This window comes from Lonchura striata, chromosome 4 (genome assembly GCF_046129695.1).
Source record: "Lonchura striata isolate bLonStr1 chromosome 4, bLonStr1.mat, whole genome shotgun sequence".
Classification (NCBI taxonomy): Eukaryota; Metazoa; Chordata; class Aves; order Passeriformes; family Estrildidae; genus Lonchura; species Lonchura striata.
The window spans coordinates 10,483,776-10,555,864 of NC_134606.1; the positions used below are offsets into that span (position 1 = coordinate 10,483,776).

The following is a 72,089-nucleotide window of genomic DNA, read 5'->3' on the forward strand; positions in this document are numbered from 1 at the left end:
AAGTCAGGGAAGGGAGTTACAAAATACTTGGGAGCATAGAGCCCAAACTCTTTAATGATATTTCTAGTAAATGTTCTTTCTGCCAAATGTAGTTTTCTTCATCATCAGATCTGTCTCCATTAATAATGTATAACAACACTTCAAAATTATTCTTGTAAAGAACTTTCTTAATAGGAGACACGAGCTTTGTTCATTGCTACAGAAGTCTGTTTTTTTGTGAATGTATGGAGTTCTTTATCTGAATATTTGCAATTTAAAACATCACTAGGAAATATGAGAATTCCCATCAGAAATCCATCCTGAGAGGCTAAAGTCAAATCACTGGAGACGCATTTCCATGATCCCAACCTAGGAAGAACATTGTCCGATCTAGTCTGAGATGAAAAAATATTTGAAACAGGGACAAATTTCTCATTGACCTCCTCTTCCCCCACTAAGTTCACATTCTTCACCTCCACTTCATAACTTTGCATGGACCCAGAAGAACAACAAGTATTTTCTCCATATGTTTCTGCTCAAACTCTAGTTCCATTTGTGGAGAGGTTAACTTTCCAAATAAGAAGGGGCAAGAGTATAAACTCCACATTTATATAAGAAATAGTGGGCAAGAGTATAAGCATTCAGATGCTTGCAGGAGTAGAAGGTTTAAAAAGAAACCAGATATATTTTATAGAACACACATTTAATGAGATTTCCAGGAGATTCTTCAGCTCAGCTCCTGAAATAAAGAGACATATTTTTACCTACATTGAAATGTGTCATTTTATTCTACTTCCAGGTGAAATTTTGGGAAGTCTTGGAAATTAACATCTGGGAGGAAAAAAACAATGTGGGAGGGAAAAAATGCCAAAAATGTTTGCTTCACCCATGCATTAACATCCCATTAAACGTTCATAAACAAACTTTACTATAACTGTAAATTAATTCTAAATATTATAAATTACAAATTATAGATTAAATATACTAGAATAAATCTGGGCTTCTACTGAGCACTTGAGAAGAATTTCTAAGCATCAGATATTTCTCTTTTTACATGTCATTTATCTGCTAAATACTGAAAACATTAATTATATGGTTATCATAACATGTTTATGTGAAAGGAACTAAGATGAGTACTACACTCAATCATGTATAAAATAAACAAACCACAACCAAGCAGATGGCACATTTGGGACCTGATGCTGCCTTGTGAAGTCGTTTGCTGTTTTTAAACTGAAAGAGCAATGTCTGCATGGTCTTCATCACCAGTTTAGCACAAACATTTTAAAACTACCTTTTCACTCAAACAGGTACAAGCCTGTTTGTTATGGTCATGCTTCCCAGGCTCTCTAAATAAATTTATGAAGCATGGCTTTCAGATCTGCACTGATTTAACATTCAGGTAATTTCTTCACCTTTAACGTGTTTCCTCCCAGTTCCCACCTACTGCTCTGAGGGATAAGGAATCCCATTCCACTCATTTAGTATTTCATTGATTGCACTGTAAATCTGCAGCATAGCCATGCACTGCTACTGGGAGGACAAAAGGAAACACTGTATTAAGATAATATCGATTCAGTTAAAGAATAAAATGAAGAAAAGGTCAAATTGGGGCAAAGCTAGTGCAAGGAAATGCATCCCTGGCAGTTAACTGTTGTGATTCAGCTTCCGACAGCTGCAGAAAGGGCATGGAAAGAGACTCTCCAGTGTTCACTAAATGTGCCATTACTGTGCAGTCATCAAACTGCCTCGAGTTGGGTTTTGTCCCCTAGGCAATCATCACAATTAATTGGGCACGCAATTTATCATAGACTAATTAAGTGGCTTCTACTGCATTTATCACTGCTTGTAAAGTGAAGGAGCTCATTCTGACTTTTTTATTTGTAATACTGGCAATGCAGTTTAAAACACATGATTCATCACTTCTGGATGGGTTTGAGATTCCCAGCACTGAGTGTTGTGCCCAGGAGGGAGCAGCACATCATCCCAGTACTCTGGGGCATTGCCAAGAATATTAGGCTGGTTTCTGCAATAAAAATCCTTGATATACATGAATTTGGGGGAGTTTGTGTGTGCATATGTGTTCATGCAAATATCTCTGCTTGCCACTTGACTTTTGGTCAGTTGCAAACAAAATTTGAGAGATGGAGAAAGATCTCTGCTAAGACATCTACTGAGAAGATGACTTCTCAATAAGTTTATCCCTGCTTGGACATGGTAGATCTTCTTGGGAATTCTACCTTGAGTCACAAACCAATAGGACACCAGGCATCCTTGGTTCCTTTGCTCACAGATTTATATGTACTCCCCACTGCTCCTCTGTGCTGCTACAACTTTCTGCTGCCACCAGGATATTTGCTTTGCTCATACTGATCGGGGAGTCCTTTTACATTCTTTATTTAAATTTACTTAAAGAAGATAGTAATTTCAAAGTAAACCCATTTGAACCAGACTTCATATTTAGAGCCATGTCGCTTTTAAAGACAGGGCAGATCAGGGGTACCTGTGTGGACATGGTGGGGTACGGTTCCTTCTGAAAGGTGTTTTTTCACCAAAAATCTTTTGAGTAGTCTTTCTCCTGTCTTATTCCTACTGATGTTGCTAGTTAAGCCAAGAGCATTCACATTTGGATGCCTTTTCTGGTGGAACACATCCAACAGCACTGATCCAGGGTAGGCATCCCAGTCTCACCACCATAGCCCAAGGAAACAGGAACTGAGCCAATGTCTTGGCCCACCACTCCAAGGTCAATGTTGATGTAGAGAGCCAGATACTTTAAAAGCTCCAGGAATGTGTACAGTATATTTTAGTATTCCAGAGTTTATCTATGTGGCATTGTCTGCAGAGAAATTAAAAGCATAAAGTGATGAAAGATGGAGGAATTTGAATTCAAATGATTACAATAAAAAAATCTGTTCAGTGTTGTTTCTATAAATGGCATAAGAAACCAATCTATTCTCCAGCAAGACAAGGCAGATTAGCTACTTTATTTGATTATTAGGGCATCTTAGCAAATACTCCTGAGTACACATAATGACTACTCCCATATGCTCCTAAGGGTTGTGTGGTCTCTTCTCTCAGTCTGCACACTCCAAGGTTAGCTTTACACAGAGAAAACCAAGATTGCAAAAGCATTCCTCAACAAGGAGACATTTCCCATTTGGTCCTCAGCTCCTCATTGTATTTCCCACCCACTTAACCACACCATTCATTTTTATAAACCAAACTGTCAAGAGCATGCCTGCACCACCCTTTTGCATTTTTAGCATGGATTAAATAGAAGAAAACTGTCTTGTGCTATGCCAGCTTCAAATCTCTGCATTTACATCCCTATTCAAATAGATTATCAGCCATGGTTAAGGGTGGAGGATGTATTTAATGGCACAGCTCTACTCCATGATACTATGCCAAGTGGTGATGAGTTATCCAAATTACCTTTAAGCCCAAGTACACGTGGACACTGGAAATTGTCTAGTAAAGCTGCACTGTGTTCTTCAAAGGTTTTGTTCCCCTTCCCTTTTTGATATGCCACAAGTTTCTCAAGTTTGCAGCAGCAGCAGAGCTGAATGGATACTAGCAGAAGCAGGAGGAAAGCAGAGTCCCTGACCTTTACTCACGATGCACCTTCAAAGAAGTGTAAGACTTAGAATCATCACATAGTCTAGTGTAGCCTGAAAGCTTTCTCACAGTCCTGGGGCCAAGATGCCATACCTGCTTCATGTCCACCTTTTGCCAAAATCCAAGTGCCCACCCCTACTCAAGAAAGCATTCAGACTGATATCCAGTGAGGGGCAAATGGCCAGTTCCCACCAGAGAGATTTCTGCATCACAGTTTCTGAAAGCTGTCTTTAGACTCAGCAGTGGGTCTTAGCTTTATTTAGGTAATAAATTACAATATCATCTTAACAAAGCTAAAACCATTAAAATATCTGCAAAGTATGAAAATCACTCTCTCAAGGTAGAATTGGAGCAAAGTACTTGACAAAAGTTTAATATGAAAATTGAGTTTAAATAACTCATGAAGACATCCACTGCTATATAATATCTTTTAGGGGTTATTTCAAAGGAGACACTGGTTTTTGTGCATCATAACCATATGCTTCTACATAAGATCACAAACTGAAATTTTCAGCAGTATCCTTAAAATGCATTTCTTTGCATAATGGAGAATTTCTGAGAAATCCCTGAGCAGACAGGTCTTTCAGAGGAGTGATTGTGTGGTATTATGCTGCTGTTGTTTCCCATCAATAAAGTGGGCAGAATCTGAATAAAAGGAGGGTGGAGAGAGAAGAAGGAATGTGGACCTGCCTGGGAGAATGTGGGGGATGGCATTACTGGGCAGCAACCTTTAAGGAAGTCTCTCCTCTTTCTTTCCCCATATTCAAGCAGTAGTAAGATACACTGGAGATTGGACTGCTGGATTATGTAGGATGTTACACAGCTGTTCATGATTGTGCCCAAAAAGTTAAAGGCCAAGATCTACAGAGCAGATATTTTAGGTCAGATTATTATCCCTGTATCTAACAGATTCACTTATCTATCTAAATTTTCAGTCTACAATGATCATATTTGTGTGAAGAAAACAAAGCATCTTCAGGATTCTGTCAAAGAAGAGCTGCAAAAACAGCAGCAACTGTACCTCTCCTAAAAAAACTTGGTTTTGCACACACTAATAATGTAATAGAAAAGTTGTTTTTTACAGCTCTTTCCCTGTGTCCTTGGAGCATTTCTACCTGTCAAATGCTTTTCCAAACAGTTCTTTAGTGTCTTCATGAGACATTTGAAGACATACTTCCTAATTTGTAAAATTTACGGGATTCAGGCTAAGTGCCAGTCAAAAATTATCATTGTAAATCACAGAGACTTAGGTCCATTTTCTCATTCTTTTTTTGATTGAACATAAACCAGATGGAGCTGTGCTCTCTTACACGTGCATGCAAGCTTCATCTTGTCAATAGGGTTTTGGCAGAAGTTCTATAAAGAAATATATATTTCTACATTATAAAGTGATATGAAAAGGATTTGAAATGGTCCTTGGTAGAATTTCCTAGTACCTTTAGAGGATGATATCCTCAAAATTCACCTCAGTGTGTGTAAAGCTAGGAGATTTATCCATTTTGTCAGTGAATTTGTCCAATTAGATACACTCATGTTTCTGAGTGTGCCAAGAATTGTGCAAGAAATTGTGACTATTTTGGAAACTTAGGGCCTGGGTAGAGTTGTTATGAAAATATTTGCATCTAAGTTAGTGCATCATTCTCTGCATTAACTATAAACTGATCTTAGACCTAATATCTTGCTCATGTATATTTATGATAAAGCCTAGTGAGTTGATACTTTCAACAGGTCCAGTCTGATAAATGTATTTAATACACTTTAGTTGTGGTGAGAAATCCTTGAATACAGGGAGAATAACTATGGCATATTTTTTTATATACATTTTTTAATTTTAACTTTAGAAATTGAAGTGTTCAAGGCCAGGTTGGTTGGGGCTTTAAGGAACCTGTTCTAGTGGAAGGTGTCTTTGCTCTTCACAGGGGGTTGGAACAAGATGAAATTTAAGGTTCTTGTCCAATCCAGACCATTCTATGATTCTCAATACTATGATTCATCAAAAAAAGATCAACTTCAGAAATATCAAATAGCATACCCAGAAGGGCCTAATCATTAGAAAATAGCTCAGTGAGAGAGAATATGTGATTCCAAAGCACTTTTTATGGAGAGAAGAGCTAAGAATGCATCAGCTATACTTTAAACAGAAGTATATTGAAGGCCTTGCCTTCTCTAGCTGGGTTTTAAATGCAAGCTGACACAGATACTGCAGTCTTCTGGATGAGGAACATGAATACTGACTGGACCAAGCCTTTCAGGGGAGGTAGTCAGAGGAAAATCCAATTTGTGAATCCCAGCAGAGAATGAAATATGAGCTGTACCCCTGAGCAAGCCATGACTGATGATTTTGAGCAAGCTGACAAGCAGACATTTAAGTGAGTGTTATTAACGTCGGAAGAAAGGTATCCTACATTCTTTTGGTGCACAAATTGGAGTAGCTGAGCAAAGGATCTGAGATTTTAAAATTTGGACTTGTCCAATTCTTTTGCCTAAAATGAAATGGCCTTCTGGTGACAAATGGGTTTCCATGTGTCCTCTAGACAAATGAAATAAATGTTTTGTTAGTGGTTTCAAATGACTGCAGTGATTTATTTCCTATAGACATATGGGTCTGCATTCAATTTTTAAAGTAAGTTTCTCTGTTCTCCATTCATATCTTAACATTAGTGAAAAAATAAAAATTTTGTCAAAACAAATGTCTCATTTCCTGATTACCTACTAGAGGGCAGAAGTGTTGCCTTGACCACTGCATTAGTCACAAAGCAATGTTGTTTTAACTGCCATGTCTCTCCTATTGTTTGATTCCTGGTAGTCCTAACCACTAAGCCTTACTGCTGCTTTAACTTGCTCAGATCTCTTTTATTTCATTAGTAATTCTGTTACTGAAGGCTTGCACCCCGTGAACTGTCTGGTATTTCATATTAATAAAAACAGAACTAACTTAATCACTTGCATTAATGTACTAGTGTTATTTTTTGGCAGAAGACTTACATATTCATATTTTGGCGACATCAGTGTTTCATTCTGTTTAGCTGATTAAAAATTTATGAAGAAAAATACCTTGGGTTTTGTGACTCATCTGCTTTTAAAGATGAATTTTGAAGATATTATTTGATTTGAAACAATTTATTAGGTCTTCAGAAATAATAATCAAATTAAATAAGGACAATATTACTTTTTTATTCTTAATGGCTTGAATATCTTTCTGATTGCAATGCAAAATAATAAGTAGTATGTGACATCATAACTTATAATCCGTTATTGTTTATATTCAAACTCTATAAATATATGCCTCCATGTAAGTGCTCATGCATGTGTGTGTGTATATATGAATGCAAAAGTGAGTGTGTATAATTTAAGAGATGGTCCAAATGAACATTCTAATTATTGGAGTACTGGTTGGTGATATTTCAAATTTATTAAATACAAAAATCTTTTTCCAATAGAGAGTTCATTTAGAGGATTGTCTACATGAGTGATAAAAAAGAGTAAACTGTATTGTGGATTAATAAAGGATCATGGCATGTCTTAAAGACCCAGGAGAACTTGCAGCACAGGCACAGGGATGCAGAGACACCAGGGGACCCCCCTCAGTGCTACCCTAACCCTGGTACAGGACATGACAACACCACAGAACTAAACCCTGGCAAGAAGTTATTGTATTTGTTGACAGACACAACCACTGGCTTTATTCTACTTCCCAAAAAGAGCTTGTGATGTACCAGCACTACATGGAGGTGGCCACTGGTCGGATTCAGACCAGAATTTTCTGCATTCTTCTCTGCTGCTCTGTCTCAGCCCAAGGAGCAATTTGCAGTTAGTCCAGCAAGAATTTACCTGTGTTCACAGTCATGTCATCTCAGAAGTGCATTTTTTTCTTCTTTCCCCAGGGAAATAGTGATGTTAGTACTTGGGCTAGTTTTTTCTCTTCACTTGGGTGGCAGCTGTGCCAGTAAAAGAACTCAGCACCTTCCTGCCCTCAAAAGACCCCCATGTCCCTGATCTCCTGATGACCTGCCCAGATTCCCTATGGTCAGCATGAGCTGGCCTGGGTAACAAGTCTGTACCAACTTAGTTCTTGTAAGAAAGGCTGATAAGAAGGGATAATAAAACCATAATACAACTATTCATGTCTGATAATCCTCATTAGATGGATTTACTTCATAAAGTTATATCATCATCTCCCTGCAAAATAATCTCTTAGCTTTTTCAGCCGCTTTTGCTGATAGGACTGCCCGCAGATCCTTAGGAGATATCTCACAACTGCTTATGAAATAGGTAAAATTCTTTTGTCCTCATAATTACAATATCTCCCTAAGCCTGGGTGCTTAGGGAAATTTAAACCCCACTTATTGTTGTAGGCAAAGCAGACTTGACTTGGTGAAGTTTTTATTATTTATCAAAAACAGAGTAACATAGTGAGAAAGAAAACCAAACTAAGAAAACCATCCCCACCCCACCCCTTTTTCCAGGCTCTCACACTGATGTAAGCAGACCTGGACCCAGGATGAAAAAGGTCACTAAAGAGCCACCACAGAGAAGTCCTTCTGGTGTCACCTAAGCATGAGGGATGGCTGGAGACAGAACAGCTCCTCACAGAGGTCTGGCTGCCTCACCAAGGAGGTCAGTGAGAAGCCCTTTGCCTACATAACTTGAGAGTGCATGATGTCAGAAAAGGCAAATGTCAAAGGGGATCTCTCCTCCAAATGCTGTGAAGACAAAGACAGCAGGGGATGTATAGTGTAACCTCCCCATCCACTCATTTTACTCTGTGGAAGCTTCAAAAGGCACGTCTTACAGTGAAGGAAAACAGCATGAGAGTACCTCTGACAGGAGTTTTATAAAGAGGTGTATCAGCTTCAGCTCACATTGCCATCCAAGACAGCTCCAATCCCTGTTGTTCCTCCTCTCCTAAAGGCTGAATCTCCAGTGCTCCACTGCTGTGGTGTGAATGTCTGTTGCCCTGATTTTTAAGATTTTCTAAAGCCTTCTGAGTTTACATTCTTGTAGAAAACTTTCTCACACAACTTCCTGTAAATAACCTATTGTTTTACATTCCTTCATAGAGGCGGAGAAATTTGGTGTACTGGTAGTTTGTCCAGTGTTGTTGATGTGTTATGTTCACCCTCCAATCCATTGTCACCTTTGGAAAAGTTTAAATGTTGGAGTCAGAAATAAAAATCTCTCTTTTTACCTTTGCAATAGCAGCGGCTAGCATTGTGCTTTCACGTGTCCTACAGTGACAAATGGCCACCCATGACAGAGATCTCCCAGCCTGTCTGCAAGCATCACCTCAGAGACACACAGACCTGTCTCATTTTGATGGATGCTTTTGTAACCACTAAAGACATCTCTGGCTTGTTTTTGAATTGCAGTGCAATACCAGAGTGATGGACACAAAGAAATGGCACTGGCTTGGCAAACTCTGATTGACAGCTGGTTCACAGTACTTCAGAACAGACTGCAATATTGTTTTGGAGTGCTTCCCTTTAGCTGCTGAACCGAGGCATGAAAGGGAGAAAAACTGCATAAACACTGTGAAAAATGATAGCAGGAAGCGCTTCTATTACTCAGTGGTTTTGACACCTAAAGTTCAGTTTTCAGCAGTTTGGTTAGGACACCTATCTCTTCTTTCCTGTCTTTGGAAAGCAAAGGTGCTCCTTCCTATATGTGGGAAGCCTAAGACTGGAAGACAATTTTCTTACAGGAGACAAAGAAGTAAGCAGCTGCAAATTTTATGTCTTTGTTTATTATTGCTATTTTTGATCTCAAAAGTTTTTATGAATGGGACTAACAGACCCAAATCTTCTTTTGTCTAATTCAGAAACACATCTTGTGACTTAACTGCTGATATTTTTTTAATGTGTCCTTGGATTTTTTCTGGCATGTGAGTGAAAGAGAAACTGCACATATGACATACACAGAGCTTTTTCTTTGCTCTTTATGCTTGTAATGCTGTTGGCTTTGCATGCTTTGACTTGGGAAGATTCATTGCTGGCAGAGCAATGAGGTCTGGACAGTCAGCAGGTCAAAACATTTATTAGTGTGATTGTGCAGAAAAGTTTGGCTCCATGGTAGAGAAGATTCCTCTTAAATAAATATGGAGACTGGGGAATTAATTATTAAGGAGGATGTTGCAAAAACATACATCAATACTGTTCAATATGTGGTTGGAAGGTAATTGAAAAAATTATGTAGACTCTGACTTAAAAGGAGAGGGAGTCTGATGAACACACACTATAATTTCTGACAGCACCGTCTGGCTGCTGAACCTGTCACGATCCAAAGTAGCACTGGAAAATGGCCAAGCCCAGTCTCCAAGGCAGGGTTCAAGCATGACAGAGGCTGCCAGACTTTGGTGATTTCTCACTTCTTTTCTATGTTACTTTCACTTCACTTGTAGGAGAGCATGTTTCATTGAAGCATATTAATCCCTCTTTCTATTTAAAAAGTATTTAATATTCTCCTAAATTTATGTTCCATTAAACTCTGTATATGAGCCTCTTACAGAGGTGCATGAGGGAGCTGATCATTGTGTTCATTTCCACATATTAGTTACAGAGCTGCCTACAGCTGCTTAAATTTCACCACAACTTAAAAATCCTTTGAAGCATATTATAGTCATGAAGTGGGTTATTTTGGGCTATGTCTTTTTTTTCTTTTTTTTTAACAAGACTGTCTGACATTAAACACACATTGCTTGATTTAAATAAACATTGGAGAAGATTTATGTAATCAAGTTCAGCATACACATCCAAGCCAATATTTTCTCTCACACATATATGTAAGCGTATATTAATCTTAAATAAAAATAGAATGGTGATACTAATTTTGATTACATTGTTACTTGGCTGGCTTTGACCAATTCTTTCTTTCCTTTTCTTTCTTTCCCTTCTTTGCTTTCTTCTTTCTTTCTTTACTTCCTTCTTTTTCTTCCTCTTTCTTTCCTTTGCTTCTTTTCCTTTCTTTCTGAAAGCACCAATAAATAAGTCCTAAATCACATCTAAAGTAAAATGGATTTTTTGGAGCTACTTAGTCAGGGTAACTGAAAACTGAATAATTCCTTTTATGTAAAAGATTAAATAGCTCCAGAAAACTGAAGCACACCTTTTCCCAAGAGCCTCATAGTTACTTCAATGCAGTTTAATACATCCCTTCTATATGGTCTGTTAAGTGTGAACCTGCAGAAGGTTCTGATCTTGACTTTTTCTCTGCTGGACACCTCTTTTTATGACTGAGGTGGGGAGAGAGGCTCTTCTTGCTCTCTCATACCATTTTCACTACGATACCATAAGTGGTATAGTAGTACAGCAAACTATTTTTTCAAACTGTCTCTAACATAAAATGTCTTTACAATCTACTCAGAAATCATATTTCCCAAGTCTTGACTCTTGTCTACTTTTTCAACTCAGGACTGCAGAAAAGAAGTGTATTTTCTGCACAGTCATTCTGTTTTGCATTTTGGCAGGCTTGGGTTTAGTGTGATCACTTGAAAAAAATTTTAAATAGGTCTGTGAGAATCTAGGAAGTACTTAGAGAAAACATCTTGCTAAGCATGCAACACATTATGTGCTTAGTAAGTGCAGCTAATACTTAGCAATTTACCATATTGTTCTGATTTTGTTAGCTTTATCACTGTTTTCTCAGGAAGCTGGCTTTGATAAAAATGACCAAAGAAAACAGTAACAATACCTATTACTGGAAATAAAGTCTGGAGGTGTATCTCTTGCTCAATTTTCTTTGGCATATTTGGGGTTCAGAGTTCCTTTAACTTGGCAAGCCTGGGCAAGGAACACTTATCCATGTACATGCAGAACATCCACTCCCATATAATTACTTTTTGTTAATGCTCTGAAATAATTTTCTTTCATTTTAACATAGTCTCCAGGCCTGCAGACATCCAAGCACATGAATAACAGACTCCTAACTTCAATCAGATTACAACTGGGAATAAAGTACTTAGCCATGTGCAGCATCTGGTTGCAGAATTAAGATCATTCATCTCTTGGGTCTTCCTAGGAAGCTACAGTATGAGATATATGCATGTGGACTGTGGGGTTCATGCAATGGGGCTGCTTTACCTAAGACGAGCAAAAAGGTTTTTGGAATTCATAGGGCAATCTACACAGCTAATCCAGCAGCTCCTGTAGGAAGTATATCAGCCCCAACAATCACACTGTTCATGTATTGTGGCATTTAGAGGGGGAAATACAGTCTGTATAGGGACTTCATTAACAGTTCAGGCTAAAAGAAGGTGAGGGTCTATGTGTTTCATCAAAATCAAGGACTTTTTTAAAATATATATCACCTTAAAAATACATTGAACCTGATATTTAAACGGTGTCTTGCAAGACCACTATTCACTGAGTTTTACTCAAGTATCTTGAAAAGAAATTTGATTTCTTTGATGTCTACAAGTTTCATTAATGTGTACACATGCTCAGAACAGTGCATGATGTTAAAACCTCAGTGTAATATGTCACACTTTAACCTAAATTCCTCATGAATTATCTCATGTATTTTTCTATGTCTACACACATTTATAGGTGTGTATTTCCAGCAGTAAAGGCATTTTCCAGTATTTTGCTAAGTACGTTAAAAGCTTATTTTAAAATTTATAAAAACATTTTAAATTAAAAAAGACCCTACATTTTGAGCTGTTATTAGAAGAGGGAATGAACTTAATATGCTAATTTAAAAAGGGAAAATAAAAGAGTTTTCTGAGCGTTTCTGAATGCTGTTTTTAGCATGTTATCATTAATGTATTAAAACATGTACAAAAATGCATTAAAGGATCAGGAATATTTTCCTGCAGGTACTTAGAACCTAATAAATAATAAATGTGATGATTAACTACATAGCCAGAAGTACAGAGCATTACCAAGAAAAAAAACTGCATAAAATCTGGCCTTTGAATGGATGCGCACCGTTGTTTTTAATACTTAAGAGCCCACTTGAATATACTCAGTTGTGTGTGAAGAGAAAACAAAAGAAGCAAGCGTGCTTGAATTAATATTATATTTTCAAATGAAACATTTAAATATTGCCAAGAGCAATGAGGATGTCTGGAAGGGCACCGGAGCGAGCCGAGCAGAGCGCGGCCATGTCCCTCAGCGCTGCTTGAGCAGCCACAGAGGTTTGTGCAGGTCTAGAGAGCTGAAGTACGACCACCACCACGGCTTCTCCCTGCCTGCTGCCGACCCTCCTCGAGCCTCGGGCTGCCCGTGCTGGGCGTGAGGATCAAACAGTTCCAGCGGGTCGCTGGGGTCGTACGCGTCTTCCATGGAGCGCCGCAGGAGCTTGCTGGGCCAGGCCTCCGCGGGCCGCAGCACGAAATCCACTCGGCCAGCCTGCTTCATCCTGGTGGGGATGGTGACCCTCTTCATCACGCGGCTGTAGCCCGGCGCCTGGGCGCTGATGATGAACGTCCCTGGAGGCAGGAGCCGCCAGTAGTCGCCATCGGCAGCTTGGGAAAGGGACAGGCACAACAAAACCCAGCTCAGCTCTTCGCCTCGCGGCCCCTGTAGCTGCGCACGCACCCGTGGGCACACGGGTGGCACAGGCAGCTAAGGGGTGAGCCATGGAAGCAGCTCAGATTTTGGAAAATGTTTGAAGGCAAAGTTTAGATGGCAAAAAGAGACTTTGCCTGTGAAAACCTGGCCTTGGGAACTAATGGGGTAAAATTCACATACAAAGTGCCAGTACCTGCTGTTCCTGTATCACAGGGAAGAGATGCTTTCCTTCATGCTGCTTTTCCCAAGGGTGAAATTTGGGAATACCTTTCCCAAGGTTTTCTTTGGGAATAACTCCCAAAGAAATGAATTTAAAACTATGCGAAACTTAAGAAAATGAAATCAGAATCCAGGCTGCAATATATATATATATATATGTATATATATATATTTAGAATGTCTGAGGAGCTAAGAAATCCCTCTTTTTTTATTAAATTACATTCAATTCCTTTGCAGACATTCTTGCATGTATGACTATGGAGTTGAAGCTGCAGCTGGTATAAATTGCCATTAGTGTAAAATGGGTGTAAATTTCCTCCAGCTGAAGGTTAGACCCTGCAGGCAAAAGCAGGGAGATTTAAAACTGAAAAATTTATTCTTCATTTTATATTTCCTTTATTTTGAATGGCAAGTCTCTTAGCTCAGTTAGTGTTGTATTAATACTATTTTCTCATGGAATTTCTTAGTTCTTTTAACACTAAAATAAAAAATCTTTTTAACGCCACCTAACTCAGAGCAAATATTCTCTTTCCTGCAGTGTAAACATATTTTTATTTAATTCTTAATCCTATAAAGGTCCACTGCCAATGGGAGGCCATTGTCTGGGAAGAAGTTTGAAAAAGACCCTAATTCATGCCAGTCTCCCACCAGCCTCAATAATCTGCATCATCTCCACTATTGTATCCCCTCTAGTGCTAGTATTTTTGAAAGCTGGAAAACATCCACTACATTATAAGCCATTTTGGCTTTCCAAATTGATTCAACAACGATCATTAGACCAAAATGTAACCATTCATATCTTCTATTTTGCACTTCTATGGCCTACCCTGTTCTCACTGAAATCAATAATAAAAAGAAAGCATTGATTTCAGTGACAGCCTAAGAGCTCAGAACTTTATGACTGTGAAAAGTAACAGTTGTATATGCCCCAATATGTGTTTATCAGTTGGTGACAGGTATAAAGTGGACATAATTCAATGTTCAAATAATAATTGTCCAAAAATTGCACATATTTATGTGTTTCCACATGAACAGGAAAGGTTGTGGACCCTTCAATTTCTGCAATTATTCTAGTTGTGAAAATCAGAAGGGATCCTACTGTACTACCTACAACATGTTTACATTAGCTCAACTAATTTATTCCATCAAGGCTCCACATGCTGAGTTACAGCCTCTGAGCAGACCTGTTGCCACATTCCTCCAAACTCTGGCTTTGGTGAACAGCAGAGCTCCAGGTGAAATTTTTCACATCAACTCCATCATCCCAGAGACAGGATAGACTTAGCAGTTAGCTTAACATGTCCATTAAGGTGTCATTTCTACCAAACATGACAATACTTTTGCAGGTTAAGCTCTCAATACTTTCACTCTGCCCCAGAAAAAATCCCAAACTAAAAATATTACCTGTGGTGACATCATGCTGAATGCCTCTGACTGAAATACGAGCATTTTTTATTGGGTTGCCAAACTTATCAGACACAATTCCTTTTACTCCCCGATGAACCTGGCAAAGCAAAGCAGAGTTAGATGGGAGTCACTACAATACCACTTCCTCATCACAAGGAAACCTTTGTAGAGAGGAAACAATTGTCAAAAAGTTCAACCTATTTAGAGGCTCTCAGGAGATAATGCCCCTTCAGATCACATTGCCTAATTAGGGATGTCCAAGGGGACTGAGGGAAAAGGAAAATGGAACTAGAGCTTTTTTGGGATAGGTATGTAGCTCTGCAGTGAGAGACCTTTCTCTGCACTTATCACTGGCACCTCATGCACTGACTACAGCATTGAAGGACTGCTTCTGAATGTCTGCCCTAGACACAGAAGCACAAAGAAATGAAAAGTTAAGGCTTTCAAAACCAATCTGATGCTCTGAACACGATGAGAAGGCATCACTTCACGTACCTGTGACTCATCATCACTCTGCTGTCTACACTTCACTGCCTGTCAGAATGTCATGACAGACATTTCCCCTTCTCTACAAGCACAGAACTCAAGTGCTTGAGCTGTTGAGAAATGTGCTTGGTGACAAACTAAAGAGTAATGTGAATTTTTTCGTACAAGGAGGTGCACAAACAGCTATATTAGAAATTCAATAAAATAAAACGAAACAGAAAAATAGTTCCAAGTATTTAAACATTAAGCCTCTTATGGTTCTCTTTTTACAGTGTTACAAATTGAAAATATTTTATATAGGGAAATGTATATGACCTTTTTAAGTGAAAAATAATTCTATTTTGATTTTTTCTCTGAACAGCTATGACCAACTGGAATTGTTCTTTACTTCGCCACCTCCTCTTTTCTCTTCCACTCACTTTCCTTTTCCCAGTACCATTGCCACAAGAGAATAATAGAAAAAAAAACACAAAGCATCAAAACAATGGGAAAAACACATTTGCTTTTCTGTTGGATTATAAAGATGTTTAAAAATAACCATTAGAGTATCCAACTTTACAGTACTTGATAATACAAAAAAAGTCTAGTCTAGTGAGAGTAGTTTTTAATTTAAGGTGAGACTGTGTTGTCACTGCTCTTGTTAAGCAGCTGTTCCATACTGAGTTAAGCTATTCACTGGAAAGTTTAGGAGCAACTCAATATAAGGATTTGAAAACTATCCCCTATAGTGAAGCACTGCAATTTGCTTTGCAGCATGAACCTGGGGATTTATCATATGGTCAGAAGAGTCATCTCAGACTCAAATTCAATTTACATTGTAGACATACTCAAAGTAGTATGACCTCATCCAGCTTCAATACTAATTTTGCAATTATAACATGACAGGATAAAAATTACAAAACTGAAATTTCTTTAACAATCTTGCTTTGGTTTGCTTTACTAAATGTACTGTTTTTCATTTTTTCTCAAATAGGGGTCACATGACTTTGGCAGGGTGTTTTGATATTGCTTCTGATGGGGAAAAGAGATCAGCATTTAGGAAAATGAATTCTACTTCTGTGTGTTGAGCCAAGTATATTTGTACACACACCAAACAGCCTGGTATATATCAGAATAAGAAAAGTTTGAATTGGTTATGGCAGACTTAATCCTTATCGTGGGTAATTCAGTCATCCTTATCTGCAAAGTTGTTTTGCTTACTGTCCTGCATTTACTCAAAAAGCTTTTCCAGCACAGACTTCTACAATATCTCACACTATAAAATCTGTACATCTTGAAGACTTCAATTGTAATATATATGGATTTAACCCAGCTCCATTTGGATTCACTAAAACTCATTTTCATCAGACAGCTGTAAAACGAAATGAGTTTGGTGGTCTGTACTGTAGACTTTATTGAATGATCATACTTACCACAAGTAGCAAGAGGTTGCTTAGAAAGACCATAAAAACACTCCTAACAATTTTAAATTACTGCATGCTCTATCAAAATAAGGCATGACAGAAAGCTAATCTACTAATGGCTGAGAGAAAGATGAGCAACTTCTGTTTCTGTGCTCACTTACTTATTGTCAGTGAGGTATTTGGTTTTGCTGAACTTCAACTTATTATTAAAAATGACATTTAAGTGGCATGTTTTAATGCTCAGAGACACAGTTCTTCCTTTACAAGATTTGGCTTCAGGTATTTAATAACTACTTTCATAAAGAAATCAAGATGGAAAGTGTGTAAATGGCATTTCTAGCAAGACTTTATCTGAATCTAAATTTCCTGCTGTTGGACAGTAGGGGTTGGGACACAAACATGGAGTACAGAAAGGAAAATTTCAGGAAGCTCCCTGGAGAGCAGATCTTGTTGCTTTAGTCTTCAAGAGGAAGGTTGATTCATACTTTTCTGAATATTAAGGTTTTCTCTAGTGTTAAATTTTGGACAGTTGATGAATAATGCTGCCCAAAGTATTCCCAGATAATCCTTCTCACTATTTTCAAGGCCTTTGCAGTCCTCAATCTCAATCCCTTCTGCAGAATAGACAAAATACCACCTGTATGTCCTGCTAGATAAACTGAGGCACTGGGGCCCCTGGAGGAGTGTGGTATTTGATTCAGCATCATCTCAAGAGCTAACCAGGAAAACAGCAAAAAATTAATTTTGACAACGAATGAAAAAGAAAAACAGAAAGCAAAAAGGTTTGTAAAAGCAGAGCGGTACCATTTCCATGTAATTCAGAAGAGCACCTTTGTTTTCATGCCAGATTGTAAACAGTTCTTCCTCCAAAGGAAACTTTTCACATCCTACCTCCACAGTAACTTCAAAGCAATTTGTGTGAAGGTAGTTAAAATCTGCCATACCTACAGGTTTAAAAAGAAAGAGGAGAGCTTATGAACAGCCATGTAGCTTTTAACTGGAGCTTTGCTGCTGCAGTCAGCTGAATGCCATCTCCATGGATGTGCACTGTAAAAAGTGCTTGCTAATATATAAAAAGTGTTCAACAAATTCAGAATTCTACAACTTTTTTCAACTATAAATTAACTAATGACAATGACATTTTTTTTCAGGCAATAAAAAAAGCATAATTTTACATTATTATTCACCTGGCCAAGAAGTGGCAATAGAGCAATAAAGATTGGTTAATCACAGTAATTGTATAATGGGTTGTATCAGAGGTGATTGCCAAGGGTCATCAGAAGAAAAATGACCTTTTGCCATTATTATGTTCAAAACTGTTTCTGTACAAACGACATTGGATATAATTTTAGAAAGAATGTAAGCCAAAGAGATCTAAACCTAATTCTCACGCATGCCCTAAAGCATTCCAAATGTGTAGTTTCAACATAATTATTTGGGGATCCAGCTGAGTCCTATTGGAAAACACAACTGAAGCACTGCTGAAAATTTATGAACACTGATATTTTATCCATGCCAGTATTGAAGGAATTCTAAAGAAAACAAAATACTATTATTGGGGAAATCAAATTAACAATGGAAGCACAAATGAATTGGATGTTTGTCTCTGTTGTAGTTCTCCCTGAAAAAAGAATTTATTTAAACAGATGAGAAAGCAGCACATGCATTGTCTACAAGATGGATTCAGATTCATGAGGTTAAGAAATGAGATCATGGAATTAAGCATTTATTTCTACATGTCAGATTTGAAAATAAAAATATTAGATTACATGATATAACAAATTTGACCCTTGCATAACTTGCTTGTTCTCCTCAAGTCCCATTGGGGTTGAATGCATCCCATGTTATCTTTATAAAAACATTACCAACATAGATTTTACTACTGAAATCCCCTACAAATTATGTTTTGGATGGGTAGGCCCTTAGCCAAACTGAAACAAATAAAATAATTTTATTCAAACCCTGGTGTCTTATAAAGGTCACATAGAGGTTTTACCTCACTTGATATGATGGTAAAGTGGTTTTACCTCCAGTGAAGCTGTACCACTCAGCACCATTAATAATACCTCCACGTTTCACAAAATTCCCTCCACAGCGAAGTTCAGACCGGTCCGAGATGACGGGGTGTGCATCTGCATAGGCTTTAGCCAGCATTTTGAACACCTGTAACAGACATGATTGCAATATGTTTGCTTTTACAAACTGAAAACTTTTCCATTGTTGTTATTAACTATTGCTGTTCTGAGCCCAGACAACAAGCCACCCTGTGTTGTCAAGACTGAAGGAGGTGATGAACTGCTCTAAAAGGAAGTTTCTTTTGTCACTAAGAAATTTTGGTTTGCCCTCTTCTCTAGGGTTATTCTCTGCAATCCAATATATTTATCCAGGGAAAACATATTAAATACCAGTAGATTTTCTGATACTTGGCTTCAGTCTACCACCTGGGGCAGGAGTACAGGACATTTTTGGTTGTACTTCAAGTCTCAGGTTTTAAAATTGAAATTTAGGCCTCCTTTAGGTTTTGTTTTAGCTTTTGATATTTTTTACTCTTCAGCCCAATGTAAACTTCACACTGAATGCTGTTTAAAATAGTCAGTGTCAATTTGCTTTGCACTTATCACTCACAGGAAAATCTGCCAGTTTGATCTCAGAGAGAGCTCTTTCTGTGTGGGGCAGAAGCCATTCCAAAAAGTGAAGGATAGGACATGATGATGTAGGATGTCACCACTGATTTCCAAAGAGTGTTGACACTGAGGAAGAGCAGAGCAGTCATCATGCAGAAAAGAACACTGATAGAACATGTAGTGAAGACAGAAGAAAGAGCAGTTATCTGAAGAAACCATTTATGTGAATCATGTTCCTGCCCTCTTCTCCAATGGTTATTCCAAGCTTGTAGAAAAATCCTCCCTCTCCTTTATATCTATTTGGAGCTCAAATGCTAAGGCAAGATTCTCAGATTTCAACATTGAAATTACAGCAGTTATCAGATGCTACTTTATGCTACTATTCATTATCATAAATTTCATTCCATATTGCTTAAGACAATGTGTGAAAGAAGTTTGGCAGCTAAAATCCTAGTTTTAGAAGTGATCCTAAAGCTTTTTCCTAGCATTGTCATTAAGGATAAAGACCCAAATGACCAAGCACACAACGTTGATTGATATTTGTGATTGTTTCTAATAATGACAGGGCTGAGACAATTATGGGGTCAGATAGGTGGGTGAGGAAAAGGGGAAAGAGAGTTTAATGTAAGTGTAAAGATACTTTACTAAAATACTTCTGATGACCAGAAACTAAAAATTCAGACTTAATATAAAATGCTTTTGCAACTCCCTCAAGTTTCTATGTGTCTAAATATTGCTTAGACCAGAAAATTGTGTCCTTTAAAGTTTTGCTGAAAAGAAATAGACCTTAATTAAATATGTTAAGAAGTTTTACTGCCAATAGTTCAGTGCCAGACTCAATAGCTTTAATTTCTACAGTAATTTGGGTCCCAGTTCTGAAAGTTCCATGGAAGGTATTTGATAAAAAGTTTAGAAGGTGCCTATGTGAGTCAGGAGTATGATCCTCACCTTTTACAAAGACATCTGCAGATATCATATTTACAGTGACCAAGTCTCCTATTGTTTCACACCAAGAGGCATAAGGATTTTGCCTGGCCAATAGTTCAAGTGAAAGGACAGTGGTAGTGAGAAGAGGAAAAAAAAGGTACCTGGATAACAATACATTTGTTATCACTTAGAAGATAATGTATGACCAGTTATGGACTTTAAGGAAACTTAGATTTTTAGGTATAATATAGACGAACAAAAAGGGGAAAATCAGAGGAATCCTTGTGATTTTGGTAGTGTGAGGTTTCACCCAGTAAAGTGAGGTCAGCCAGCGCTGTTACCCCTCTGACCACCACAGGTTGGGTTTTTCAGGGAGAGGGAAGGGAATGTTTCAATTCACCAAATGGAGTGAACTTGACTGGATATGGACCTTTCTGCTCCAGTGAGCAGAGTCATCAATTCAGTTTCTTGTAAAAAAACAAATTAAAACATCCATCTCCACAAACTCCAAAATATGGGAAAGTTTTTAGGTGGGCTGAACCAGATGCAATAATGTGAGTGTAAGGACATAATCCAGCTTTGAGACTCCTTGCCTCAGCCAGTACTACCCAGGTTGTAGTGCAGGCCAAAAAGAGACTTGAAATCTGCAGAGTCTTGGAGCAGAGGAGAGGATCCTTGAGCTTCCATGCATGCACCATGACGGACATGGGGAGATGGAAGCACAGATGTATTATCAAATGGGGAAACATTTATCAAAATTTGACTTTTTAATATCTACTATCTGGCTATCATCTACTCTGCAGCATTTCACCCTGGTCTGCAAGTTTCCCCTTGCAGAGCAAATGTAGCAGGTCAGCATTCAGAACAATGGTTATAGCCAGTGTATGGCTGATAACAAAACTGCTGTATTTTGGGATGCAGCTTTCCTGACAGCAGCAGCTGTAGATCACATTACTTAAATGCAGGTCACTTCACTGGTACAGGTTTTATATATTTCTGTGAAAATTTTCAAGTGATACTAACAGGGCTGTTCAGGTTCCTGTGCTGAGTAATTTGAAAAATCAGTTTTCCATTGAAAACATCCCCCACCCTCCCCTGAATATTCTAAATTCCAGATTTGTACCCAAATTACCAGACTTTTCAATCACTGACTATGGAGCAGTCACCTGTATAGGGTTCTCTGTCTTACTGTGTTGCAAGCCAGGAGTGCCATTAGGGTTTGTCCAGCTGTGCTCTGGGAAAGAGCCCTTTGTCTGTGTGGCTGCATCCTTTCACTCAAAATACACATCTTGTCCCTGAGTGGAAATGATGGAACTACTGCTATACTTCCATTCCAGGGGTGAACTGCTTGATAAAGCACACATGGCAATATTCCTTCACCATTTGTGCATAAGATAGCCTTAGACCAGGCAGTGGGATGTAAAAGCACAATTTTCTGATTTTCCCCAGCCCTCAGCAAGAAGTTCTGCAGCTTGCATTAGCACCCACCAGATATTTCTTCACAGCCTTGTTGCTGTGCAGTGCCTGGTTAATTTTACTGCTAAATAATTTTCATATACACATAGGCATTGTACAGCTCAGAAGAAATGGATTGATACAGAAAATGTTTAACAGTCATATATCTTTAAATATTTAATATGTGTTAGTGAGAACTGTTATTTCAGAAGAAGCCAGCCTAGAGATATGCTCAAAGATAAAGGATGCTTCAAGTCAAAGATCAACTTCTGACTGTTTTCAACTGTTCTTTGTTTATATAAAGAACCACTTTTCTTAAGAGGCCACAGACATTTTTAGCACATGCTAGAAGGCTGAAAAGCTAGATGTTCTCCTGGTGGGCATGTCGGCAATGAATACTAGATTGAGGAAACCAAAGGGAAATAGGAAAGATGGCAAAAAATTTCACAGAAGATTTACAGCGAGTCCCAAATGAGGAACTTTCCAGGGACAAGAGGGTCAAACCAATCCCATTCATCTGACTTGGAATAAGTGTTACAAGGCTGCCACCATATGGCAACAAATCATTTTTTCCCCTCACTCCTTATGAATTCTATGGGAAAATAATGCTGCTGGTCAGGCATATTCCTTTTCTTCTAAAAAACCACTGGTAAAAGTATCACAGCCTACTCCCTTAAAAAATTAAAATATAGATTTTCTTTGCTCTATGAAACTTTATTTGACCTCACAAAAGATAAGTAAATCTTCCCAGACCAAGCTGATATAGTGTAAACTTTTCAAGTATATTAAGTCAGTGAATAAATCAGTCACATATTCTGAGTTGGAAGGAATCCACAAGGATCATCAAGTCCAAGTCTTAAGTGAAAGGCCTCTGTGGGGATTGAGCACTTGACCTAGGAATGATTAGCATCAGCTCTACTCAAATGAGCAGATATAATGTTATATATATGTACATAGACTTGCATTATGTAAATAAATATGCCATTTAATACATACATGCATAATATACACACATGTACATTATCTAAATTAATCACAGTTTGTTATTTATTAAATGTTTCCATAGTTCTACAAACAGAACCAACATCCTCACCCTGCAAAAGCAATATTACCTTCTCATCAGGTGTAGGGGAGAACATTTTTTCTTCCATAGGATGCCTTGAATAGTCATAAGGATAGGTCACAACCAGCTCTCCCCCATGGAGGCTGGCAGACAGCACAAATGGGATAGACCTCAACCACTTCATGACTGCTTTTGTCTCAGGGGCCACCTGAAATCCAGGAGAAAAAGAAATAGCTGTGACTAGCCAAGCAACTGCAAAGGGATTTGATCCTGTGCAGGATGAAGCCCAATGGAGAAGAGACTGTCAAAAAGAGAATGTTGAAGCTCTTTGGCTCTTCAAGCCCAAAAGCTACTGGGGAAGAAAATCTGTTTTCTCCAGGGAATGGATGATACACATTGTTCATTATGGAAAAACTGGAACAAAAAAAGGAAAGACAACATTTGACAGAAGAAGAAACTTTTCATTACAGTGACATTTTCAGATGATGATGGCAATACTTTAGGCTGGATAACTTGTGGTATTTCATCACTTCTTACCTAACTGCCTATCTAAATTCATTTCTGAGTCAGCAGGATTGATTTTGAATGGATAAAGTGAAACAGGGGGATAAATTTTCAATTCTCATCCCTTGCTGAAAACGCATTTGCTATCCTTAGGTGCAGGTTAATCTGTAAATAAATGAAAACTAATGTGTATAAAGCACAGCAATGCCTGTAGTTTGCCTGCTGTGAACCATGGCAGGTAAGTCACCAAATCGAGGGGTTTTTGACAGTCCCTCCTCAGTAACAGCAGCCAAGGGAGAGGGCAGCAGACTCCAAGAGATGTTCAGGCACCCGGCATGCAGGAGGCTCCTTCACCCCGCTTCTGAGGAGTAATTTCTGGGACCTGCTCCGGTGTTAGCTCATTCTTAGGGATAACAGTGGCATCTGCTGGCCGATCCCTGCAAGCCAGACTCACGCCAGTGCCCCCGGAGAGTTGAGGTTCCTATCCTTGCAGCTGGGGGATGGAAAACCTGAGGAGGGCAGAGGCTGCTCATCTGGACCCTGCACCACTGCAGATCTGCAGCTTTTATAAAAATGAGAAATACCTGTTATGATGAACTTAGTACAGCTAAGTTTAGGGCTGCTTTAGGATTGCTTATCACCCTTTGCTTTGACTCAGCTGTCAGAAAACCAGGCAGCCAGGGCTCCAGAGCACTAGTGACTAACAGTGTGCAGAAACAACCAGAACAAACAAGAAAAAAACTACTAAATCAACCAAATAAAGCCCCTAAAGACCTATATATTTGTGTTTCAACAATAGTAATTCCTGTTTTATTTGGATCAGTCTCTAATCTGCTATTGTTAAACTCTTTGGGGATCTACAAACCCAGGAGTGGAGCAGAGAAAATCACTGTGAAGGTGTACCATGCATGTATTATAGCTCCATCAATGGGTCAGAAAGCTTCATTGGAAAAAGCCATGTCTAAATACAGTTTTACCTGGAATGATTTAAGAAGATATTGCTCTGTCTGCTCCTGACCTAAGAAGGAGACTGACTCCCTAGAGATGTCATAGTTTTAAATTAGTCCTAGTGTTTGGGTTTTCTTAAAATGCTCCTCTGTAACTATTGAGATAAGTGCTACTCTTTAGCTTTCAACTTTGGCATTTTAAAGAGGCAACTTAAAAAATAGGATGTAACAGATGATCAACTAAGGAACACAGAATGAATGCACTTTGCACACCAGAAGTCTAATCAAAGTTTTTTTTTTTACATAATAGTGAAGATTAAACAATGAGTTTCCAGGAAGGGCATGACATGAAAAAAAAAACTTTAAAAGGCAGATAAAGAGCATTCCAAAAGGAAAGGATTTCTTGCAGTCTCACAGACCTACTCCACACACTGCAGAAGTGGGAGAAGAAAGCAGCCCCTAGGCTTCCTGACAAGAAACATGGCACTGTCCAAAGAATGCTATCTGCACCAAAGTATTTTTTTTTTCTGGACTTTGTACAGTGCCCTGGGATGAACAGATCATGATCTTTATCCCATGGCTTTGGACTGAACCAGCCACCTCTACCTGAACCCTGGAAGCTGATCCTTTGAGCCCATTTTTTCTGAGTAGAAGTCATCAGAGGGCTTGTAAGGGGCTGTCAGAGTCACTGCCTGCCCCATGCATTGGGCAGTTTGGGAGTTTCTGCCAAAACTGGGGTGGGTGAGCCCCTGGAACAAGCTCACACCTGCCAAGTCCATAGCACCAGCTCTTCTGAGGAGGTTGCTGACCCAAAATCCCATCAGCTCCCTGCCTGCTGCAGCTGCCCCAGCTCCTGCTGCCCAGCCAGAGAGGCCATGCCTGACGCAGCATCAGCTCTGCTTTCAAACAGCAACCTTGGGCCTTGATAAGATTTTTAAGTTGCTTCTGCAATTCAGTGGACAGTTTTATTTGAGAGCTCCTGATCAGCCAAGCAGATACCTGCATAAGCCCCAAGACAGTGCTGTCTCACAGAGCCAGTGTCTTACTGAAGTGAATGATGGGAACAAACAGGAGTTTCACTGTTGCTATTTTTATCCTAATAACATTTTAGTGACATGAAGTGAGCATATTCTGATTCAGCTCTACCAGATGATAGCAGATGTTATCTATGCCACTCTGGCCTTTGACTTTTCCTTCAATGTGAGTTTTGTAGAGTTTAATTTTTTTTATTCACCAGGGATTTTGCTTTTAAGCTAGATGAGATCAATTTTAAAGTATCTATCTCACAAGAACAATTCAGAGCACAACTAGAAAACAGGGAAATTATTTCTGCTTGAATATGAAGAATGGCCACTACCCTTTTTAAACTTGAATCTCATTTCTTCAATTATACTGCAATAAGTCACTGTCTCCATGGCTTTCAAAGATTTTTTTTCTCCCTTTAAAAGCAGCCAGACTAATTTTCTTAAAGAGTATGCCAGCCTCCATTGGCATAGATTTCCAAATTCTGTTTGAACCAAGACAATTGAACTATATTTCAGATGTAGCCTGAGGTCTATCTGTCTGAGCCCTCAGACCATTTAATACAATAATTCATAAAAGTGGGGAGCAAAACACTCTGAATGAAGCCAGGCTTTTGGGGACCAGGAGCTCTGGCTGAGAGCTTTCAGGAAGCTTTCTGCTTCCTGATCTTTATACATTGCCCTGCAGCACTCAGGTAATTACTTTAATAAGGCAGGTAACAAACACTGCTAAGTAAATGAAAGGGGAGAAGCTGATGTTGAAACATTCAACCTAATGCTCCTGCATGCATAAAGTACCACTCACTGTAAGAGCCATGGGCTCATGTGCCTGACAAAACTGAAGATCATTAAGGGACAGCTGATTTGGCAGTCCCATGGTAGTACTATCAGCAGAGGAGACACAAGGCTGTGAGGCCACTTACTGCCAGGTTTGTGAACCATAGGAAACTACAGTCAGCAAGGGGATTTTGTGGTGCCACTAAGGCTACAGGCCTGGTTCCCTCACATGCTCTATAAAGCACATGGATTTGGAGATGTCTTGAGTGTTGTTTATGTGAGGGACCAGCTTTGGGGCCAGGAGAGCACCTAAAAGTTCCCTAAGCTTTGGTGCTCTGAGGAGTACCTTGGATGGCCATCTTATTTCTTCTTTAAAAACAAGAAAAGTTTTGCAGGAGAAGTGATGTATTCGTAACCCCAGGTCCACACCCACTGAGGCAGAGCTCAGGTGGGGCAGTGGTAGTGTGCCAGGGTTCTCTGGTCCTTTGTCTGTGACAGATCACCCAGGGTGATGCTGCAGCTGGGGCACAGCTGTGGTGGTAGCTGTGAGAGCAATGTGGGGCTGTCTCCACCCATCCCTCCCTGAGCTGCCAGGATGTTGCAATGTTTAAGAAAGCTAAAGACATGGTTGTAAAGATGGCTTCTGCAAGTGGCTGCCTGCCACTACCATCTCTCTCACAGGCCAGCAGAAGAGCCAGGGCAGAAGCAGGACTTGGAGAGGGAGGAGGTTAGAGCCAGGAAATCCAGAATTACAGGAAATCTGGGCTGGACAAGCTCACAGTTTGCACGAGGCACTGGCAAAAAAAATGGGGGTCAAGACATGTTTGTCCCTCCTCACTGTTGCCTGGGTCCTCAACCCTGCCCCTCTGGACATAGAGAGGGAGCACATGGCTGAAGGAAGATCTCCATCCTTTCCTTCCCATGTTGGAGCAGAGGAAGGGTCTGAGGAGCCCTTACCCTCAGGTGAAAGGAGCACCATAGATAATGTGGGATGAACTGACCACAGCCCCCATTCCCAGTCCCTCTCCACCATACTGAGGAAGCAGGTATAGAATTCAGGTGCAAAATTAAGCCTGGGAAGGCAAAGGTGGGGGGAAAGTGTTTTTATGATTTCGCATTACTCTGATTCAAGTAATAATAAATAAAATAGATATAAATAATTTTACTCAAGTCAAGTCTGCTTTGCTTCTGATGTTAATTAGTGACCAGTCTCTCCCTGTCTTTATCTCAATCCATGAGCTTTTAGTTGTATTTTCTCTCCCCTGTTCAGCTGAGGAGGGGAATGATAGAGTGGCTTTGGTAGGCACCTGGCATCCAATTCACCACAGAGGTGAATCAAAATCTCTCTGACTTTTCTCCTAAAATCCCTTTTTTTTTCCCCTCTCAGCTATTTTCATTTGGCCTTAAGGTCTGTTCCACAGCTCTCAACCCTTCTTTACCATCTGAGGCTCTGAACCCCACTTGCATTTACCATCCTGCTGTTATGTTATTATTCAGTCAAAAGTTGAAAACTTCTAAGCTTGTGACCTTATAACCATGCAGAAATTCAGTGCCATAAGCTGGGATCTGTGATTACATGCAAAAATAGAATAAGCATCTTGAGCTTAATTATGGCAGAAATTACTGGTCTAATACACTGTGCATTGCTGAACCTTTTACAACCTTGCACATTATCCTGAGGAAGTGAGGTGCTTTTATCTAGATTTTACTACTGTGAAATGGGGTACCAGAACACTGGGGCAGCATCAGGGATGCTTTTGGGATTTAGACCTGGCTTTACATAAGACTATCTGCAGCAGAGTAGTAACCTGAAGTATGATCTCTCAAATCTTCTGCTAATACCAGATGAAACAATGCTGTTCCCTACCTGTCTGAGGATTTGTGCCAGCAATAAATATTGTATCAGGATATAATTAGTTTAAAATTAGAAGAAAAGCAGAGCTTCCAATATCTGAACTACTGATTTAGCTTCCTGGGATTCTTCTTTCAAGAGCAGCTAAAGTCCACTTAGAGATGTGCTGGTGGCTGCTGGTCTGCCAACAACACACGTAGGGCTGAGCTTTGCATCCCTGACATAACATCAGAGCTTAGTGATGATGAGTGTGAGGCCCTGTAGTGCTGCCTCCATCCTGCTCCCACTCTGCAGCAGCAATTTTCCCTTCCAGCACCTCGGCAGCTCAACTGGCTGTTTCCACTGCTCTATATGGTTACAGTCATTTATAAACATCCTGTCTTAATGGAGGATGACACCACACAGCTTTACATGCAGTTTTTGTAAATTTTCCATGGCAGAAACTCTTATTGCATCAGACCTGTGCAAGGCTTGGTGCAGTGACAGCCAAATTCATAAAGGCTTTAACAGGTGACACAGTTTAAAGCACTAATGATGAATTATTACACACTTGTGACCCCCTTGTAATAGTCATTATTCTTAGTCTAAACCAGCAAAGTTCAAATTGTCCACAGATTTTCCAAATTATTTGTGACACCTGCCTCTTTGGCCAGACCTATACCATGACTTTCATGCCAATTCTGAGCTTGTCCACTTCAGTCCTACTTATAAAATTTTATTACAAGCAAACAATTTCAGAACAAGCAATCTCAGTCTCTTAACTCCTGTGCTGCTCTGTAGTATAAATGATTTATAAAATGTGTAATTCATACCTTACCCCACCAGTAGGACTGTGGAATGGGGATGTGGTCCAGACGGGCCCCACGAATCCCAGCTCTTCTGTAAGCCTCAGATGTCAAATCTGGGAAATTTCTGTTCAGGTCCAAGTTCTGAGCTGTCTGTCGTCCAATGACCCATCCATTGTAACCAGCCCCCTGTTTTGTCACACAGAAGCCAATTTCAGAATAGCTGCCTGCCTCAAAATAACACTTTCTGGAAACTGATTAATCAAAGGGAAGTTTTAAAAGAAATAAACTGAAAATGTCTGTACTGTTAAAAAACCCACGCTTATTAATTAATCACATTTTGTCCCCATGAATATTAATGCACTAACTAGCATTCAGGAAGTGTTTCACTCACCAGTGATGTGACTCATGAGAGGAACACAGGAGCCTCTTGCTCAGAGCAGCATGCAGAGTGGGTTAGAGGAGAAAAAGAAAATACAGCTGATGCCCCAAGACAGGATGAGGCAGAGTGCAATAACCCCCAGACTCATACAACAGACAGAGCTTACCACATGAGCAGAAACAGAGAAAGAAAGATCTAGAGTCACATTAGTGGTGGCAGAGAACACAGAGGGGGAAATAAGAATGTCAGGTAACAAATAATAGAGTTTTAATTTTCACAGGTCTCCATCTGACATGAGTTGATCTCTGAAAACTGCCATCCATGATGAAACTTTGACAGTACAGACAATATTCACATTGCATTATGCCTACAGTTTTAAAAGAGGGAGAACTTCAGCATGTTATTAAACTGCATTCCCTTATAAAACAATGTAAGTCATTATAGTGAGTCAGGCATTTTGTTCTAGAACTAATAGCAGAGAGTGCTAAATGTGTGAAAAAGTAACACAGTCATTCCCACACCATCACATGCAGGCAGCAAAACTGATAAATATGGCTCTGATTTCCTCTTAGTTCTGTTCACATCATCTTTGGAAAGCAATGCACTGCCACACCTACTTGGGATTCTGCAGTCAATTATTATTGTTCCCCACTTTACATGACACTTCCCTGCCAGTTTGTTCTTTTCCATGGAGACTTATAGAAACATGAAGGCTTGAACATCTCCTTATAATAAAACTTTTACCTCTTCTGCAGCCAGTTCATATCCATCAGGATTGAGTGAAGGCAGGAGATGAATTCTGGTGTTGTTGATCAAGGTCTGGATGCGAGGGTTCCCAAGGAGATATTCTGAACACAGATACTGTGCGAGGTATATCAGCAGTTCCTTCCCCACAACTTCATTTCCGTGCATGTTGCCAATGTACTTAAATTCTGGCTTGACTGTGGAATGTAAAATATTGAGATGCTTTAATTTGATTATACCTGAGTGGCTTCCAAAATCAGACTAACACAAGTTGCTTACTGATGAGTCAAAGTCTTATTTACACTAAATTCATGCACATGTTCCTGCAAATTGTGGTTCTAGGTGAACTTCTCCCCATTAAACACCAGTTCAGCAACAATTTAAATAGTGTGAAATAAAGTTAAGTCCAAAATATTAGGATTCCAAACCATAAGAAGTGGTCATTGCTCTGAGCTTTTGAGTCATCATTAATTGTGAGCAAAGGATGCTGAAAACAAAAATATCAAGCCATGGCTGAGAAGGAACACAACACAACCCTGGAACTCTGACCTACCTTGAGGGGCTTCAATGCCTTCTTTTGTCACAGATCCTAGAAATCATCGGCAGATAGATAATATATTACCCCTTTATTTGGAAAAGAAGTTGGGTTATGCATAAAAAGAGGCTTTCAGGCTAAATAACCCTGGAATAAGCCTATTAGAAACACATAACCTTGCAATTCCCTGTAGTTATTCTCTCAATTTCCATCTTTTCTTAGAGACTAATGGAAAGTAGAAAATAGGTGCACTTTGGAGACACCTTTCCTTTCTATCCCTTCATCTTTGCCTTTGATCCTGGCCAACCTGGAGCACTAGACACTGGAGGGAGCCTGACACAGAGCTATTATGCCACTTGCTCAGGCTGGCAAAATCTCCATCTCTGGAGCTATTTCTACCTCCTTTTATGGTGTCCCAAGCAACATGAAGCAATAGATTTAGAGAAAAATGCTAGGAAATTTGTTAAACTACCATCTTTTGTCATGCCATATCACAATTTTCATTTAAAAGCCTGATTCATAGGCTTTGTGTTTTCTTGGCAAATGGAGTACAAGCTTAAAAAGACACCTGCAACTTATTATCTTTGAAAAAGAGACAAAGGGTGATAGGCCAGGAAAATGTAACATAGATCTTTGCTCTGCTAATGACATCTACTGGGACCTGATTAAGTTTAAAGGCACCTCAAAATACCTCTAGACCATACAAGGCAGCACAGCTGAGGGTAAACAAAGTGACCAGTCTTTGCTGTCCTCTCTGAGTCCCCTCTGTGTGCAGCACAGCACACAGAGGACACCGCAGCCTGACCTGAGATCATAATCTCAGTAAAGTATTAGGTCAGATGTAGTTCAGTTCTGTCACACTGCTGAGACTGTGCTGATGCTGGAGCTCTTCTGATGAGAAGCAATCTGAGGTTCTCAGCAATGGCCAGAGCAATCCACCGTATCTAGACAAGTATAATTTTTGACCTGGGAGCTGGTAACTGGAAAACAACACCTAATACTGCCCTAGAAAGTTATCTGCTTTGTGAAGAATTAAAAACACTTAAAAATCTGGTCCTTGCTGTCTTAGTGATGAAACTACAAAACAGAGATTTGTAGTGTTCCCCCCTGCAGAAAATTTGTGAGAACTCATATCCTAATGTATATATTAGCATTTACATATAGTATAATAACATCTGTTCAGGGGATATGATAACATAAATTCCTGGTATCACCCACATGTTACTCTGACATTAATAGCATTGACATGAATCTGTTCAGGAGGATTGTTTTCTGTGCTGAATCATCCTTTTTTAGTCTTTCTCTATCTGAGGCCTCCTCAGAAGACTTGTGTATTTTAGGATGTGAAGGACAGTGAGGAAATGGTAGATGATAGGGAGAGCAAGTCAGTAACAGAAATGTATCCCAAATTTTTACATTGGGCACAAATAAATAACAGTGATACCACTGCAGCCAAATACATGGTGATACAAGGAACAGCATTACCAAGCACGGTCATGCACAGAGCCCATAACAGTAAGAAATTGCTACTGGGTTGTAATTGCTACAAGGAAACATCAACTATCACTGAAAATCAGGAACACAAGGAAGTAGAAATGTTTTGGAGCCATTGCTTTTTACAGTTTGAGAGATGTCCCAGTAAAAAGGCCTATTTTCACTTGGATAATCTGGTCTCCCCAAAAGCAGCCTGATCAGCACTGATAAAACTCACGCAGTTCGTGGTGTCCGGGCTTGGTTGAAAACTCAATCACAAAAAGATCCTTCCCTTCAAAGCTGCGGCCTATGCTGTAAGTTGTGGCAATGTGGGAGCACTTTGAAGCAGTCTTCTTCAGCGTGCTCACCATTTGGGAATATGAATGGTGTTTGAACTGAATAAAAGTTGCTGGCACGTCTGAAGGCAAATCTTCCTCAGCATCTACTTCACCTACAATGAAAAGTCGTAGCAGTGTTTAAAACCATAGTACTCAGAGGACTGTATAAAAACCTGCACTTTTTTCCAAATTATCTTTATAAGTAGAAGAATTATAGAAAATAAAGCTGCAGTCAAAACTGTAAATGTATGTAGTACATCCTACACTTTATTGTGACATGTTTGTTAAAAAATCCTACTAATGCATATGCACACTAGCAAATATTTGTGCAATCTCCAGTTAAATTTGACCTTTGGCATGCTAGCTCATTTCAGCAACAAATTGTACAGATTTTTTCCCTTTAAATTTATTGAATTATTTTTTTAATGCTCTGTCTTCAGCTATCTGGATCTTCATCCAAACAAAAATCTCTGACAATCATTAATGACAATATTTTAATGAGCTATTAAGATTGACAGGCAGTGAAAGATTCATAAGTGCAATAAAGTTTCAGTTTTTAAATAAAATATTTCAAATATATAGACAGCTATCACACAGGACAGGGCTTATCTAAATGCATCCAAATATCTTGCTCTGAGCTGCCTGTCTTGATGCTCTTTTTAAATGAGGGGGAGAAATAGATACTTCTTGAGTACAGTTTAATTAAGTCTTTAAAATATGTTGAACAAAATTAATGACACATTACAGGTCTCTACAAAGACAACAGGCTGAGCTGACAAGTGAAGAGGTTTTGTGCCATGGAAGTCAAGCTGAGAGAGATGAGACCTTCCCCATGCAGACAAGACAAGATGTGCCAATAGAATGACTTCCCTCCCCTCCCCTCCCCTCCCCTCCCCTCCCCTCCCCTCCCCTCCCCTCCCCTCCCCTCCCCTCCCCTCCCCTCCCCTCCCCTCCCCTCCCCTCCCCTCCCTCACCTCTCAGTTTTGCCAGGGGGTCATAGCACCCCTCTTCCTCCCCAGCGAAGAAGCGGTCGCAGTCTAAGAAGTAGGGCCAGGCCATGTCTATTGCATCAAAGGCAGGCAGGCAATTCTTTTTGAGGTTTTCACAGACGTGTCTGCAGGGCTTTATGACTTTGTCCTTTTCACACTGCGGGGCCAGCACTGAGCAGCCCAGGAGCCTCAGGTCGGGGTTGCATTCCCCCTGGAGCAAGTTGTGCAGCACGCTGATGAGCAGGTACTCAGAGCTGTACTCAATCACTTCTCGAGACTTCTGATCCAGAAAGTTAGGATACACCATTTGAGTATATGCGACATCAGTACAAGAACTCAGGGCAATGTTCACGCATTTTGCTATGAAAAGGAGATGAACATAGGAAAAATAACTTTGATCACTGATACTCTGAATAGACAAAGAGAACATAACAAATACCATGTCCAATGAACTTATTTCTTTAGTTGTCAGGTAGGCTGGGAACAGTTTGCAAACTGAATTGCATGTTTAAAACCACTTATAGAAAGATGATGAGAAGAATGCTTGGTTCTGGAGATATAATTTGAGTTTAGGAATTTGACCAGACAATTACTAAGAGAAACGTGGGAATTAGGCAATGATAAAAACTCAGATTCCTGAATAAAAGTGTATTTGTGATATCACTCTCTCCCCTGTCCTTGAATTGTCATATGGATTCCCTGAGGTTTTCTTCTTTAGTGGGGAACATACCACTAAATTACATGTTTTCTCTGCTTGGCCCCAAAAATTTGTAGAGATTAATGTCTTTGAAACTACAGGCCCTCCATGAAGTTTGATTGAAATTGCCCAAAGAGATGAAAAGTCATTCTGGTGATTAACCCACAGGCAAGCAGACCAATAATATAATTACTTGTATATTCTCATAAACCCAATATATTTTAAGAAATCAGGTTACGAGGTCTTAGGAAAGATAAGTGTTGGTAACACCTTCAACCCACTTAAAAGTGAAAAAGAGTAATAGAAATACATATCTTCATAAAATTACTGGCTGTTATAGTAATAGATCTATATTTGAGTGTCCTTCTCTTGGTAATAATTCTGGCTGTTAAAAACACTGTTGTCACAGCAGCAAAATACTGCACCATGTGAAAAAGCACATTTCTTTTGTAAGAAAACCCACTGTAGCACCAACATGAGTATACTTGTCTGGAAATAATGAAGGAATACTTATGGTTTTGAGGTTCTCCAAGAACAGCAAGGAAAGACACTTCATACCTTTCTGTACAGTTTGGCATTGACCTGTAAATAAAGGAGAAAAATCATTACAGGGTGGGTATCCATGGCTCCTCCTTTTTGTTAGGAATTGTCTGATCTGGTATCTGCTGCAGCTCAGACTGAGCCATACCAGCAACAAGCACATATTCCCAGCAGGCACATATTACAGAATCACAGAATAGGCAGAGTTGATAAACCCCATTCCCTTTCATCCATACACAGTTAGGTGCCTAGGAAATTTCACTAATCAAAACCTAGATATTATTTAATCTGGTTACTCTAAAAGTCCATATGAGTCTCTCTGTACATATCAAAGTGTTTTATCAATCTCCTCTAAAAGATCTTTTTGTCCTATATAATGCAGGTTTTACCTTTCATGTAAAACAATTTGGTAGATATGAGGGGACTTTACTCCTTCCTAATCCTACTTCATTGTATCTCCAGCAGTTGTGTTTTATTACACTATTAATAATACCTTAAAGCCAATTATTTCCCTCCCCAACAACTCTCACAGGAAAACTTTTCCAAAAGATCACTCTCCTAATGGCTAGAAATTGCCTTTTAATTTCCTGTTTTAAAGTATTTGTGGCCAGTTTATATCCATTGTTGTTGTGCCAGCATTGTCCTTTAGCTTAAGTAGCTCTCAGCATTCCCTGGTGCATTCCTTCACACTGTGTTTGCAAAGAGCCAACAGATCTCTGCTTTCTGTTTACTAGGTCAAATAAATGGTGCTCTCTTGATTTTGAAGGAACATGGTTTGATGACCCAGGAAATGCTTCTTTTGCTCCTGTAGCCAATAATTCTACACTGTCCTTCTCCAATGCTGGCAACTAAAGAAACATATTTCTGCCAAGGTACTGGAGCTGGTTTCACCAGTGCTTCATAGGAGCTAAATCACTCCGTGCAAGCCTGAACACCACCAGGTTCACCTTTCTTGTGGTGTACTGGGGATCTCTTCTGTTGCTATTTCTTGTTCTCACTGGGGGGACAGGGATCCCAGCTTCTTGTTCAGTAAATTGAGCATTTATCCTCACAAGACCAAATTCATGATGTTATCCTTTTTTCCTGATAAAGAGTTTAAATTTCTACTCCTGGCATATTTGTTTAAGCATAATCATCTGCATATGTGTTGCTAATGAGTTGATAATTCTTTAGCCAAAATAAAGTCATTGTAATGAGAACCAAATTAACCCTGGGATTTTATCTTGGAGGGAGACATTTAATTGGAAATCGGTCTGGTTCTATATTATGGATTGTAATTGAGCCACATTACCTCATAAAATAAATGAGGCATCAGAACTAGCAGAAGCAGCCCATCCCCAACACCAAAAGGTTCTGTTACGCAGCAAGCTAGAAAAAATTATGTCCATACAAACTCTTTTCCCTGCTCAGTACATTATGATAATTGCATTAAATAATACCTGGTTCATCAACAGTGATGAATCCATTATAGGATTTCAGTGTTTCCCCTAGCTAGGCACAATCCCCACTGTGAGTTAGTTATTAAGGTCAAGGCATTTCTAAAAAGCTTCATCTCAGCCAGATACTGCATGCAGTGCTACATCTGGGGATAATCAAGGAATAGCATTTTGTACAATGCCAGCTGGGAGAGAGAAAGAAATGATCTCGTGTTAGTAAGAGCACCAGCAATTAATCCTGCTTATAAAATTGGATGTTAATACCCCTTGAATCTGGATAGTCTTATATACTAACATCAGCACACCCACATTTGAGAGATCTTGGATATAGGTCTGGAGTCAGCCAAACATTCCTTACAGAGGGGAAAATGTAGTGTGGAGATGACTGGCTTGAATTTAGCCACATCCCAATGAGGAGAGTGAGTCTATCTCTGTTTATCACCAGGGTTATTATCAATGACTCCCCTTTGTTACCTTGAGGGGTGGATGAGAAATATTTGACACCTTTTTTTCCCTCTCCTGAGCAGAAAATTAATGTATTGTAGCTATTATTTTAGACTAGAGGGTTGCATGTGCTGGGCACAGTTCATTGTGGGGTATCTGGGGAGTATGAATGGTCTTTCTACAACTGCTCACATTTCCTCAAAGAGGCATTTACCCCTCTGCTGGCTCCAGGACCAAGCTACAAACATCCTTTTAGCTTCTGTCTCTGACAGGCAATGATCAAATAATGAAAGGCACAAACAGCCTCCCCAAACACTTTCTGTGCAGGAGTGCTATTTCCATCAGTCAGTTTGAGATGTGGCACAGGCCTGTTCTCAATGGCATCTCAGAATTCTGCCTGTTCAGCTGGAGCAAAAAGGTGTTCTGGCGCCGTGCTGGAACAAGCAGAGGAAACCAAAGGGAAAACGCAGGAGGCGGGGTCTGGACACGGTGCTGCCTCTCCCTGCTCCAGCTCCCCAAGTAGCAGAAGACTTGCTGCCTTTAGAGATGCCTTTTCTGCCCAGCTGGCCAGAAGGAGAGGCATCAGGAAGCAATGGAGAGCTGATGGAAGAGATGTGAAATTCCACTAATATGATGTCCTGGGGTTCACCTGAGGAGTGGCTCCTTTAGTGAGCAGGAGGAGATGTTAGCACAGGAGAGGGAAAGATAGCTCTAGTTTCAGACTGTGCTACATGTCACCCACCTTTTATATTTTTGCCATATCTTTATAGGAAGAGGAAATCTATTAAGCAACATGGCCAGTGCTCATTAACAAAGATGCTAACTGAAGATGATAAATCTATTTTTTTGGTACTAAAAAGATTTGGTACCAAATCCATATAAATCTTTTCCATTGCAATTGAAATTATTCATCTAAGTATATAATAAGCAGAGGTAATTCTGCAATACCCCTGCTCAGTGGGTAAAGTCTTTCCACTACTTTTGATCCAGGGTGCCCCTTACAAACTCAAAGCTATCACAACTACTCACTGATTAGCAAAAGCAGCTCCTTGCTGCTGCGTCCTAAACCTGGATCTAAACTTAAATCTAGATCTAAACTAAAATTACATTTAAGTCTCACACTATTGCAGCATACCATGGCATTTTCTCTCTGTTTCTCCTTACTAGAGATAGCCATGCAACTTCTTCTGGCCACCTCTCCCAGTCATGCAAGCTTCTGTATGACCCTTGTATCAGACACAGCTCTGTCTTGCAAACACCCAGGACTGAAACAGCTTGAGATTTCAGGTTATTGAGAGTATACATAAAGTCAAGAGAGAAAAGGTCTGATTTATACCAAACCTTACTTTATAGCCAGCCTTAAATGTGTATGTGTGCTGATGTGGTGTTTTGACTTTCCCAATGTTTCCTAACACCAAAGCTTCCATATGTTTTGGAGGGTGCAGCTCTGCAGAGGCCAAGGATAATTCTGGAGGATGTGTGCTTACATAAATAAGTGTGGATACACGTAGCTGGGCCAGAACTGCCTGCCTGGAGAGCCAGCAGCAGGAAGCTCTCCAAGGCCAGCTCCCAGGCTGCAGCTGTATGGTCTGTTCCTGCAACCTTGCACCCACGGGCCTGGGTCTCTGCACATACAAATCACCAGAAAATCCCCATCCATGCCCATGACAGCTTGTTTCTCCAAGCTCTGGCAATGCCAGAAGAGTTCAGCCACTCCCTTCTTCATTTTCCTAAGAGAAATTACAGGGGCTGATATACAAAGAGTTTCTCAGGTCTCCCAATTCACTTGGCAGGCTTCAATTGCTGCTTCTTCTGTGCTTGAAAGAATCTAACATTTTTCAATTTTTTGGTGTAAAGGCTTCCCCGGGCTCAAGGAAGACAGTGTTACCTCCTCTCAAAGTCCCATCCATCGACAGGTTGGTACAGAGGGACCTTTTTCTTCCTGACCCAGAACAGCCTTTTCAATTTTTTATGTTTAGTTTTGTACTCTAACTATTCCACCAGAGCTACAAAAGTCCTTTTGGTAGTACAGCTTCTATTCAAGATTATGGATAAAATAACTTATTGAAGAGGAGAAAAGCCATTTCAAGTTTTCGGAGCTCTCTATAAAATATGCTTCTGGTTTTAATTTGCAAAGGCAAGCTTGAAAATCTACAATGCAGCACATACATATTTTACTGCCAAGCTTACATTTTTTCCCCTTGATGATTCAGCACCAAAGGAAGCAAGCTGCTGTGATTAACCCTAGCCCAGACAACAGAGCTCAACAGCTACTTCTAGTACCATGGGCTGGCCAGTTGCCTTTTCAAGAGCAAAGCCAACAGGAGACTCGTGCGATTGATGATCTGGAATAAGCCCAAGGGCAAGTTTTAAATCTGAAATATCAAAGTCATTCAGTGAGGCAGATTGGTAAGAGATGTGCTAGTCAGTACAGATCAAAATAGATCAGATAATTTTTATTGTAAAGACCAGCATACTCCCTCCCAGCTTTCTGAGCTTCTTACAAAACTTTCTAAAACTAGAAGAACATATGTATTCATCTTAGTCTGTTTATAAGCAAAGCCTCCACTTTTCCAAACAAAGCATTTTAGTTCCTTATCACATTACTATTACTCTCCTGGCTGTTTCTCATGGTTCATCAAGTCAGTCTTTCAGTGATATTTTGTCTTTGCCACTAAAGAGACAAAACTCAGTAGCAAGGTACAGACAACTGAAAAAGCACCTTCAATGGCAAAGCATAACCATTCAGAGCAGCTTCTAGCTCCAGCAAAAGCACAAGGGCAGGACAAGATCCATTATATAACACTAAAATGGATCAGAATCATCAGGAGGAGGCTGTGGGAGGAGTGGAGGTGTAAGGGGACTAATGTCAGAGTAATGAGAGAGCTGAGCAGCTTGGGCAGGGGGAGAATGGCTGAGCAGAAAGCCCAGAAGAGAAGGCAGCCACACACCCAAGGCATACATGCAGAGGAAGATTCCCAGTCACAGAGAAGAAATTACAGAAAAACTGGAGGAGAGAGAAATGCTTGCAAAAAGCAGCCACATGGTTAACTCCATTTTCTGGATACATCAAATGTTTTGTGAGAAGAGAACTGAATAGATGTTATTAACCCTCCAGCAATTGCAGTAACTGCCTGGGGGAGGGATGTGTTTGAAGCAGGCAGAAGCAGTGCCCAAGAGCTCTGTACAGCCCTCCTTTAACCCTGCTCCCTCACTTGAAGAAGCATGAAAGCATGAAAGAGATTAATGCCTCCTCTGCCTTTATTTTGCAGAGCAAGATCACAGCAGGAAGACACAAGCCAGTGTTCATTGCCAATCACCCTTCTTTCTAATCCACCTGCTGCCTGGCATTCGGTTAAACATCCATTTTTATTGAATTACTGAAGGAGCTCCCACAGCAATGAAACTGCAATCAGCTCTTTTGGGATTGTTTCTCTCTCAGGACTGCCCTGGAGCCAATGAGAAGGTGCTGAAGCTTTTCTGTGGGTGATGTAAGGTCACAACCTGCAGACCACAGGTCAAAATCTGTGCAGATGCACACCAAGACCTGTCACATGCCAAGGGAACAAAGACAGCCTTGGTGGGCACCAGTAATCCTCCCTTGTTCCTAGTTGTTCAGATGCAGCTTAAACATGGCTGTGGTTGTAGGTGGTGCCTAAAAGAACTGAAGAGTATTTCTATCTGTCTGTCTATCCCCACCACTGCCCTGGTGACTCTGGTGTCAGCCCAGCTCTGTCTCTGGCTGGTAAGTGCTGCTCTAAGGAGTCCTTCAGGAGTTGAAAATGCCAAATATAAATGTAATTCCCTAAACAAAACCTACAAAATGCTTTTTTCTGGCCTCAGTTGAGATCTTTTCCAAGTTGCAAGGGAAAAATTACCCACTGGGAAAACAAAATGCAACAAAGATGATAACAACAAAGTGGGCCAGGAGTTGCCATATTGGCTGAAGGCTTAGTGAGCTTCAGGTGTGACAGGGCTGCTGCTGAATAAGCATTTCCTGAGCAGCAGGATGAGCTGGAGACATATGGAGATCATCTCTCAGGGTCTGGTCAGTGAAAGAAGAATAAATAAACTGAAATCTGGGGGATGATGGCATTGAAAAACAGCTGGGGTAAGAAGGTGGAATAGGTCAGGAAATCTCTGACCTATTCTCTGACTAGAAAACTATAATCTAAAGGATCAATTGTTTTTCCAGATTGCCTTGTGAAGGATGAATACACTTATTAACCAGGTAGTCTGGATCTGTGATGCCCCCATAGCTTTATTTTGTGACCATGCATTCTTTACAGCTCAGTTCCCATGGTTTAAGGATGTAGTACTCTCCAAGTGCTTTAGCCAACAACCTACCACAGTTAGAAGCTTTCCTTTAACCAAGCCCAAGTCTGTTGAATGCCATGGGACAGAGGATTATGTCTGAAAAATGGAGGGTTTTATCTTTTCTGCCACAAGTTTTCCAAAACATCTGCCAACACATCATTCCATCCTCTTTAAACAGTGTGTCCATCCCCCTAGATCAACTCTGTCTTTTCTTTAGTTTAGAAGTATGAGGACTATTATAATTAACATCACACCTGATTCTTCTGTAAATAGAGTTTTAACCAAATATGGTACTTTTATTTTATAAAAGATTGACAGTTAATTTAACAACCTTGACTTAAATCTGTGTTTTAATCTCATATTGTGTCCTAGATAAATGTATCCTATTATAACACTAAAAATTGGATGTCAATTATATCACTGGAGTTACAAGAGTATAAATTAAGGGATTGAAATTTCAGTTTTATTTCTGAGGTGGACAAAACTACCCCAAGTCCTAAATTCCACTGATCTGTGACAGCTGCATCCAACTGGGAGGATGTCCAAACAAGATTCAGCAGTCATAAAAACCCAGCAAAGAGACCAAGACATGGCCCACCAGCCTCAGACACCATGCTCACAACATGATAGGTAACTTCTGCATGGTACCTCCATGTCAGCTCTGTGTCAGGCAATAACTCATGACATTTACCCAGCATTTGGCCCAGGCTTCAGGAGGGGTTGGCTCTCACATGGCATCAGCAGCCCAAAGGGGACCATGGTAGCTGTCAGCCAGCCAGCATCCTCAAACACTGTGACTGTGTGAAGGGAGAGGTAATGCCTAGAAACGTTATAGGGGATCAACCATTAGTGTTATTAAGTCTTGCTGAAAGCCTAGCTGTGACTAAGAGCAGTGGGATTTTGTTCAAGTTTTGACTGTGTATGCACACCCCCACATTTTAAAGATGTCTGTACAAGTATTCTGAAGAAAACTTTGCCTTCAGATTCAAATAATGTATAAATAATTTCAGCAGTATAAGGAGATACCTGTGTATTTTATTTTCCATATAAACTTTCCCCTCATAAGTGTCTGTTTCTGATACCATTTCCCATGTTAAAAGGAGCTGAAGGCTAGTGTTGCTAAAATAAAAATTGTGTAGAAATCCTAGAGCCACTGGCAGGAATTCAGCAGAGCTCACATGATTCAGTGATGACAACCGGCTCCACAAAGAGCAGGAATTTCTCATCTTGTGAGTGAGCATGATGTAGATGCTAGTTGTGCATTTTTTTGTTTTGATACAACTTGGACATATCCATCTCAAGTCCAGGCAGTGAGATTCCTGCAGCCTGGGCTTTCCCACACGTGGCAGCAGAGTCCTGTGGCCATGCTCCACGTCAGCACCTGCCAGTGCCAGCCACAGCAGGATGAGGGACCACCCCACTGGGGCAGGGAGAAGACCCCAGCCAGGGGTCAGTGCAATCATAGGAGCAGCAGCAGCTGGAGAGGCTCTGTGTGTGCACAAGTTTCACCAGCAAACCAGCATGAGAATTATCCACAGCAGTTGAACACATTTGCTCAGGTCCCATGGAGCCAGGGATAGTGTGAAGGTCATAGGAGGAAATAACTTTCCCCTTTTTTTGCCTTTTACTTTGCAAAAAAATGTGGCACATTGTGACATTTGAAACTGCAAAGAAGGGAAAGGTATAACATCTCTATATGAACACACTTTTTCTGTCAGTCTTACTCAATGCTGTAGCTCAGAAAGGAGCCAGTCCCTCAAAATCTGTTCTGGGCTCCAGAATAAATACTGTAATTGTCCCCTGCCTCCTGCCCTGGTGGCTTCCCACTCCTCATCTCTCTTCCTTGTACCTCCCCACTCCCTCTCATGCCCACTGGCTGAGATCAGAGATCCTCAGGATGGGACAATGTCTGTCTCAGGAGAAAGCCAAAATGATGAGAACAACAAGGTGCTTGGAAGAGGAGGTGACCCACATGTGGCAGGTGTGCCAACCAGCACTCTGCTGCTCTCCTGCCTCCAGAGCTTCAGGTTAAACAGCTCCACTCCTCAGGACTCCTGCCTGGAGAACAGGAGCTCAGGAGAACCTTCTCCTTCTCCACAACTGCCTGAAGAGGGGTTGTGGTGAGGTGGGCATTCCTTCTCCCAGCTAACAAGTAAAAGGACGAGAGGAAACAGCCTCAGGTTGGTCTAGGGGAGGTATAGGTTGGCTATTAGGGAAGATTTCTTCCCAGAAAGGCTGTCAGTCTTCGGAACAGGCTGCCCAGGGAACTGAGTCAGCATCCCTGGAAGGATTTAAAAGATGTGTCGAACTCGAAGACCACAGCGATCGTTTCCAGCCGCAGGAATTCCACGGCTCTGAAGGCGCCCGGGCCATCCCGCAGGCGCTGGGGCAGGGATCAGGGAGCGGGCGGGCGGCACAGGCTCTGAGGGCGGCGTGTCCCCGCCGCCGCGGGGCCGCACGGGGGCGCCACAGGCGGCGGCGCGGGCCGGGCGGGCCGGGCGGGCCGGGCGGAGCCGGGCGGAGCCGGGCGGGCCGGGCGGGGCCGGGCGGGCCGGGCGGGGCCGGGCGGAGCCGGGCGGGGCCGGGCCGGGCCGGGCGGGGCCGGGCGGGGCCGGGCGGGGCCGGCCGGGCCGGGCGGGGCCGGGCGGGGTCGGGCGGGCCGGGCCGGGCGGGGCCGGGCGGGCCGGGCGGGCCGGGCGGGGCCGGGCGGGGCCGGGCGGGGCCGGGCGGGGCCGGGCGGGCCGGGCGGGGCCGGGCGGGGCCGGGCGGGGCCGGGCGGGCCGGGCGGGGCCGGGCGGGGCCGGGCGGGGCCGGGCGGGCCGGGCGGGGCCGGGCGGGGCCGGGCGGGGCCGGGCCGGGCGGGCGGGGCCGGGCGGGGCCGGGCGGGGCCGGGCGGGGCCGGGCCGGGCGGGCGGGGCCGGGCGGGGCCGGGCGGGGCCGGGCGGGGCCGGGCGGGGCCGGGCGGGGCCGGGCGGGCCGGGCGGGGCCGGGCGGGGCCGGGCGGGGCCGGGCCGGGCGGGCGGGGCCGGGCGGGGCCGGGCGGGGCCGGGCGGGCGGGGCCGGGCGGGGCCGGGCGGGGCCGGGCGGGGCCGGGCCGGGCGGGCAGGGCCGGGCGGGGCCGGGCGGGGCCGGGCGGGGCCGGGCCGGGCGGGCAGGGCCGGGCGGGGCCGGGCGGGGCCGGGCGGGCCGGGCCGGGCGGGGCGGGCGGGGCGGGCCGGGCGGGGCCGGGAGGAGCCGGGCGGGGCGGGCCGGGCGGGCCGGGGCGGCCCCTCCCGCGCAGCCCGTGAGGGCCGGTCTGCAGCCCCATGGCAGCGCCCCTGTGCCCCGGAGCGCTCCCTCGATACAAGTAACAAGAAAGGAAAGGCTTCGTTGCTTTTAGCATCACTGTTGATCAAGGTTTTTCGCTGCTATGCCCCATTCTGGAAGTGTTCAAGGCCAGGCTGGATGGGGACTGAAGCAGCCTGATCTAGTGGAAGATGCCCCCGTTCAAGGCAGGAGATTTGGAACGAGACCTTTAAGGTCCCACCCAGCCCAAACCACTCTATGATTCTACAACAGCCTGACCCCAGTGGCATCACAATTGTAGAGATGTCCCCAGCTGCAAGGAAAGTCACCTATTTGAAGACATATCACTTCAGTCTGCCTCTGTGGGCTTTTAGCTTGGTTGTCAATATTTATAAAGCACTTCATTTAACTAATTACCTCTGGACTACATCAGTCAGTAGCAGAAATGCATAACTCGGATAAAGAGGAACCTGTTTTATTAGCTCCCTCTGAAAAAGTTTTGCCATCTCTCAGAGGAAACATGCTAAACTGTACTTTTCTCACCCAAACTATAGGCTAAGAGGCCAGTTAAACTCATAAGGGTCTGACAATGGGACCTTGTAGCATCTTATCACTGAGAGAGACAAAGCTTACCGACCAGGGATACAGGACACAGCTAGGGAGAAGGCATCTGTCCTCCCTCAGTGCCATGGCTCCCAGCTACTGCCCAAAAAACTCACCACATAGTGTATGATGCCTGTGACATATTCTGGAGCTGGAGGACAATAATCATTTCCTTATTTTTCTTAACAGAAAAGCACAAAGCATTTTCAAAGGACATTGGTATTGTAAATCATGTTTCATTTTGGCTTCTTATAAAAAAAAAAAAAGCAAAATGAGTCACTGCAGAACAAATACCACCAGGAAGCCTGCAGAGAGCAGCTCCAGCCTTGCTGGGAGTCAGACAGTTGTACTGGTTCCTGCTGTTCTTTCCTGCAAGAGCAGCTTCAGGCTGGTCTCCTCTAAAGGGGCACTACAGGTCTGGCCACTGGAATACAGCATGACCTACACAATAGATCCCAAAACAGGAGAGAAAATCCCACTGCTACAGATAAATATATAGTCTGTACCCTGAATGTTGAGAGGAGACCCCTGCAAGGTCCATTTGCGAACATGTGCATCACAGGCAGGCCCCTTTCTTTTCATGTGGCCTGACATGATCTTATCCCCGCTTTAGAAAAGAAAGACCCTGGAGAAACCTGTCAGGTCTCTCCATGTCCAAGCTGCTGCTTTATTGTCTGACCCAACAGCCCTCCAGTGTGCAGTGTGTCCCCTGCGTGGCACACAATGTGGTGCCATTGACAGCTCCCTTTCCCTACCTCTAGCCATCCCACTAGCAACATATTCAGCTGCCTTTCTGCAAGTCCTGCCCAAAAGGCACCACAGCTGCCAACACACACAAAACACTCTCAGAGTCACCCCTCCATGATCCATATGTTTGTGGTTGCTAGGATTAATATCCCATGGCAAGACTCTGATCAGCTGGAACTGGAGCAGAATCATACCTTACAGAGAAAGGTCATGCTGCAAACCACACAGCCTCTTCCTGTAATTGGCTGTAAATAGTCTATAACTCTTCTCTTTGTGCAGCTTTATCCAAAAATAAAATCCCTTTAGGCTGTGGTAGACCTCACTTTGATGTTCATGGGAGCAGCACTCTCAAATTATATGCAGTACATGGCACATGGGCTGTACTGTGTAGCAGTTCAATGCCAGTGACAGTCTATGGCTTATATTTAAGCACTGAAATATAGTTGAATTTCCTTGGGTAGCATTAAGGTCAGTTTCAGGTTAACTTATCTCTTCCTGTAATCCTATAAAATAAATATTTTTCTGACTCATTTTAAGTTTAGAGTCTCTGAAAATAGTTTTCCTGAAATAGACCTTGTCACTACACTGAAATTCATGTCTCCACTGTCCCCACATAATTAAGCACACTTGATAAAAAAATGTAATTTTAAAAGGCACTGTTAATATATTTTATTGGCCAAGCTGTTACTGAATCAAAACTTTCAATTAATTTAGCAGCATGTTCATGTTTAACCTTTATTCTGAAGGATAAATTTGCTTTTCCAGCCTATCAAACAAATTCCATATTGCTTATAGCAAGTTAAAACACACCCTAGAGCTGTCATATCCTAATAAATCTCATACTTTGGACTTGAAATAAATGACCTAAAGCTAAATGTAAGTTTTTTTTTTTTTTTTCTTAAGCAGAAAAACATACAGAAGGTCAAAAGGTCACCTTCTTGCAATCTGACTACCACATTCCTAGAAGGCAAGGCCAGAGATGAAGTGAACCTTCTACATTCCCCATAAGAGTGAGGGGAGTCCTTACAACTGGCAACTCCACAGATTGGCTGAAAGACACCTCTGCAACAGCCTTAAAGATGGTGGTGGGGAATATTTTATGTTCCCTTACATCACAGCCTTGTCTTTCTGTTGCACAGCCACACACCTCCCACTTTCCCATCCATGCTTCCCAATCACAACCCCAGTTTTACCACCAGCAGTATGCAGATTTCCAAAGAGCTGATCCTCATCTCTAGGGGAGAGTGACAGCTCCTGTCTCCCTCTCCTTGGAGCTGGAACTCTTAACTTATCTCCAGGAGAAGGAAGAAGAGAAGGAGGACTTTTGGGGTGGTTAGCCTTACCTAGGGTCTCCTGGCCGGTTTCACAACGGGGTGCTGGCTTGGTGGCCCTAAGCAGCCCACTGAGGAGGAGCAGGAGCCTCAGGACCATGCTGGAGCCCCTTGCACAGGCAGCACAGTGATGTGGCACTCACTGCCCGATGGAGTGACTCCTCTCCTGAGCCTCAGCGCGGCTCTGGCTCTCCGAGCTGCAGAGGAAATCAGTGCACTGCAAGGGCATGCCCACGTCTCACTGTGCGTGCAGTCCAGGCGTCAGATTTCAGCTGCATTTGAGCTTGGAAAGCAAAAGGCTTTGAGACAGAGAGGGAGGAGGAATGAGCTCCCCCTCCCCTCTGCCTCCAGACCGTCTCCCTCTTGCAGCCTGGCTTACAATTTCATAAACAGTTTGAGCAAAGGGGGTCCCCGCAGGGTTGTGCCCCACCACGGGTCCCTTCGGTCTTCATGCAGCGCTCTTTCTCTTAAGGGAGGAGGGACATTCATGAAAGAGTGTCTCCCTGAAGCCAAGAGAACTGTCTGGAGAGAGCAGAGACAGAGAAAAGCAAACAACTGAAAGCAACTTTCAAACTGTGGTATTTCATCACATACTTAACTGCAAGTTTAGAACATAACATGACAGTGAAAGGACTCTAAGCTGCATCCCCTGCAGAACATAGAGAATGGGAACATACAGAATAGCCACCAGGATCCCCTCTGCATGCTCTCCTGGGAATTTTACTTAAGATAAGATCGAGCTGTCTGGAGGGATTCCAGTATTTTCTGTCTATTCTTAAAAAAGAATAATTTCACAAATGTGTAGATAAGACTCCAGAACAGTGTTATAAATTTTAAACTTGATAATAAATCTACATTAAGTTGGTATTAAATTGATCTTTTAATTTTCTTGTTTGGCTGGTTTTGGTGAGTTTTTTATTTTCAGTGTATTTTAGAGAAATATGTATTGTATGTTTTTATTTCTGTGCAACAGGTATGGAAAAGCATACCTTAATTAAGATGCAAATTCCTTATTTCTTTCCTACATCAGAAAACATCCCATATCACAAAAAAAAAGGGAATTTTCCCTCAAAAATCTAGACCTAAACAGACCAAAGAATCCTATATTTTTCAGGCAGTGCATGTTCCTTTGAGAACAGATACCTGCTTACACACAAAAGCAGAGAATCTGTCCTTGCAGGCGGAGCATGCTGCTCAGTATCTGAGATCAGTAGGGAGTTATGGTGCTGTATGATAATGTAATCAAATGAACCCCCCATAGGGAAACCTCTAAAGAGGCTGACGGGGCAGGAGAATGCTGTGTGTGTCTCAAAAAGTAATTGATGTCTCATCTCATTTGAAAGAGATGCATTGAGATGCTCAGCAGTTAAGTATGTCCTCTGCTTCCAAGCTCTGCAAGGCAGGTTGGTTTTTTGTCTCCAGGATTTCCTTCTAGATCAGGAGACTGCAGAGTCTGCCTGTCTAAGCTGACTAAACAGTACCAAAGCATACCAGAGTTCAAAGAACAGCCTTCCAAGGACAAGAATACTATTTACCTGCCTTATTTTTCATCTTGATCACACAGTAGTATGGCTGGACCCTCAAGAAACAAAAACAACACAGCACTGGAAGTGTGGCCTCGAAGGGAAAGGAACACTTCACCTTCTGCTTAACTCCCCAACAACTGCTGCTCTTAATACCAATCTGCCAGATTTGTACCTGATGTGCTCAGGTACAGCTGAGGGTGTGCCCAAGCCCGAGGCTTGCTGTGTGCCCAACCTGTGCATTTTGTATTAAAGGGAAAAAAGAAGCTGCTCAGAACTAAACAAAGTGATGTGGCTCAATTTTTTACAGCAACAAAAGGCAGAAAGGGTTATATCTACAAACAGAAGCCAACCCTCAGCCCTTGGAAATGCTTGTGCCTTTACTGCAGTTTTCTGCAGACCTTGAGAGTGTGTGGGGAGATTCTGTCACATACATCCCAATGCTTGTGGTGGTGAACTCTGCTGCAGAACTAATCCTGTACTATCTATAGTCCTGTCAGCTTTCCATTTCTTTTTTTTTTTTTAGCATGTTTTTTTGCCTGTATTTTCTCTGTTTCCTACCCTCCATTCTAGGCACTTTGTCCTTGTCAGTGATCTCTCACCTCCACTGCACTTCAGTCACCATTGCCAATGTAGATGTCACATACTTTGGGACCACGTGTTTTAAAATGTGGTCAGTGTCATTATTATTGGATATTAGAAGTGAATTCAGACCATGTAAAACTTATGATGGGAAGGAATAAAGGAAAGAACCAATGTGGATCAGGGAGGCCAAGAGCAGGAAAATCAAAGATTAAAAGGAATGGCTGCATGCAGGTAGGTTGTGGGGCTGGACACTCGTCTGACTGAGTCCTGTTCCTGATCACTGAAATCCAGTCTATTTTCATATTCAATCCTTAACATTTTTTTTTCTCCTACTATGCAATCTCTCTGTCTGACCTAGGTATGCAAGTTGAATGATCAAAATGGCAGCAGCCTGAGAGACTGAGGTGTAAACTGCAAGGTCTAGGTGTCAGCCTCTGGAGGGACCTGGATGTGTTTATATTTCCCAAGTGAACACAATCTTGAGTCCATGTGTGTGCAGGTGTAGTTTGCTAGCAAACTTCAGTCTGGATTAGCAGGCAAGTGGGAGAGGACTTACCTGAAAAGACTCGAGGTGTGGATCAGTGGCTGGGTAAAGGGCCCAGGGTGCAGACATGACCTGAGAGCTTGTGCTGATGTTTGAGGAGCCTGTGAACATACCTGTGAACCCAGAGTGGGAGCATTTGTGGGAGCATTTTTCACCAGTGAGCTTCCAAACTGAACAGTCATGGACAGCAGAACTGGGTTCTGTGCACTTCTGTGAGTGCTCCTGGCAAACCAGCTTGTCTGGAATCATGCGTGTGTGCTTGCCATGCTCACCCTCATTTCTGTCTGAATTTGCATGTGTCCTCATAGCCTGGGTAACACCACAAACATCACATCCTTCACAAGCTCCACTGCATCAACTAAATAAAGCTGTCAGTAGCTGGCAAGCTCCAAGCTTCTTTGTTCCTCAGCTTTCACAGACTATTTACTTTCAATCAGGATATCTACTTGATACCACGATAAAATATTTAGAGCATAAGTAGGATAGATGGGGGCCTAAGAATGACATTCAGGTAATTAAGAACAAAGGTAAATTCATCAGTTTGTCACCACCATCTATAAATACTTCCATGCTTTCATGCCCTAAGGTACGGAAAACAGAAGGTCTGGAAGGGTTATTTCACTTTTAGCTTTGATTGCCTGTTCTTTTCTTCCTTTCCAAGGGATTTGATCCCAGTGTGTCTTTCTGTGAAGGTTTGAATGCTTGTCACTTCTGAGTTCCCCTGTAGAGCTGCACCTTTCTGAGGGGTGCAGTAGTTCAGATACTGCTTTTACCACTTATACAATATTTCCAGACACTCAGCATTTCTAATTTTTCTGGTTTTTTTCAGCCCATTATAAGGAGTTTGTGTATATCACTTGCCCTTCTCATATTTTTGTTGTGTGTTTACACTAACTATATCAAATGGGTCTAGCAGGAATTGCACGGCTGCATAACCAAACCTAAAAACATTAAAGGCATCTAGGGAAGGGATGGTTGGGAATAGAGGGATTTCTCAACCTCTCTATTTCTGGGTTTTAGTAAATCTTTTCATCTGCTCAGGAAGTTGACAAGTTCTGGCTTAGGGTTAAATATGATATTTTCACCCCAATTCTAAAAGAATCTTAAAAATGAACCAGTGAATCCCATTCTGTTAAGCAGATGTAACAACATCACCTGGGTTCCATCGTTTGCATTTGAATCACTGCAATCAATAAAGGTAGATGATAATTTCACTAGCTGCTATTGCTGACTATGTTTTCCTGATCTGACCTTTCTGTTATCCTTCTGTCCACAGTACAGCAGCAACCCAGAAATCCTCAGACTGGACTAAATACCAAAAATGGTTTATGTCCTTGGCAGGTACTCAAAGTGGGATTAAATACAGTACATTTAACTTGCTTGCATTCTCATGATTTTTACTATTGTAAGAGAAATTTAGCAGAGGAATATCTTAGATTTAGACAGGGTTTCATTACCTGGTTCTTTTTTATTTTGGCTCTGCTGAGAGGAGGTTGAACATTAAACAGAAGCAGCGTTGTCTAGATAACTTTTCTGGACAAACAGACAGAGACCAGATGAAAATGCTACTTCATGGTTTGTTATTTGTTAGCTCCCCTACTAGGTGCTAGTGAAGATGGCAGAAAGTGTTTGGCAGCACATCTCATCTGCTCCAGCAAAAGTCAGCAGCTGTGGTTTTAGGATTTTACATCAATTTAAATTAATCCAGAAGATGTCTTCATTTTTGTATTCTGTAGGTTTTGTTTATTTTTTTCCCTTTTTCAGTTTCTGCAAAACAGGGCAGAGATGAGGAAGTAGACAGGAAGTAAATCAGAAACTTCGTACAAATCAATAGCAATATTTTAAAAAATTCAACCCTGTTCTACCTGCCTTTGCAAGACCTTATCTCCCTATGAATGGATTGAGCTTCATGTAACAGCAGAGAACTGGAAAAGACCCACAAGGGCTTCTCTTTCAGCTTCTAGATGCTAAGTTAAAAAAGGAAAACAAATTTGTTCTCCAAACAAATATTTCTAATTCAAATTAACATGCATCTGGATAAGAGAGATGGCTAATTTCCTCTAAAGATACACAGGCTTCTGAGCTTTGCACTTAAGAGATATTTTGGGATGTTTCTCTGTGCCTTTGGAACCATCTACATTACACCTGGGGAGCTTTTAACTTTCTCACTGAGAGTTTTTTCAGTGGTACCATTTATCTCAACTTTGAATTTGTTCCCCTTATGACCCACAGGATTAAAAACTTTGCTTTAGAAACTGCCATCCATAAATATTGAGTGCTGGAAATTTGAATTAGAGATTGTAAAATAAAAAGACCACAAGAACAAGTTCTCCTGTTTTCCTACATGCTGTACCCTAAAATTTTAACCTAGAATTGATCATGGCCTGCAACTGCCTACATGTCTCAAAATTCTCTTCAAAATTCTCTATAGCCTCTAGCAGTTATTTTTCATCATTATTGATCAAGTACATACTTGTACCAACTCACTAAGGGAGAAAGAATAATGCTCCAGTACACCTCCTTAGTGTGAACCAATTTCACCATATTCAAAAGATTAAATTTCCTGCAAAATTTGTCTTCTTTTTTTTTTTTTTTTTTTTTTTCATTTTAACATATCTTACCAATTTCTTTCCCCCAGTTTTTCCTCAAAAGCTGGGAAAAGCAAGCAATGAGTGGGTGGGTTTACTTCCCTAATATTATAGTCACAAGTACATATTTCCTTCCTGATTAAATATAATTAATGTTGAAGAATGCAGCTCTTGAGAAATATTCAAATTATTTAAATTCAATACAAGTACTGTCAGTGATAATTAAATTCTGTTTCAATCTTCTGACTTGTCACAGATTAACTAAGTCACTGACCCACAAAATTAGTCGCTTATACCACATCCAGGTGATTCACTGAGCTGATCCTATCATGATGCAGAAGAACATAATTAAAACTGGAGAAGGCCCTACCATCCCCAAAATATTCAGAGGCTACATGCCTTTCTTTTAGCCTACCCTTCATGTGGTATCCGAGCTTGTTTGAGTTAATCAGTAAGAAATGAAGCTGCTCAGAAAGTTTCTTTTGATGACAGGAGAAAATGATATCTAGTTAAAATGCATCTATGATCAAAGGCACAAATGATACAAAAGACTGGAAGGGAACCTGGCACGAGATGGTAGAATGAGACCACAAAGGGACAACAGTAATAAATATGATTCTATATCCAGAAGAACATGTGCAAAATAGCATGCACTGATCACCAGATCTTGCTATAAGCACACAATATTATTTAAATTTAATCATTTAAAAAGATAGAGCTGACATAAGGACCTTGTTATCCTCTCAAAGGCTGCCTCTTATTACTCCCACATGTAAAGTAGCAAAGCAGGATTACTGCTGAGGGGTTACTGGTGATGCATTTTGCTGGTTTTATTCAAGATGAGGCCCAAAGGTGACTCTGCCTGACTCCCATAAAGCAAGAAAAATAATACAAATATGCTCGTGAATCATAGAACTGAATATATAACAGCTACAAGGAAAAATGTGTGCTCAAAAAAGATCTGTGCTGAGAACTAAAGATCTTTCTTTTCTTCTGATCACAGATGGAGTATTAAAAATTAATGTAAGTTCTACCAGAAAAGAACTTGACAGTCCTATTTTGAGACTCATTTCACTTCATCTCTTCTCCGTCTCACAGAACATTAATGCCAAAACATTCAAAAGAAGTTCTCTGGGGCTTGCTTTTCACATTCACAGAGGTGCTGTGATTTTGAAGAAGTGATTTGGAGTGCTGTAGTTTGTAGATATCTGATGGGGGAAATACTTAAGAGACCCTGATGCTTTTAAAGCAGATCCATGGCACTTTCCAAAGAAAAATAAGGCCCTCCAAGATTGGCACTGCCCAGGGAACTGGGAGTTCATCCAAGATAGCAAGAACCAGTAGCCATTTCAGATAATACTAGCATGACAGCTCTGAGGATTTTAACTTCATTTTCAGAAATACACTTCTGAGACACAAGTCTGACTTAACACCAGGAGAAAAATGGTGTTAAATTAGTCAATATAAAATGTATAAAAATATATTTAAGCAGTTTAAAACTGCATAGCAGTATATTGAGAATCTATACCATGCTATATATTTGTGCCTTGATAATATAATATTAATATTTGGGTTTTTTATATCAAGGTTCCAACTCTTCAGAGTGGCACAGCCTGTAAAATATAAACAGAACCTTTTAAAAGATAAGGGTGTTTAGATCAAATTTTATTTTTTAAAACTATATAGCAGTATACTGAGAATCTATACCATGCAGGATTTTCAGCAGCACAACCCCCAGCCCCACAGAGCCATCACAAACATCCTGCTGACCCCAGTGCTGTTCCAGCTTCATCAACACACCTACATGGGCATAACTCATGCCAGACCCACATGCAGCATCCTGGCTCTCCAAGCCATTTGTAAGAAACTCTGGTTTCTAGATTTCTATTTCAAATGTAGGTTGCACAAAGTCCTGTGTGGGGAGGGAAGGGTGGTGGTGCTGTGTCATTTTCAGGGCTGTCTCCTGGCTTGTCCCAGGGTCCACTAGAGAGCTACAGAGTCCTGCAAGCACTGCTGTGTGCCATCCTTCAGTCAGGCTCTTGTGCATTCAATGACATGAGAAGCATGAGTGCTCCCATTTCAGGAAAAGCATTAACAAATTGGAAAGGATTTGCAGAGAGGTAACAAATTGGATGGGAGCTTAAGCATTGACTCATCATGAGAAAAAATTTGAGCAGTTGAATTTGTTTTTTTCTTGGCCAAATTATGACTAATTTGATAGTCAAGGGTCTGAAAAAATAACTTGAATAAAGCAGGCCAAGACACAATTATGAAAGGTCAAGAGAATCAGCACAGGGCAGTAGGGAGAGCAAAAGAAGAGCTTTAAGGTCTTAATTACTAGCCACAGGCTTACTAGCTAGGCTGTGAGAACAATACCAATCATGGGCTAAACTCTGGGAACAGCTCCATCAGTTAGTCAAATGCTCCTCTCTGATTTTCTAAAACCCAGCATTCTGGAATAAAACCTCTGTTAGTGTAAAGTTATCTGATGCTACTGATATCCTCATGTTTCCCTGGTTAAAGAGCTGATCCAGAGCTGCTAAATTTTGAACAGATATGAGAAATGCTTTTTATCCACATATCAAACTGATCTCAATGGGAGAGATTTTTTCAGTCCTCAAGGCTTCAGGACAAGGCCTTTAGCAGCTCCAAGGCTGTCATTGGCCATTCTAATCATACCATTAACAACCTGAGCTCCTGTGACACTGAGATCCCATTAAAAATGGGAATTTGCATATCTCTAACTTCCCTCAACCATTCATATCACTGAGTTATCTTTTACTATCATTAGGGAACAAAAAAAGAACTAGTGTCTCATCAAAAAATTAACTTTACTGGTCAAAACTTTTATTCATCAGGACCTTCCTCTAAAGCATTGCTAATATGGACAAATTTGGAGAACAGATATCCCAAGAAATTTCTGAGTTCTTCCATCTCCTTGCAGATTATTGTACTAGACAAATCTCAAGTCAGACCTTCTTTCTCCCTGGAGTAAACTGCATACTACCAGAAGGCAAGTCCAACCTCTCTGAGGAAGCCAGGGTGTCAGAGTAAACTATTTACATACTCCATCTTATGTTGGTCCTATTCTGCTTCCAGTTGCCAAACAACAGCCACCTTCAGGGCTTGTCAAATCAATGTCATGGCAGTGGGGAAAAATTACAAAGCTGAAGGTCCTGGGATCCATTTATCTGGGCTTTTTGCAGGTTCATATCGTGATATGAAAATCAACTGAAAATCAAAAGGTGGCTGACATTCAAGGCTGAACCTGATTTGAACATAGAGGTTCTGAAGTGCCAGGGCAATTACAGATATTCAGTCATTGCAGAAAGAGCCTGGAGAAACCCACTATGCAGCCACATGGGGTAGGTTGCATTTCCATCCAATCTTCCCTTCATTATGCTTATTAGGACAGTAGGTGGGAAGATTTATGGAAGCTCTAACAATAAGAATTTTTTTTTTTATGAGGAATTCATGCTGAATGCCTTGATTCAGCCATAAATGGATATCTGGTAATTTTATCTGAAAGTGAGAATGTGACAGTAGTCATATTATTACTCTCTATGTACCACTGACTGCAGAAATTGGTAGGCTGTAATCCCAAGGGACAAAGTAGATTCAGTATGATTCTTGGGTTTATTCCTTTATCAGCTTGCTTTTTCTTGAGCACAAAAAAGTGAGGGGCACAGCTTTCTTCTTAGTTTGTTTAATTTGCATTTTGCAATCCTGCTCAGCTGCACAAAATTAAAAACTGAAAAGGCTGTCAGTAGAAAACTGATTAAAGACAACAAAGAAACCCCATAGAAAACCATAACCACAGGTTAAAAAAAAAAAAAGAAAAGAAAAAGTGAGAGTATCATCATAATAGCCCAAGGGAATGCATCAAGGAAAAAGGGTCTGAACAGCCTGCCTTTCAGCTGATATGAGAAACCAGAGGGCAGGTAGAAACTTTACAAGCTGATGAAGGTGAAGGAAGCATGGGAATTGACTGAACTTCCAGCAGTAGATAAAGGAAGACAGGCTGGCAGAGATGCAAACAGCAAATGATGTTCATGTTTCTGTTCAGCTCTAAGGCCAGAGATTAAAATAATTGAGTAGGAGGTAATTTAGGAATAAGAAGAATAAACAGGGGGTTTAAGAAGAAAGGAACCTACCATGGTTCGAATTACTTTTCAGAACCACTGTCCTTGTGTTCCTCTGGGTCTGGAAGAAAGGAGCTTACAAGGGCCCCATTTGGTTGGCTGGAGGGTTTGCAGATGCTCAGCAAGGCACAGGGACTCCTCAGAGAGAGCACAGCAGGAGTGTGCACAGCAGCCTGAGAAAGCTGAGGGAGCAAAGGGCTCAGGGGTGTAAGAGACTGTCAGAGCACTGGAGTGCAGGCTCCTCGACAGCCACACCATCTGCATTTTCAGTCTGCTTGACATCTTTTTTTATCACTTTTAGAAAAACCTACACCTTAGATTACATTTCCATTCAGTGCTGTTAAGGTGGTTCACTAGGGTATACAAGAATCAAACTTTATTTTTTCCTTAATGTGATTCCTTCAGTGAGCAAACTTCATAACTAAGGTGGTCTTAGACAACCTTCTTAAAAGATTTCTCTAAATTTAGATTTGGAGTCTACTGATGGAAACCTTCAAGAAAAGTCTTGGTTTACCTCCACTGAGAGTCAGTAAAGTCCGGACCTTTCCCTGAACTCATTTTCTGATTCAGGAATCTTATTTTCTGCCTACCAACAAAATGAGTGGCATATAATACACAGATGGGATATAAGCAGCTCTCAGAAGAGAGGCAGAGGCATCCTTCCTCCTTTGTGACAAATGCCCTACCTGCTGAACTTCACCATCCTGTACATGGAGTCTGCTCTCTCTCATACACAGCATCTACCAAAATTCCAACATAACCATGGTGGTGTTCTCCAAGAAGAGAGATCCCAGCCTGAGTTGTCACACCCAAAGAAGAACACTGAAGCTCCATCTTGAAAAGTTCAAAAGGGAGCTGTAACTTCAACACATGCAGCTGTGTTTTGTGAGTAAGGGGTGTCTGCCACTCCCTTTTTTTTATGGTGCTGGCACAGCAAGATCCTCAGGATGAGAGGAGGAGGAACATCCTATTCTGGTATCCCAAATATCTTTCTCCCAAAAATTCAGCTCCACTGTCAGCTCTGAGGTATGCTTAACCATTATGAGAAACACATTTTTAAGAAACTTTGACCAAAAGATCAGCAGATAGGTTCAGGATGACCTTATATGTCTTTCATTCCTAGGTATCTTCTAAACCACATTTCATGCAATTTGATCCTTTCCTGGCTGTGTGGTTTTTCATCTGTCTGTGCCTCAGGTATTCTGAGATTAGCAGTTCTAGTACTTATCTGGCTTCCAGCAAGACATTAAGAATAAAAGGATACTGAAGTATTCAGACTTCTGTGTGAGAAGCCCAAAAGATATTTAAAATGCCTAAAAGAGGCTTCATTAACAATGATAACAATAAGGGTCTGATTAGCTGAAAAGCCAGATTTCAAACTGAAAGCCAGTCTGAGTTAAGAACTACAAGAAGTGATCAGCAGCTTTTTGTAACACAAAGGTCACATGTCACCAATCAACATTTTATTTTCCCATAAGAGACAAATAAGAAATCTAAGACCTAAAACATGTTTAAATATTTCCATGCATGCACACACACAAACCACACAAGCCCAATCTCCAGTTCTATGCTATGGACCAAGGGCCCTGAGCAATTAAATGGGTTTCAGAAAACATTGTGAAAATGTGCATCAGGGCTGACAGCTGCAAGCAAAGAGAACAGAGGGGTTGGATACGTAATGACAGGAATTATAAAAGTGAAAAGAAGGTGGTAATGAGTCTGCCACTTACGGTCAGGCTTCACTGAAGTACAATTTGAGTGCTACACCTTGCTTGGAAAAAAAATCAAATTGAGAAAGTGGGTTAAGTAAAACCACTCTAGTGTTAGGCACTCTAGTCTTTTTGGAAAGCATTTGAAGATTTTAATCCATTTGGTAAAGGAAAGGAAACTTGGAAACTTGAGGATAGGTTGCCTAGTCTGTTCCAAATTTGCTGGATACAAACGTGTACATGACACAGCAGGATGCAGTGAGATGGATGAAATATGCACTACAAGACTTAGGTTCTGTCCCAGAGGAGATGTTTTTGGGTTGTTTTTTGCCATCTTTACTATCCACAGTGGAGTGCTCAACAATGTACACTCTTGTGATAATAGATTGGACACTGAAATGAAGGTGCTTCACTTATAGCTAAAGGCATCTAGTTAAAAAGTGATGTCAGTGGACTGGAATGATTTGTAGTTCTCAAGACTCAAAACTACCTTTAAAACCATATGGACCCTATGACATCTAACATACCTGCTTTGCAATATGCTTCATTTGCATAGAGAATGTATGAGAAGCCTGGCTGGGAGCAGCTCGTGGCTCATGCATTGCTCACTTACAGAAAAGAGCAGAAGCACCAAGTTTGCATCATGCACCCTCCTGTCCTGGCAAGGAAAATCTGACATTAAAGGGAAGAGAATCAGGAATATACAGAAATGGGACAAGTCATCTGGCCAGTTTCCCATTCATACGCCACAGGGAAAAGCAGCTCCAGCTCAGAGAAGGAGCTGGCTGCATATACTGTGCCAGGTGACATTTTGCTCCCCCAGGCTTCTGCTACTGAAAGATATTCATATATTTACAACCTTTCTTAAGGTCATCTCTGCTGTGTCTCCAGCTGAGCCATTAAATATTAATTGGACTACTTTCCAAAAATAAAAAGCAGAACCTCTGATTTACTTGTGTAATTAACACTTCCCACAAACCAGGTGTCCTCCTGAACCAGACTGAACCAGCCATTTGCTCTTCACAATACTGATATATGATATGTGCTTTTGAGACAGACACACAGTTGCTTGTTCATTCCATCTGCACAAATGCAGGTAATTATTTTGGGGGTAAAAGCACCTCAAATACAACAGAAAATATTCCCTCTGAGTGACATAATCAAACTTTCCCACTCACACTAGATAGTTCTCTTCAGTTTGTGTTTTGTGTTTGATTTTTTTAAGCATTTTACGTAGAAGGGCTTGAATATCTTGTTATAAGGTTTTTGTTCTTTGTTTTTTGTTTTTTTGTTTTTTTTTTTTTAATAAGGCTCAATGCTGCTAAATTTATCAAAGAGCTCAGATTTTAACCTGCAGTTGTAAAGAGCATGATCAGTCTCTGGTCATATCCAAGCACATGCATTAAGAATATTGGATTGTCACTTAAAATCATAGAGCCATTTAAGTTGGTAATGACTTCTGAGCTCATGAACTCCAGCTGTAAACAGATTTAACCATGTAACAAGCCTAACATTGCAATTAGCTCTGAAATTTAAGTTCAATACCAGCATTACTCACATTAAGACAAGGTAAATATGTATTCAGTAGTCACTGAGCTGCACAGATTATTTGCAGAATTTTATTAGATGCTGATTTACCCAGATGAATAACATGTCTGCTATTCAGTGAAGCTAAAGAATTTGTGGAGAGAAAATTCACAGAATTCAAGGTCCTCAATGCACAGCTGCCATCTAAGCTCAGAAACACTAAAGTTCTCATCCAAGAAAACTAGTTTTGTAGTGAAGCACATTCATCCTGTCAGGATCTAGCAGGCTGGAAGCCAGCTCATACCTAAACCTTTTGGGAACCTGTAGTCTAAGCAATACTTCGACTTTATTGTCTCAGAAACTCAGTTTGTCAGTCTCCGAGTTTACGTGGAAAAAAAAAAAAATAAAAGCTTTATTTTATTTTTGAAGAGGTGACCCTCTTTTTCATAAATGGATATTGGAGCACTCACCTATGAAAGCACAGAGACTCCATTTCTCCCTCTGAAAAGGCAGATTCAAAATGCCATCCTGGATCTCGCCTGACCAAATCATCAGGCTTGGAAATATTTTGGTGAACAGGTGTTAAGAATTAAAGTTTAGTGTCTCCTCACTTGCATGGATTAATTAAAGGTTTGTTGTGCTGTAGAGTTTATACCCTGCCTGCCATTAGGTGGAGGATGTCATTCAGAGGAGGTGCTCCAGTCTTTGCAGACAAAACACAAGTTTGGAGAAGAGGAGAGGACTTTGTGAATTTGAATTGCAACCAGGAGCTGAAAAACCACAGTCCAGGAAATTTTGGGGGCCTTACTGCTCTGAGACATTTTCTTGTGCGCACTCTTTAACAACTTGCCATCCTTTCCCCTCAGCCACAGGCAGATGAGGCAGCACCTCGTGCTGAGGAAATCACAGTTTCAGACAGCTCCTGCTCACCCCTGTGGCATTTCCACCTCCACAACACACCTGCTGAGTATTTGCCAGTCTCTTGTCTCTTAGTAAAGGCACGCCAGGCCCTTGGGTGGGAAACCCAGATGAAGTTTCCAAGAGCACTACCTTTGAGCTGGCAGTTTTTGATATCACACTTCGGCTTTGTTGGAAATCTTCTGATCCAAACTAAATCCTGTACCCAGGATTGTGTAGCCCCTGTTTTACCTAAAATGTCAGTATGTGAGGAAGGGGGAATCCACAACCTCTGCTGAATGTTCCCATCATGTAAGATATATGTAGCACTAAATTCTTGGGTACTTTTTGTGGCATTCCAGAGCAATGGGGGAAGAGTGTGGTTTCCCCCAGCTCCTCCCATTCCTGAATAACCCGCAGCATGGAGAATGGAGCACAAACCTCCTGAGTTCTGCCTGTGTCAGGAAGCTAAAGGAATGAAAGCAAGACCTCTCACTGAATGTTTCCTGCTTCATTAGAAAAGTAGAGCAAGACCTGCTCTGGGTGGGGAGAATAGAGAAAGGACAAATTCACCTGCATACTGAGCAGGGGGAGATGCCTTTTGGTAATGCTAAACTAGGCTGTTAAACTTAATTGCAAATCAGGACTGAGCACTACAGATCTCCTTGCCCTTCCTTAGTTTCTGGTCTGCAGCACTGCAGATCTTGGTTTCCTAATTCCATATGGAAATTAAATCTAAGAGATGTTCTGGAACACCTAGTGCAGGCTCAAATATAATTTTTTTCCATCTAGACCTGAGCACCTCCAGAGATACTCAATGTTTAGTGAGATTGAGAGTAAAGTGCACACTCTCAACTGGCATACATAAGCATCATTAATTAACCTAATAGCAGAGATAGCATTTTAACTAGGTCCTGTTTTGTACCTTTAAAATGTGCCTTATAGCTTATTAGCTTTAGAAGTTTATTACTTTAATGGGTTTAAAGTTTATTATTTTTTTCCTCCTCTATAATTTTCTCTAATAAAAATGCTTTATTTCATTTGTATGTCTTGAAGGTGACAATTTAATACACTTAACTGTATGTAACATATTCCTTTCCCAAAGTGAGGACCATTTTGTTTAAGAAACCTAACAAGTAAGGTTAAGTAAGCTAACAAGTGTAGGTATCATTAAGCTCATGTTTATTCATGGACAGCTACTGTAGGCTATTAAAACTTTTTGGCACAAAACTGACTAAAAAAATTACTGAAAATTTAGCATCCCTCCCACTCCCCACAGAGTTATCAGGTCCTTGTGTTGCAGCTGAAATGAGAGACTGAAACATCAGGTTTTTCTAGCAGCGTGGAAGAGGGGGAGGCATGGGGAGACAGGAAGACATTTAAACTGAAAAAATTCTACAGACAGCATTTTTTTTTTCTGAAATACTGTATTTACACAAAATTGAAGAGAGTACAAATACTTTACTAAGAAGACAAAACCATTATAGTACATTCAATTTAAACACAGGCAGAACGATAGATGCAAAGCACAGAGGCCTAAGGTACTTGCATGGGGGAAAGAAAAAAAAAGAGCATTGTAAAGGCCCCAGAGATTAAAAGCAAGAGGTAAGAGAACACTGTATTTGTTAGGCAGCATCATCTTTCCTTGACTTCAGTGGGATTGAACAAGACACCCTCCTTCCTCACTGTGGATGGTGGGAAAAACCCTCTCAATGTGCTGACAGCTCAACACTGATTTTGCAAAACAGTTGAGTGAGTACTTAATTTTCAGCATAGAAATAGAACTGTTAGATTCAAAGAAAATTATATTTGTGCCTAATCACATGCTTATATGCTTAGTTTGATCAGAAATAGCCTTCTCAATGCTTTTTAGGGTCAAGTACATTGTTACATAAAAAATAAGAGTACTTTACTGTCATCTTTCTTTTTATTTTTCTTAAAATATACTTTAGAATTGCTTTACTTTTTCCTTTATGTACTCAATTAGAAAATAGTAGTTTACTGAATGCCATAGAATTTAAAATTTTAATATATGTCTTACATAATCAAAGGAATATTGTTAAAAATAATTCCCACATTTTTCCAAAACCTGTTTAAATTTAAAAAGAAATAAAAGAGAAAAATGCATATGATAAAAAAGCAGCTTTATATTTCTGGGAATTTGGCAGCAGGTCTGCTATAATATTTCTGACATCTTTTGTTTTCATTTAAAATCACCAGATTAATTGATCATAATTAAATAAAAATTGTACAGTATTATGACAATCCACCATATATAGCCAATGCATGAAATATTTTACACATTATATATCCCTTAAAAAGAATTAATACATTTTAGCCTTTCCTTTGAAAACAGATAGCTTCTGAAGTAATATATCTTAAACACAATGGTATCTGTCACTTCTACTGATTTTTTTCTGAATAAAAAGCTTGCTTGAATAGGACTACTAGCTCAGTGGTGGAACTACAGTGCTATTTAACTAAATTCCATACATGTCTTCGTTACTGTTGCTGCAATTATTGTAATCATATACCACTGAAGTGATAAATATTAGTAACTCAGATATGTGGACTTTGGTTATGCTTGATAGAATACTGGCATATCAAATATATATATATATATATACCACTTCCTAAAGGCTATGTTACAATCATGATGCCTAGTAATAAATAATAATAATCATATCAATCTCAGATTCAAAGTGCTGACTCACTTGAGGCACCAATACAATAAATCAATCAATTAAAATATCTATTTTTAATGTTCAAAATCAACAGCAGAGCCTGGGCTGCCAAGTTACATGTGCAGCATGGAGGACTCTGAGCCTGTCCTTCCAGTGTGGGGATTCCTGTGCTCCCAGAAGACACTGGAATGTCTGATATGGAACGCTCCAAGACATACAAAGTCTTCACACATGGAACATTGAGAGCTGTCTAAGCTCCTCTAAAGCCTCGAAAGGCTCTCTTGAAACCCCTCAAGCCAGCTCTGTTGGCTGGGGGCCAAGGCTTTGCCATGAATTGTGCTTGGCTGCAGACCAGGGAAGAGCCTTTTGCTGAAAGTCCACGCTGCAATGTGTCGCAGTAGTGCAGCCTTCACACCCTGGAGACGCTGTCAGCACTGTCAGCAGGAGAGGAGAGAGGCAGTGTTCCAGCAGCAGCCAGCACCTGTCTCCCTGGAAGGGGGATGCTTTCCCGTTGTCAGTTTGTCCTGTGCAAGCAGTAATCGTTTTCGGTGTCGAGAGAACTGTTGTACCCCGATGACGGATACAGGTCCCTCTTAAGTATCCTGTTGACGATGTTGATCAGAACTTTTTTGTACTGTTGACGTAAAAGTGAGTAAACAAACGGATCTGATGCAGCCTTACTGTAGGTGAGGCACTTGCTTATAATTCCCCAGTAGTAATTTATGGTAACAAAAGGAATGAGCTCTATCAACCTGTTAAACATTAAAGAGAAATGGAAACGCTTGAGTGTTATATTCACACTGAGCCCAGTGCTCAACTCATGCTTCATGAAACATTCAAGTACCATTTATTTTCTTTCAGTACACAGTCCCTGCAGGAGAAGGGCTGTGTACTTACTACTCACATTCAACAGGGGCAAAGACAACTTATTGCAGAAATACAACCTGGCAGTATCTCAGAGAGGTCTGGCTGGCACCTGCAGTCCCACAGTATGCCTAGCAGCACACCTACAACTGCTCAGCCATGGAAGTTTTTGTGTGTATTTAGCTGACTTCTGGACTGGCCAAAGAAAAGAAGGAGACAACACTTTTATCATCATTATATGACCAGTTAGTTACATCCAGACCTGTGTCTCCTGGTCTGTGCTTCACAGATGATTAGTGGCCTCAGCACCTCAGCTGGGAGGGATGCATTAATCATGGGGGCAGAAACCACAACTAAGTTAAATATTTTTCCACAGAAGTGAGGGCAATCCTTCAGACTATTCCAGCAAATGTCTCACCCAATTCATCTGCAAATCCTTCAGGAAGGCAGAAAGAACAGGGTGAGGAACTTTTATTTTGTGTATGTCTTTTGTAAAACCTTTTGCAGGAGCAAGAGTATTCTACCTTGCTCTATTCATCTCAGAAGAAAAGAAAATGTTCTGGGAGATAAAATAGCCCTTTTCTGTACTCCAAGATATCACTGTTTGAAGATGTAAGATGAGAAGCTTTCTCGAGGCTTGAAGAACCTTCTGTCCTCTTTCCAAAATGCAGCGTTCCTGACTTTCAGGGTGTTGCCTTTTGAAGCTGTTCCAGTCCCTCCTCATAGAAAAGCTGACTTATCATCATTTGGACTGAACATTGCTACGAGTGACAGGAAAATTTCTTATTTATATGGCTAAAAGTTAAATCATTCCTATGGCAAGTGCATTTAAAAAACCAGATGATTTCTGTTTGAAGCTGCCAAGAAAAAGTTCCAGTGAATTCAAAATAAGTAGAATAGGAAGATACAAAATATGAGGAAAAAATATGCAATAAATGACACCTGCTACGGGGTTGCTTAGGTTTCTCTCATCTTGCATATCATCCTAATACAAGAAATATATAATTGATATTTACACAATTGATGTTTTTATAAAGACACTAAGAAGAGTAAGATATCTTTCAGTCTTGAAAATAGATGTATTACTATGTTCCCATTAATGTATTATGGATCCTAACTTAATTGCACTGAAGCCAACAGAAGAAAAATCACACAGATTTTAATAAGATAAAGGGTCTAGCCAAAACGAGTCAGACTTAGAAATACCCATCTAAATGTATCTTAGTATGATTTTCATGTTTTCAGTGCTGTTTCAAAAGAGCTTAAATTCATCTGTCGTCTCTTAGTGAACAGACGAATATATTGCTAATGAGCCTAATCTCGTTCAAATTAATGAAGTGAGGAGCAAATACTGAGCTCACAATGCAACCTGAGTCACCAGGCCAAGAGCAAGACAACAGGGAAGATGGCTTTTACTTTCCTTCCCCAGAGAATGCTTTTCTGTACCACCCCCCTAAAAACCAGAATGAGGGAAGAACAGAGAAACAGGCACAGCAGCAAGTCCTCCAATCTCACCTCCATCACCACCTTTCATGAAGTGCTGTCTTGGCACTCTCTTGTCTTTGAGAGAAGATGCCTTTTAGGATTTCCTCCCCAAAACTTCCCATTCTGCTGTCACTGAACCAGCTCAGTCCCTGTGACAGACAGAAGCTGTACCTTGACACACATTTCCATAAACCAGCCCTCAGCCTTCTCTGTAGTGATTCAGTAGGTACCAGTTTGTCACACATAGAAAATGCACCATCTCACATTTGCCAAGAAGGAAGTAACTTTTATTTTAGAAGTTTCTGAGAAATGCCTCCACCCTGAAAAATGTGACCATGTTTGGAATTTGCTGAGCTTGGTAATGTTCAGATGGACAGAAGATGGCAAAATCCACTTTGCTCAACATAATTACATCCTGATTATGGCAAAAATGAATAGAACATGACTCAAAATGTACTGAACAATGATAAACTGACCTTTTAACTATGTGATGTAATGTTAATATTTGTAATAATCCTTTCAACTGCAGAAAAAAGATGTAGTTATCCAGAAAATCAGGAAGGAATCCCTTTCAGCTTGTAAATGGGAGCTGAAATAAATGTCACTTTAAAAAAATTAAAAATATTGTCTGTTTAGTGCACTGGCCTTAACCTGTCCCCTACTCCTCTCAGAAAAGAGCAGTGGCACTGACCATAAATGCCCTGTATGTGTGTCACTGTAAGATCAGAGCACTAAAGTTGGCCAGTTTCTGTGAGCTGCTGTGGCTGCAGACACTGGCAGCTTGATAACAGCCTTGAAGAAGACCTCACCTGGGGGTTTTGTACACTGGTGCACCTCCCTCAATACAAGTCAGCACTCTTCAAGTCCATCTTGAACACACCATGGAAGTGGGAAATATTTTTAAAAATCCCTTGTGAAAGATGTAGTCCATTTCAGTTTAGAGATGAAAGGCTAAATGCTGGGATGATTACCAGCTCACTGACTACAGGGACTTCCAGCTCCCTGGTTTACATAGGATTTAAAAACAATAATAATCATCTGTTGTATGGAGACTACACAAGCAGATAACAACGATGCATGAACACTTTGAAAGGTGCAAACCACCAGGATGCTTGCTTATAATTCTGCCCAGATGAGGAATATGGTGTTTCCTATACATTTAAGGAGTCTAATTATTGTTTTTTTCTTGGGAGATAACTTTCACACCTCATCACAAGTCTGTGCTGCACCATTAGCAATATATTTACAAGCATTACTGTCTTCAGACTGAAATCTTATCTGACAAATTATCAGCCTGGACAAATTTAAATTATATCAACTCAACTTCCAACAGCAGCAAGCTTGGCCTTATGCCTAAAAAAACGAAAAAAAAAAAAAAAAAACCCAAAACCAAAACCATAAAACCTAAGCTAATGAGGAAAATCTGTCTGTTTGCCTCTCTATTGTGAGGGTTTTGCTAATAATGAAGGGTGGCAAGACGTTCAAACTGCTTTTATCTCTCCCTGGCATGTAATTATTTCCTGGTACTTGTCCTAAAAGCCACTTGCTTTCGGCAGAGGCGCTCAGACCTGGCTGTGATGAGGGAAGGAGAGCCAGGTCCTGCCGGGGCTGCCCCTAGGATGGGGTGTGTGGACAGAAGCGGCGTGTCAGGCCGTGTTTCTGTCTGTTTGTGTCCTCTGCCCCTCACGACCGGTCCCGGGGCTCCGTTTGTCTCTGGCCCCCCAAAATTAGCTGTAGGACCCCCGGGCACCTGGGCATCACAGGACATCCTGATCCCGCAAAGTCGCCCACCCCTACAGGGGATACTAACCTGGTGATAATGTAAGGACCAAAACAGATCACGAACGACCCTATAAAAATACTGATTTTCTTGGTAGCCCGCTGCCTCCTCCTTTTCTGCTCGTTCAGACAGCGCTGCTTCACGCTGCGGAGGGAAAAGAGCAGTAAGGGTGTTAAGGCAAGAAGGGAGGAGGTGAGACGCGAGCCCAAGGGAGAGGGGAAGAACCCTCTCCATGCCCGAAAGCCCCTGAGCCCGGGAAGGGAAGGGAAGGAAGGGCAGCCCGGTCCGGGGGAAGGGCAGCCCCGAGGGGAGGAGGGCAGCCTCCCGGAGGAGAGGAAGGCAAATCCCCTCGGGAAGAAGAGGGTAGCCCAGAGGGAAGAAGGATAGCCCCAGCCCCGCCGAGGCTCGGGACGATCGCACTCAAGGCAGTGCCTCCCGCTCGGAGGGAGCTCAGGCAAGTGGCATAACCCGGAGAGCCCGATTAGCGTTGAAACAGAGAAGGCTACAAATGCACAAGTCACTGCTCCTGGCACTGTAAGCAGCGTTTGAAACGAGAGGCAGGAGCGCTCTGCATTCGGCCGGGCAGGCAGGAAAGGGTGCTGGGGAGGCGGGATATCGCTCCCGCCCGGGATAACTACCGCGAGTGAACGGGGGCTGCGAATCCGAACGCGCACGATTACCTGGGGTGGATATCCACCAGCAAAACCAGAGTCTGCATGGTAATAATGTCTATCCGCTTGCAGTGGAACCGAGCAACTTTCAACACCTTTAAATAGGTGAAACACAAAATCACCAGAGACAGCATGAAACTGGTGGAGTGAAAGACAATGGTGAACACTGTAAACCTTCTCCTCTCCGTCTCTTCCTTCAGGTGTAAGGTGCAAGAGGCGTAAACGCTGTTGTAATCTACCCACGAGTAAAACAAGGATACCAAGGGGAACGTGAGGGAGTGGAGCCACGAGTAGCCCATCAGTATCACAGCGTCCTTATACCGCATCTTGCTGGTGTAGCTTAGGGGGAACACCACAGCAATCCATTTGTCGATGCTGAGCGCTGCCATGCTCAGCATTGTGTTGGAAGTCAGGAAAGTTTCCAGGAAACCCACCGCCTTGCAGACGCAGCCCCCGAGGGGTTGCGGGTTCCTCAGGATGCCCAGCAGGGTAAAAGGCATGTTCAGAACGGTGAGAAGCAGGTTGCAGAAGGATAAGTTCACCAGGAAAACCCCGGCGACCTGCTTGCGGATCTCCGTACTGTAGACGAAGCATAGCAGCACCAGGAGGTTGGAGAGCAGAGAGACGACCAGCACCAGCACGAGGAGCAGCGCCAGCAGCACGCCTGCCAAGTCCATCTCTCAGCGGGTCGCCTGGAGCGGGCGAGGGCAGGAGGAAGGGGGTACCCGCGCCGGCACCGCAGCCTCGCCTGCCGCCCAACGCGGCCGCCCGCGCATGGTGCCGGCGGCGGGGCAGGGGCCGGGGGCAGCGAGCAGGGCAGGGCGGGCAGCGGAGTCGAAGGTGCGGAGAGAGGGGCGAGGGGAGCGCGGCTGGGGGGCTGGACGGGGCAGGGACAGCGGGGCCGGGGCTCTCTGACAGCAGTCAGGCAGCGGAGGAGCGGGGCCCGGGGGAAGCGTGGCCGGAACCGAGGGTAGGGGCTCCGGGGCACGCAGCGAGCGGTGGGGAGATAAGGGGAGATGGGGGTACCCGGGATTCGGAGCGGGAGATGGGGGAGCGGGGCGGGAGGCGCGGCGCCGGCCGAGCGCTGTCCGCGGTGCTGAGCGGCGCTCCCCGACGGCCGCCCCGCTCCGCGCCCCGCCGCGGCTCCGCTGCGCCGGGCGCACGGCCTCCGCAGGCTCTGAGCATCTTCCCCCGCTGCCCAGCCCCTCAAATACTCCAGCCGCGGAGCCTCCCGCAGCGACTCATGCGCAGACGAGCGGCTGCGAGGCAGGCTCAGACAGGGATCGAGGCGTCGGGCTGATGCGCTCCCGGATCGCAGGCGAGAGCAGCAGGAAGCCCAACTTTCCGCTAGTGTGCAGCTCAGGAAGAATCAGACCTGGAGATGAGTTACTGGGATGAGTTTGATCCCTGCGCTGTGCTCAGACACACCCTGAGTGCTCCAGCAGCATCTGGCACTCCTGAAACCTGTTCAAAATCTCCTGTCTGTGCCCCTTGGCAGGCTTTCCCCGCTTCCATCTGGGGGATTGCTTGCCCTTTTCCCCCTACAAAGCTTGCTGCGGTTGCCCTCCGGGTATTTACACCAGCACACCGTGAGGGATATTTCCCGGTTAGAGACTCCACTTTGAGTGCTTGGACTCACCAGCTGGTTGAACAAGTGCCCACATTAGGATGATGCTGGCACACTCTGTGGCAAACTAAAGTCTCTCTCTTTACCATTTTCCAGTCACACTGATATCACGCTAGTGTAGTGGTCAGAAGGGTTTTCTCTGTTTCACATTCTGGTAAAGACAGACAAGAAAGAGAATAGAAATTCCCCTGTGCAGCTGTCAGAAATGTGGATCACGTGGCTAATTCCCAAAAATGTCGTGAATCTTTGTCTTAGCTTAAAAAAAACCAACCAAACAAACAAAAAAACCACCAAAACGAAACAAAAAAACAACAAAAGAGAGAGAGAAAAGAGACTAAGTTTTGGTGCATCAAAATAATGGTACAGGAAAAAGCTGCCACATCTAATCACTGTCACATTTTACAGATGATCGCCAGAACTGACATGAAGAAAAAGGAGAAGAAAAGGTGGTGTTCCTACTATCCAAAATTACTGTTAATATCCTAAGGAAATGCTGTATTGTATATATTGTCCCTTTAGTGTAACCTTGTCACGTGAGTGTGACCACTGTGTGAATAACTGTACATAAAACTGCTTGAAAGAGCCTGAAGGCAGCGTAGGTTTTGTTGGGCTTTTTTTCCCCCCTCACAAGAGTAGTTAAAGTTTTGGATCAGGCCCTAATTGAAAAGCTTGCTATGGTAAATTATATGTCTTAAAGAAAAAGCAAAGCAACAAGACATGAGATGTGTTATTTGGAAGTGAACCAGTACAGTACTGTTCCTCAGGATGGAAAGGAAATGAATGTTTCCTTTGATCAGAAAGCTGTCATTTCCAAAGTTTAAAAAGTGCAGATACCTTTGACAGGGCTTATGTTCAATGAACAAAAATCCAATATATATCTGTGCAAGCATTTGAGGGAAAAGAAATCTATAAAAGCATGACAATACCAGTTTTCTTAGCATTTAATTGTTGCATTTTTATCATCAGAGAGCCAACACTCTCTGGGAAGGGTTGGGAATAAATGAACTACCATGGGAGAATCTGGCTGTATCCTTACAGATCAAAGGTTCTGTAATTACTATCTCTCCCACAGCAGCAATTCTTACAGTTTATACTGGTTAGAACCCATATATGACCTATCTTTCATTGAACACTATCACAAGGTTATGGGGTTCTTATGTTAGCCATCTGGGAATAGAGACTGTCTGAGTAGTGATGTCAGGTGGGGGAGATGCTATTTTATATCATCACAGAGACAAAATAATGTGCTGTTCCCTTACTGGGATAGCTACCTGAGAAGCTGTTTTTCCTCTTGGATGCAGACAGAAGACAACTTCTGTCTCTTTCTGTCTCTCTTCTACACATACATATATAATTTCTCATATATGGCCTTTTCACATTAAGAATGAATTGTTTCTCAAAACTGATGCAGAAATAATACATTGAAATAGGACAAGAAAATAAAAAGGTGGCAAAAAAAGATGGGAGAAAAATTGTTCTGATATTCTCAAATGTACAGTGAGTTGTATATTAACCTGCAACAATATTCTGGGCTCAAAGAACTCAGTAGAGATGGCTTTGTTGGATTTCTCCTTTTGCTCTCAGTGGATCTTTGTTAATGTGACAAGTTAAACATGCACATAACTTCCTGTGGGATGTGAGTCCTCTGTTGACCCTTTCCCATTTACAGGCAGCAGCCCCATAATACCTCATATCACACACCTTTCAGTCTTACTTGCAGTTTATGAGGCTGGAAATTGTCACTTACTTGAGACCAGAAGGCTCAGATTTGCTGTGATGGGTTTGCAAATGTGGGCCATGCCTCCTTAGCCCCTGGAAATATATATGCTACTGCTACCTTTTCACATATTAGCAGACATATTCTTATATAATTTGAAATGCTCACAGCAGTCATACTAAACACATGTATTTTCCCAATCAAGATCTTACAGTATTTATCAAGGATGCTGTTTTGATGGAAACTGGGGACTGTAGAGACTGCTGCAGTATGATTAAGAAAAGGATAAATAAAGATGTTCTTCTCAATAATTATCCCTTAATAAACATAGTCTATTTAGTTAACACAGATTAGGTAACTACTTGAGACTTTTATTCTAACAGCTGCATCATTCATTAAATGTACACATTCATCTTTTCTAAATGTTGACCACAGCTTATTTGCTTTAATGGTGAATGGAGTGTATCTGTTGGAAAATAGGATAAGAATCAAATTCCTTTTTTAGTTTCACTCCAGGAGAGATGTGTCATGCAAATTTCAGTGTACATCAGAACTGCACATAATTCAGCTCTAATCAATGTATTTTGCAAAGGCTAGGAACACATTTAATTTTGTTCTAATTTTAAGAAAGCACTATGAAAGAAGGAAACCTCAAACAAATTACATAAATTAATTTGCAAGTACAGAGTAAAGCAACCCTTTTCCCCTGATTCTCTTATGACAGGTGAAGAGAGGGAAATTAAATTATATTAGCCAATATGGGGGGGAAATTGAATGACTCATGGAACTGATGTTACAAAAAAAAGCTTTTCACTTCTAGGTCACTTACTAAAAAGTGACCCCTGTCAAAAGTGAGTAAGACTGGTTAATACCCATGAGATTTTTCAATCTGTCATGTAAATAGATCTGCTACTGATAGATCTTGACAAGCACAGAGAAATATCTCCTCACTTCCACAATGACTGCAGGTGTTATTGTTTTCACATCACATTTAGCTAATGAAGCTTTAGTGAAGCCAGAGTCCTTCAAGTCTCAGCAACAACTTTTCTTCTTATTACTCTTTTGTTCTTTTTTTCTCCTCTTTATTTTCAGAGGCCTATTTTTATTAGGATTTGAACTATAGAGTCTTTGGGCAAGCAGGTCTACTACACAAATATCGATTTTGTTCTTTCTGGAACAGTGAGACAAATAAGAAAGCAGATAGTAGTATTGTGACAAGTGACATCCTGTTAGTCTCTAAAGAAAAGATGTGAAGCCTGACTCATCAGTCTAATACAATTCTGAAAGACTGTTCCTGTGGCAGAATTCCAG

General features: G+C 41.5%; 2 protein-coding genes across 2 annotated transcripts; both read right to left on the reverse strand.

Moving 5' to 3' along the window:
- Nucleotides 1–12,595: 12,595 nt before the first annotated feature.
- On the reverse strand, nt 12,596–46,557 carry CPZ (carboxypeptidase Z). The gene is made up of 11 exons (XM_021550700.3): nt 46,448–46,557; nt 34,291–34,314; nt 33,021–33,395; nt 31,947–32,159; nt 29,701–29,897; nt 28,602–28,763; nt 22,737–22,895; nt 18,646–18,781; nt 17,423–17,562; nt 14,727–14,826; nt 12,596–13,057 (listed from the first exon to the last, which is right to left on the reverse strand). The coding sequence occupies exons 1-11, from the start codon at nt 46,533–46,535 to the stop codon at nt 12,702–12,704; spliced, it is 1,950 nt and encodes a 649-aa protein (XP_021406375.2). The 5' UTR covers nt 46,536–46,557; the 3' UTR covers nt 12,596–12,701.
- Nucleotides 46,558–61,247: 14,690 nt separating this feature from the next.
- Nucleotides 61,248–68,231, reverse strand: GPR78 (G protein-coupled receptor 78). Its single transcript, XM_021550667.3, has 3 exons — nt 67,444–68,231; nt 66,794–66,907; nt 61,248–63,386 (listed from the first exon to the last, which is right to left on the reverse strand). Exons 1-3 carry the CDS (start codon nt 68,109–68,111, stop codon nt 63,149–63,151), a joined length of 1,020 nt encoding a protein of 339 aa, XP_021406342.1. The 5' UTR covers nt 68,112–68,231; the 3' UTR covers nt 61,248–63,148.
- Nucleotides 68,232–72,089: the final 3,858 nt, after the last annotated feature.

Coding starts and splice junctions, on each gene's coding strand:
- GPR78 (XM_021550667.3), bottom strand. CDS start 68,111: ATGGACTTGGCAGGCGTGCTGCTGGCGCTGCTCCTCGTGCTGGTGCTG. Junction 66,908..67,443: donor CTGGTGGATATCCACCCCAG/GTAATCGTGCGC, acceptor TTCCCTCCGCAG/CGTGAAGCAGCGCTGTCTGA. Junction 63,387..66,793: donor GGTCCTTACATTATCACCAG/GTTAGTATCCCC, acceptor AATGTTTAACAG/GTTGATAGAGCTCATTCCTT.
- CPZ (XM_021550700.3), bottom strand. CDS start 46,535: ATGGTCCTGAGGCTCCTGCTCCTCCTCAGTGGGCTGCTTAGGGCCACC. Junction 28,764..29,700: donor ATGAACTGGCTGCAGAAGAG/GTAAAAGTTTTA, acceptor GTGACAAAACAG/GGGGCTGGTTACAATGGATG. Junction 13,058..14,726: donor TCAGCATGATGTCACCACAG/GTAATATTTTTA, acceptor CCCTTTCCCAAG/CTGCCGATGGCGACTACTGG.